Here is a 72,089-nt window from a genome sequence, read left to right on the forward strand (position 1 = left end):
TGTGTTGCTGTACGGGTTGTTCTGTAGCCTCACCTGATTACTCACAAAATCTACCTCTTCTTGGCCCTCATACACAACTCCTTGAAAACATGCACCAAGCTCGTGTGACACTCCGCACTGGTAACATCCAGAACCAGCTTGTGCAGCCATCTGGGACTTATCAAACTTCGCCGACAGAGCTGAGATTTGTATAGTAATGGCTGTGTAGTCGTCCACAGCGTGTACTCCTGGGCGAGATGATGATGATGATGATAATGTCCGGCCTCTCTCTCCATCTCGACGTGAGCTAGACTTCAACGCAGCCTTTTCGATGATAGCATAAGCTTCATTTGGCGTCTTTGTCCCTAGATCGTCTCCTGCATTCACGTCTAATCTTTCCTGCGTATTGTAATTAAGCCCTTGATAAAACGTCAAGACCAGCTGTCTTTTGGAGAAGCCATGATGTGTGTCACACCCTGGCTTTGCGGAAGCGTGGTTAATTGGTGTGACTTCTTAATACCATAGCTTAATCATAACAAAGCTATATGAATTTAAAACATGCAAGATCATCCATTGAAAATAAAATAGTAAAACATTGTCTTAACGGGTTAACACCCGACAACCACAGACTTGTCTAAACATTACAACCACAAGCTTAAAATAAACACGGTTCAGGGACTGTGACTTGTCCAGGAAAGAGTCACAAGTCTCGAACCCTGGATGACCTCAGGCCTAATGCAGCGGAGAAACAAGCCATACCGCGCCAGATCGTTAATTTCCTGAAATACATGTAAGTTGAAAAATCAACAATAATGTTGAGCGAGTTCACGTGTAGGTGAGTATATAAAACATTTGTGAGTATAAAAATAGTTATGGTATGTAGCAGTGTAAGAGGACTTGTGATCACCAATGGTTTGCAAGGCCACTGACATATGTGAAGTGCAAATAGGGAGACTCAAACCTAGCAGATTTCGCCACGGCAAAGTATGTGGACAAAGTCACCCCACGGTCCGTTTCTAGTTTGGCCGGGGGCTGGGCTCGCTACACCCAGATAGATCTACCGCTCCTGTCCCTCGGTCCCTCCATGAGGACTAATGGCCCCATGTTGTTCCTATCCACTCACATGATCGTATAACACCTCCTTACGTTAAACATACCGTTGTAAAGTACTCGTAAATCATAGTAACATGTATTTCACCCCCGCAGTTAAGTAAACTGAAAACAGTTAGAGAAAAGGGGGACATGAACTCACAGTGAGTGCGTCACAACACCAAGTAATCCAAATATCCAACTGCTGCGCAACGACCTACATGTGCTAATTCTATTAGACGGATGGCCGTGCTTTAGCTTTATAGTTTAATTTTTCGGGAAACGGTTAGACAACCGTTCCGTGTATATACTTGGTAGAAAATCTCCTTCCCAAGGATGGGGGAATTAATACATGCGTGTTTATAACATTAAGTCTCACTTAATATATTTTATTTCTCATTCCAAAATATAATTATTTTTCTCAAAAATAATATATTTTCTTTTTACATAATACTTTCCAAAATAATACGTTGACAACATATGCGTTTATGAATATTTCCGTATAAAGCGTAAGTTACGTTTTGGCGATTAAGTGGTAATGATAATTACCGTTGTAACTTATATGTTGTCGTATAAGCGTTTGTATCATTTTGGGTTCGACAAAGCTTGCAAATATTATTTTTACTCTAAAAATAATATTTATATATTTTCACAAAATAATCATAAACAGTGTGATGAAAAATATATTTTTCGAAAAAATATTTATCACGTTTAGTTTTGTGAAAATCCCACCTCCGATTATTTAATAAATAAAGTCATGGCGAAATATATTTTGAAAACATTTCAAAATAGTTTAACACTTGTAAATAATTCTAAGTGTTAAATTTTTAGAAAAATTTCGCCAGAGTTTCCCCTGTAACTGGAGGTGGCCACGCTTTCAAGCGTATCATTTTCTTTTACAAAATCATTTCAACAATTCTTCAAATCAACCAAATCATTTCCCGATACTTCAAACTAGTTTCAACACATTAAACTCGTAGACTAGTATGTAAAATCACAATATTACATGAACTTGTAGTTTTTCTAAAACTATTATGTAGATCTCGTTATATTTAGTGGATCTATGTTTAAAATAGTTTAGTCTTGCAAAAACCCCGTTTTTGGAACAAATCACTCTTTACAACTTCCGACAATTTTTATAAAAATTGTTATTTTGTCGGATCTTTCGTTTCACAAGTGTTTTTACACTTGTAGTTTATAGAAATCGTCTTTTATTAACATGTTATCCACTTTTGTAAAACATGATTTTCTCAACACCCGGTTCTACGAATATACCACTTGTACATACGTAGATCGGCTCGTTTTAAATACTATTTCACGTGTCAAAACACTTTTACACAAGTTCATGTTTCCCGTGTGGTGGAGTTTCACCTTTTAACCCTTGTACAAAAGAAACAAGTGTATGTCAAGATTCGGGATCTTAACAAAGTCGGGTTAAACGATGATAAGAGCCACCACAACGTAGATCGGGCCTTAACAATCAACATATTCAAATACTACGACATTTACACGCGTTATATGCTTTTAACCAACGTTTTTCATGTTTTAGTAGACTTTAAAGATTCAAGAAGTGGGTTACCGACTTTTAACCGTCAAAAATCCTTTTAACCACTTTAGTTACGATTAAAAACGAGTTTTAAACAATATACCTCTAGCTCAAGGCTAGGGAAGAATCTAGTCGAAAACGGCGTGGATAAAAGCAAATGCACGAGGTCCTTTAGCTTCCGTTTGCTCCAAGCTTCGTTGTACGTGATCCCCGACACTAGTGTGCACTTGGAATGGCAAGACTTGAACCGAAAAATGGATGGATGGTGGGGGTTCTCTTCGGCCGAGAATAGGGAGGGAAAGAGAGAAGAGAGTTGGTGAGTGTGTGTGTGTGTTGAGTGTGTGTGGGTATTTATAGGAGAAATCTAGTCCTTTCGTCCAACGGATCTAAGTCGTCTCGATATCCACGTAATCTAATTAAATAATAAAAAGTGTACTCTTTATGTCACATCATAGTGACCGATTCCATTGGAAAGAAATGGTATCCGGTTCGATCTCGATTGTTCAGTTACAGTTTAGTTTGGTTAAAGTCGGTTACTTTAGGGATTAACCCCGTTAGTTGTTTAATGTGTTAAAGAGCGGGTGTTAGGGAAATCAGGGACCCTAACTGGCTCAGAAAAATACTAACAATAATTCTGGCAATATTTTTATGTTCCGGGTATTGTCCGGTTGTTCGGTTGGATAGTAATCCGTTAAAGTGCTTAAGTAATCTTTTAAGCGTCATAAATAATATTTTTAGCGACACAATTTATTCTGCAAAGTGTCAGGAATAATTTCTCATGTTTTGGCACTTTATTAAGTAGCTAGAAGCTAGTGTGTTGATAAAAGTGCTGTGTTTTGTGCTTAGAGTACGTTTTAGGCACATCCAATCTCTGTATCTTATCCCTAGAGACGTAAACATACAACCCTTGTATCTCTACACACACTATGGGTGTAGTAAAATAATTCTGGCTCATTCAGGCCTTTAGAGGCATTGTTTGCCTGATGCTGGCTATATCAGCATGTTCAATAGGTTATCCGTTCAAATGCTACTGTGCTTTTGTGCATCATGTTTGTCACTAAGGTTCAGTAAATAAATAATGTAGTGACGGAAATCAAAGTATGATGCAGATATGTACATGTATCAAAAATCAAGTAGCAGTTTATCAGGAATCTCAGTCAAGCACAGTAATTAGGCAACAATTAATAGTTAATTAAGTCGTACGGATACCTGGTTTTGTGAGGGTTGTCACATTCTCCCCCCGTTAAATAAATTTCGTCCCGAAATTTTAAATTCTGCTTGTAGAAGCAGGGTTCTCAGGAAATAAGTGAGGGTATTTCTCCTTCATTTGGTCCTCACGCTCCCAGGTGAATTCAGGACCATGTCTAGCATTCCAGCGAACTTTGACGAGCTTGACACTGCTCCGGCGGGTCTTGTTTATTTTCCAATCTGTGACCTCAACAGGTTCCTCAACAAAGTGGAGCGTGTCATCAATATGAATTTCGTCGGTAGGGATGGCAACGTTAACTTGAGTTGGACTTCTCTTCAGATTGGATACATGAAATGTATCGTGAACATTATTCAGTTCGGCAGGTAGATCCAACTTGTATGCTACGGTCCCAATTCTTTCTAAAACTTTGAAAGGACCAATGTAGCGCGGATTCAACTTCCCACGCTTCCCAAAGCGTGCCACACCCTTCCAGGGTGATACCTTCAACAAAACCATATCCCCAACCTCAAACTCCTGAGGTTTCCTTTTCAGATCTGCGTAGGTCTTCTGACGGTCACGAGCCGCACTAATGCGATCTCGGATTTGCGCGATCTTATCGGTAGTTTCCTGAACTACATCGGGACCTACTAATTGTCTAGCACCTGCGTCAGACCAACAGAGCGGGGACCTGCACTTGCGCCCATATAACGCTTCGAATGGCGTGGCACCAATACTGGTGTGGTAGCTGTTGTTGTATGAAAATTCAACCAGGGGTAAAAGCTTATCCCAGCTACCGCCTAAATCCATCACACATGCTCTCAGCATGTCCTCCAACGTCTGAATCGTCCGCTCACTTTGGCCGTCGGTCTGCGGGTGAAAAGCTGTGCTCATATTCAGCTTTGAGCCAAAAGCTTCCTGGAAGGATTGCCATATCCTCGATACGAACCTCCCATCTCTATCAGAAATAATCGAGAGAGGTTCTCCATGGCGGGTAACAATCTCTCTCATGTAGATTTCGGTCAATTTGCTTGTATGATCCTTCTTGCGGATAGGCAAGAAGTGTGCTGACTTCGTTAAGCGGTCCACTATCACCCAGATAGTGTCATGGCCTTTTGGCGTTCTTGGCAACTTCGTAATAAAATCCATGGAGATTTCTTCCCACTTCCACCGGGGGATTTTCGGTTGCTGCAGAAGTCCCGAAGGCTTCTGGTATTCCACCTTAACTTTGGCGCAAGTTAAACATTTGCTCACGTAAATAGCAACATCGCCTTTCATCCTAGGCCACCAGTAATAATCTTTAAGATCCTGGTACATCTTATCCGCTCCAGGGTGGATAGAGTACCGCGACTTGTGAGCTTCATCAAAGATAACCTCTCTTAAACCACCAAACAGAGGAACCCAAATCCTTTTCTCAAAACATAACGTTCCTTCCTTGTTTGGCACCAATATCTTCTCCATCCCACGGAGATATTCTTCCTCAAGGTTTCCCTCCTTGAGAGCTTCCTTCTGTGCTGCACGAACGCGTGAGGAAAGGTCGGTCTGAATTATCATTTCCATAGCCCTAACCCTTATGGGCTTGATTCTCTCTTTACGACTTAGGGCATCGGCGACCACATTCGCCTTCCCTGGATGATACTTGATCTCGCAGTCGTAATCGTTCAACAACTCGACCCATCTCCTTTGCCTCATATTCAACTCCTTCTGGTTGAATATATGCTGGAGGCTCTTGTGATCTGTGAAAATTGTACACTTTGTACCGTACAGGTAGTGTCTCCAGATCTTCAAAGCAAAAACCACTGCGCCTAGCTCCAAATCATGTGTGGTATAGTTCTTTTCGTGCACTTTCAGTTGGCGTGATGCGTAGGCGATAACCTTTTGACGTTGCATCAACACACAACCTAAACCTCGACGCGATGCGTCGCAGTATACCACAAAATCATCAGTACCTTCTGGTAGAGCTAAGATTGGCGCGTTGCAAAACTTATCCTTCCATGTCTGAAAGGCTTCATCCTGTTTGATTCCCCAATCAAACTTCTTATCTTTCTGCGTGAGGAGTGTCAACGGTTGATCGATCTTTGAAAAGTTCTCGATGAACCTTCGATAATAGCCAGCCAAACCCAAGAATTGCCGAATCTCAGTTGGCGTCTTTGGCGTTTCCCAATCTTTGATCGCCTCGATCTTGGTGGGGTCCACGTGAATTCCATCTCCATTCACCACGTGCCCAAGGAATTGGACTTCTCTTAGCCAAAACTCACACTTAGAGAACTTGGCGTACAGCTGTTCCTTCTTTAGCAGCTCCAAAATGGCTCTAAGATGCTGCTCGTGCTCAGCCTTTGTCTTCGAATAAATCAAAATGTCGTCGATGAATACAATCATGAACTTATCCAGGTATGGCTTACAAACTCGGTTCACCAAGTCCATGAACACAGCAGGTGCGTTTGTCAACCCAAACGGCATAACGAGGAACTCGTAGTGTCCATATCGAGTTCTGAAGGCTGTCTTCGGAATACTCTCTTCCTGTATCCGTAGTTGATGGTATCCGGATCGAAGATCGATCTTTGAATAGAAGCTCGAACCTTGAAGCTGGTCGAACAGATCATCGATTCTTGGCAGGGGATACCTATTCTTAATCGTCAGCTTGTTCAACTCTCTGTAGTCAATACACATACGGAAACTACCGTCCTTCTTCTTCACAAACAAAACTGGAGCTTCCCAAGGCGAGAAGCTTGGTCGGATAAAACCCTTGTCTAACAACTCTTGAAGTTGTGTCGACAGTTCTTGCATCTCAGACGGAGCAAGTCTGTAAGGTGCCTTAGCCACAGGCACAGCGCCTGGAACTAAGTCGATGCGAAACTCCACTTGCCTTTGAGGCGGCAAGCCAGGTAAGTCTTCAGGAAAGACTTCTGGGTATTCCCTCACGACAGGGATGTCTTCGATCTTCGGCTCAGCAGCCTTTTTATCCACAATGTGTGCTAGAAAAGCAACACATCCCTTCTGCAAACACTTTCTCGCTTTCAGGCAGCTAATCATCCTTAACGGCGTCTCACGCTTCTCTCCGTGAACAACAATGGTCTCACCATCATTGGTCGGGATACGAATTATCTTCTCGTGACAAACTATCCCGGCCTTGTTATAACCAATCCATCCCTACTACCACGTCGAAGCTTCCCAACTGGACCGGTAGTAGATCGAGAGCAAACTCACGCTCTCCCAGCTCGATTACGCAACCTCGAATCACCTTGTTAGCTTCTACTAACTTCCCATTTGCTAATTTGATCGAGTATCTAATTTACTAGCAGTTAAACCAAGCATATTCTTAAATCCTAATGATACGAAGCTATAATCGGCACCAGTTTCACACAAGATAGATGCGAAAGTTTTGGTTGTTAAAGAACGTACCAGTAATCATGCCTGGATCCTGGCATGCTTCACAAACTCCGATGCTGGGTGTTCTCTCACGGCCTTGTTTCAATTCCGGGCATTCTCTCTTAAGATGTCCAATGTCCCCACAATGGAAGCATCCTAGCACTCGGCCATTTCCTTTCCTGCTTCCACCTTGAGCGTTGTTACGGTTTTCTCCTTGTTTGGGACTCTTCATCCCACAACCATCCTTGTTATGCCTTTTCCTCCCGCACCTAGGCTTCCGACATCCACATTCATGGTGATATTTGCACCCAGCACGTCTTGCTTTAGTTTCTAAGTAAATCTTATCATTGGCCTGTCTGTTGTTAGGGCAATCTTTCTTGAAATGCCCTTTGTCTCCGCAGTCAAAACAACCTCGAATAGATCTTTGTTCATCATTATCTGTTCGGGTATCTTCGGTAAGCTTCCTTTTGTTCTTTCCAGACGACTCTACCTGAGTCTCCCTATCAAGGTTTGCAAGTTTTTCTAGTCTTATGGCTTCCGTAACGAGTGCCAAGCCCATCTTACTTGCAGCAATAGTTGTTGGTGGCGTAGATGCTGTCATCAAGCTCAAGACTTGTGGTGCCAGTTCCCAAATGAACTGTCCTAATTTCCTCATTTCTGGTTCCGCTAAGTGTGGAACAACTCGTGCCAAGTCATGAAGCCTTTGCATGTATCCCAACATTTTTGGGCCTTCCATCATCAGGCTCTGGAATTCCCCTTCCAACTTCTGGGTTTCCGCTTGGGGGCAATACTTCTTATGCATCATTCCTTTCAACTCATCCCAAGTTAACGCGTATGCTGTAGTTAGGCCCATCATTCGAACCTGAAGATTCCACCATAATCGAGCTTCATCTTGAAACAACTCCGTAACGTATGGGACTTGTTGTTCTGGCGTACAACCACTCATTCGAAAGATGGATTCCATACTTTCAATCCATTTCACAAAAGCTATGGCACCCCAGTGCCGTCGAACTTCGGAGGCTTGTAATTGAGGAAGTGCCAGTAGGAACAACCGTTATTTTCTGAGGTGCCTCTGCTAGGTTCGGAGCGTAGGGCCTCGTGCTGTGCTATAGCTGCAGCAATTATCTCTTGAAGTTCCGCCTCTGAGGTGGGCATGCGCATTTCGCGTCTTGGTGGCATCTTCTAGAAGATGTTTCACGTGGGTTAGGTCGTAGCAAGTAAAATGTACGTATGTATTCAACAATATCAGCACATAACATCTTATGCTATCAATAAATCAGCCACTTAACATCTCATGTCGTAGAACATAAACCATAGATCAAACATCACAAATGATGAGAATACTGCGATTGCGTTACCACAAATCGAGACCACAATGTAAGGCTTACACGTACATAACTGTATCATACAACAACAATGACTTAGTAGGGGACGACCCTAGGCAAGTCGTGCGATTGCTGAACATGTTAAGGAATCTCTGGTTTGTCCATTTTCAAATTCCAGAACTCCACCTTAAGCTTCTGGATTCCAGTCCTAGAACAACATTTCTTCTCAATCATTTCCTTGAGCTCGTCCCAGCTCAGTGCATAAGTAGCATCCGTGCTAAGGGCCTGAACCTGATGGTCCCACCATGAGAGTGTGCCGTCTAGAAATGACCTTGAGGTAAAGGTATCACTCCATTTGGGGCGACCAGTTTGTCTTTCTTAGAATGGAGTCAATCTTTTCAGGCCAACGAACAAATGCAATGGCGCTTTCTGTTTCGTCGAAGTTCAAAGGCTTGCAGTTTAGGAACTGCTTATAGGTGCGGTTAGCTAGGGATTATTTCCAATAGTGCCATTGCTGTGCTAAAAGCGGAGAGCTTCATGTCGTGCAATTGCCTGTGAGCTCGGCTTCTATCCTTGGCAACATACTGGTGTTTGTGTCACGCCTGGGTGGCATTCTCTTCTGCCGAAATGGCATGAAGTGGGTTAGACAAATTTCCAATTGTCTATGAGATTCATAGCACCATAAGCCATCATGTACTCACCCAATTTTACACATAAATATACTCATTGTATGGGTGGGAAAATAAATTTTCTGAGCCTCCACATAGGCTTGCCAATTTGGCTTGTTGCTTGAAATAGAATGAACTCGAGGCTTCATCGCCTTGGTCATTCGTGTTCGAGTTATTTCCTGCTACATTGGTTTTCATTAGCTTGGCCCGCAGAATCCACCAGGATTTCTGTGCACTACAAGTCGTTATTACGTGGGCCCCCGTAATAATAAATTGTCTTGCACAGTTACCCCAAATTTTCTCTCGTCCAAGCAGACGATCAACCAAGGAGCGACAGCAGGTGCATTGGCATGAACAAGGTCATGCTCTAATGCGGGGTCAAGAGCAATGCCTGGCTCATGGCCACGGCTGGCTCTGGGTCAACAAACTCTATCTCAAAATCAGCTGGATCAACCATCACAGGGGGTTACAGGATCCTCCAAGGGCTGGCCTAAGCGTATGAACTCAAGGTCATGGTCTGGGTCAAAACCAGATGGGAGAACAGGATTACCCTCAATACTGTGATCAAACTCAAAGCTATGTGCGGGAACCGGTGCAGCTGATGATGCCGTATCAGGGTCGGCGTCGTGTAAATGGTGTTGCACTCCCTAAATATGCGAAAATGCGGATGTCAGAAATTCAAATGAGTCTGGGACAGGGGAATGGGCATAAGTTTCCCCTGCAGGAGCGTCCGCAAGCAGTAGGTTAATACCAGCAGCAATAGGGCCTCGCCCTCAAATGGGTCCTCTTTCTAGTGGATCGTTATCGTCGTCAGAGGCCACGTCAGGGGGCATATCAACAATAGGATAAGCGGCAAGGGGTACAGGGACAGGGATCACCACGAGTGGCAAATTCCCAACAAGATGGCCATCAGTAGGCTCTGCTACGACATCAGGCAGCGCAAAAGGGGCTGAAAGTCGTCATCGTCTATGCCGGTAGTATCGGAAATGTACACCTCGTGCTCCGCTGCAACTATGTCGTCTGATACTATGGCCATGGGATTCGTAGTGTCCGTCCTTCTAGTACATGGTGAAAGCATGACGTTTGTAACACAAACACATATACGTATAATAATCAATCATATATTCATATAAACATGTAAATCAACAATAATCAATCAAATAATTCTCCTAGTCCCACTAGCCTCCCAGTCTCCTAGACTGACATTCCTAGTCCCACTAGCCAAATTCCTCCCAGTCTCTAAGACTGCTCTATCATCCACCTCGACCTCTTAGATCGAGCCTCGGCCTCCAAGACCGAGCCTCAGCCTCCAAAACTGAGCCTAAAAACAACAAACATCTACCTCGATCTCTAAGATCGAGCCTCGGCCTCCAAGACCGAGCCTCAGCCTCCAAGACTGAGCCTAACATAAATAACATCTACCTCGATCTCTAAGATCGAGCCTCGGCCTCCAAGACCGAGCCTCAGTCTTCAGGACTGAGCCTAATAATGAATAAATGAAATGTGCTCAACATTTGTTTGTAAAAACGTTTTGGATCTGGACTTAAGTGGTATGCAGTAAAAATGTTTTCGTGAGAGCCCTAGTGATCATAGTCTAGACTCGAGAAGGAATCCTAGTTCGCTATGATCAGAGCTCTGATACCAAGCTGTCACACCCTGGCTTTGCGGAAGCGTGGTTAATTGGTGTGACTTCTTAATACCATAGCTTAATCATAACAAAGCTATATGAATTTAAAACATGCAAGATCATCCATTGAAAATAAAATAGTAAAACATTGTCTTAACGGGTTAACACCCGACAACCACAGACTTGTCTAAACATTACAACCACAAGCTTAAAATAAACATGGTTCAGGGACTGTGACTTGTCCAGGAAAGAGTCACAAGTCTCGAACCCTGGATGACCTCAGGCCTAATGCAGCGGAGAAACAAGCCATACCGCGCCAGATCGTTAATTTCCTGAAATACATGTAAGTTGAAAAATCAACAATAATGTTGAGCGAGTTCACGTGTAGGTGAGTATATAAAACATTTGTGAGTATAAAAATAGTTATGGTATGTAGCAGTGTAAGAGGACTTGTGATCACCAATGGTTTGCAAGGCCACTGACATATGTGAAGTGCAAATAGGGAGACTCAAACCTAGCAGATTTCGCCACGGCAAAGTATGTGGACAAAGTCACCCCACGGTCCGTTTCTAGTTTGGCCGGGGGCTGGGCTCGCTACACCCAGATAGATCTACCGCTCCTGTCCCTCGGTCCCTCCATGAGGACTAATGGCCCCATGTTGTTCCTATCCACTCACATGATCGTATAACACCTCCTTACGTTAAACATACCGTTGTAAAGTACTCATAAATCATAGTAACATGTATTTCACCCCCGCAGTTAAGTAAACTGAAAACAGTTAGAGAAAAGGGGGACATGAACTCACAGTGAGTGCGTCACAACACCAAGTAATCCAAATATCCAACTGCTGCGCAACGACCTACATGTGCTAATTCTATTAGACGGATGGCCGTGCTTTAGCTTTATAGTTTAATTTTTCGGGAAACGGTTAGACAACCGTTCCGTGTATATACTTGGTAGAAAATCTCCTTCCCAAGGATGGGGGAATTAATACGTGCGTGTTTATAACATTAAGTCTCACTTAATATATTTTATTTCTCATTCCAAAATATAATTATTTTTCTCAAAAATAATATATTTTCTTTTTACATAATACTTTCCAAAATAATACGTTGACAACATATGCGTTTATGAATATTTCCGTATAAAGCGTAAGTTACGTTTTGGCGATTAAGTGGTAATGATAATTACCGTTGTAACTTATATGTTGTCGTATAAGCGTTTGTATCATTTTGGGTTCGACAAAGCTTGCAAATATTATTTTTACTCTAAAAATAATATTTATATATTTTCACAAAATAATCATAAACAGTGTGATGAAAAATATATTTTTCGAATAAATATTTATCACGTTTAGTTTTGTGAAAACCCCACCTCCGATTATTTAATAAATAAAGTCATGGCGAAATATATTTTGAAAACATTTCAAAATAGTTTAACACTTGTAAATAATTCTAAGTGTTAAATTTTTAGAAAAATTTCGCCAGAGTTTCCCCTGTAACTGGAGGTGGCCACGCTTTCAAGCGTATCATTTTCTTTTACAAAATCATTTCAACAATTCTTCAAATCAACCAAATCATTTCCCGATACTTCAAACTAGTTTCAACACATTAAACTCGTAGACTAGTATGTAAAATCACAATATTACATGAACTTGTAGTTTTTCTAAAACTATTATGTAGATCTCGTTATATTTAGTGGATCTATGTTTAAAATAGTTTAGTCTTGCAAAAACCCCGTTTTTGGAACAAATCACTCTTTACAACTTCCGACAATTTTTATAAAAATTGTTATTTTGTCGGATCTTTCGTTTCACAAGTGTTTTTACACTTGTAGTTTATAGAAATCGTCTTTTATTAACATGTTATCCACTTTTGTAAAACATGATTTTCTCAACACCCGGTTCTACGAATATACCACTTGTACATACGTAGATCGGCTCGTTTTAAATACTATTTCACGTGTCAAAACACTTTTACACAAGTTCATGTTTCCCGTGTGGTGGAGTTTCACCTTTTAACCCTTGTACAAAAGAAACAAGTGTATGTCAAGATTCGGGATCTTAACAAAGTCGGGTTAAACGATGATAAGAGCCACCACAACGTAGATCGGGCCTTAACAATCAACATATTCAAATACTACGACATTTACACGCGTTATATGCTTTTAACCAACGTTTTTCATGTTTTAGTAGACTTTAAAGATTCAAGAAGTGGGTTACCGACTTTTAACCGTCAAAAATCCTTTTAACCACTTTAGTTACGATTAAAAACGAGTTTTAAACAATATACCTCTAGCTCAAGGCTAGGGAAGAATCTAGTCGAAAACGGCGTGGATAAAAGCAACTGCACGAGGTCCTTTAGCTTCCGTTTGCTCCAAGCTTCGTTGTACGTGATCCCCGACACTAGTGTGCACTTGGAATGGCAAGACTTGAACCGAAAAATGGATGGATGGTGGGGGTTCTCCTCGGCCGAGAATAGGGAGGGAAAGAGAGAAGAGAGTTGGTGAGTGTGTGTGTGTGTTGAGTGTGTGTGGGTATTTATAGGAGAAATCTAGTCCTTTCGTCCAACGGATCTAAGTCGTCTCGATATCCACGTAATCTAATTAAATAATAAAAAGTGTACTCTTTATGTCACATCATAGTGACTGATTCCATTGGAAAGAAATGGTATCCGGTTCGATCTCGATTGTTCAGTTACAGTTTAGTTTGGTTAAAGTCGGTTACTTTAGGGATTAACCCCGTTAGTTGTTTAATGTGTTAAAGAGCGGGTGTTAGGGAAATCAGGGACCCTAACTGGCTCAGAAAAATACTAACAATAATTCTGGCAATATTTTTATGTTCCGGGTATTGTCCGGTTGTTCGGTTGGATAGTAATCCGTTAAAGTGCTTAAGTAATCTATTAAGCGTCATAAATAATATTTTTAGCGACACAATTTATTCTGCAAAGTGTCAGGAATAATTTCTCATGTTTTGGCACTTTATTAAGTAGCTAGAAGCTAGTGTGTTGATAAAAGTGCTGTGTTTTGTGCTTAGAGTACGTTTTAGGCACATCCAATCTCTGTATCTTATCCCTAGAGACGTAAACATACAACCCTTGTATCTCTACACACACTATGGGTGTAGTAAAATAATTCTGGCTCATTCAGGCCTTTAGAGGCATTGTTTGCCTGATGCTGGCTATATCAGCATGTTCAATAGGTTATCCGTTCAAATGCTACTGTGCTTTTGTGCATCATGTTTGTCACTAAGGTTCAGTAAATAAATAATGTAGTGACGGAAATCAAAGTATGATGCAGATATGTACATGTATCAAAAATCAAGTAGCAGTTTATCAGGAATCACAGTCAAGCACAGTAATTAGGCAACAATTAATAGTTAATTAAGTCGTACGGATACCTGGTTTTGTGAGGGTTGTCACAATGTGGAACATCAAGTAACAAATCTTTAAACTGCTCCCAAGTTACATGCAACGACTCTCCCTCATCTTGGCGAAAGGTCACAATCCTGTTTCTCAACTTGGTTGTTTTCTCAGGCGGAAAGTATTTTTGCATGAATAATTCCGCCAGCTCATTCCAGGTCCTGATGGACCCAGCTAGAAGTGACATAAGCCAAGCTCTCGCTTTGTCACGAAGTGAGGATGGAAACAACCTCAATCGAACAGCATCCTCCGAAACATCTCTAATCTTGAACGTCGAACAAACTTCAAGAAAAGCCGCTATATATCGTCCGGGATCTTCATGCTCGCGCCCGTCAAACTGCACCGAATTCTGCACCATATTTATAATACTAGATTTAATTTCAAAAGTAGGTGCATCTACAGTAGGTCTAATAATACTGGGCTCCAAGCCTATTCCTCCGGGCTGATTCGATTCATTCAAAGGTCGCTCGTCGTCCGCCATGATTGCGTCTCCTTCATCCCCTGAGCCCTCGGCTTCAGTGGGTACCACCGGCTCCGGCTCACCAGCTGCGAGCAACAACCCAACCGCATGAGATCTATCGCGAAGACGTCTCCTCAGATCACGCTCAGGTTCGTCTAACGGCTCAACAACTTCTGGAGCGGGGGTTGAGGACATCAACCTGCAAATGAAAAATAGACACAGTGAATAAATTATTATTATATTAATGCTGTTTTTTTAGCTGAAATAAAACAGAATATTTGTAAATAGGGCTGAAAAATTTTATAAAAATTCAAAACGGGCCCGGAATTTTATAAAAGTTAAAACAAGTAAAGTAATCGAATCGGCTAGCATAAAAATGATTTTTTGGAGCCGAAAACTCAAAGAATAAACGAATAATTAGTCCGAATTCGAACAAATAAATGGAATAAAAATTCACGAGTATATGAAAATGAGCTTGAAAATGAATAAATTGAATTAAAAACAAGAAATATTAACAAATAAATAAACGAATAAATGAATAGGAAAATATTCACAAATATTAACAAGTATATACACCGATAAAATAATGACTCGGGTCGTTCCTAAAACTCGCCACATCCCCGGCAACGGCGCCAAAAACTTGACGTGTGCGCATATATACATGTTTTTACAAAGAATATAACACACGATTCGGTTTTAAATTTATAAAAATGATTTATACTTCAACATTAAAACACACACGAAAGGGCAAGTGTACTGTAACACCCCAAATTTCGTAAGTCATATTATAAAAATTATAATCGCAATATTTGATGGAAAAGAAATGGTAAATATAAATTTTACCATTTATAAAGTTTTATAAGTTTTAGTAAGTCTAGATTTTATATATACCTAAAAGTTAACTAAGTTAGTATGTAAATGTAAGGAAAATGGCATGTTCTAAAAGAAATGAGGGGGTGGAAATGAAAATTGTGGAATTAAAACACTTAATAAAAAAAAGGTCAGTGTTTGGGTTCTGGGGGCGTGTGATCGAGAGAGGGAAAGAGCCAGAAGAATCAAAACCCTAACAACCCAAAATCCATCAAATTGAAAGGGAAATTGAAGGTTTATCGTATGCATGAACTAGGAATGTTAATCACTTGAGGATCTCCAACATCAAGTGTTAGGTTTCGATAGTAAAGGCTAAGTTGCCTCCTCCATTCTCATTCATTCAATATATATAGTTATTTACAAAACCCTAGAATAATTACAATTGGCATAAATATGGAAATACAATCTTGACTCCTATTACACCCCGCAGTCGAAACGGGAGGTTGCTGAATGTTGAGACTGGAACGAAAATCATCAAATAGTATCCGCGGCAATCCCTTTGTGAAGATGTCAGCAATTTGGTGACGGGAAGGCACATGAAGAACCCGTACCTGACCTCGTTGAACTTGTTCTCGTACAAAGTGAATGTCAAGCTCGATGTGTTTTGTACGCTGATGCTGCACCGGATTACCGGATAAGTAAATAGTGCTGACGTTGTCACAGTACACTAACGTAGCACGAGTGAGAGGTCTTTTAAGTTCGAGCAGTAAATTGCGTAACCAGCAGATTTCAGCAACCACATTAGCAACGCCACGGTATTCAGCTTCCGCACTGGAGCGAGAGATGGTGGGTTGTCGTTTAGACGACCATGAGATCAAGTTATCACCATAATAGACACAATATCCACTCGTGGAACGGCGAGTGTCAGGGCAGCCGGCCCAATCCGCGTCGGTCACGGGACAAAAGTTATACTCTTTTTTTTATTTTTTTTATTTTTTATTTTTTTTTCAAAAACTTGATGTGCTAAATGTGGGTTAATTAAAAACAACTAAAATTACCCTAATTCTAGACTCTCTAAGTTTTAAATTTATAAAACTAAGACTCTCTAAACCCTAAACCACACGACCGGCAAGTGTACCGATCGATGCAGTATAGCCTAAGGAAGTCCGAGTATCGAACCCAAGAGACTCTAATGAATTACGCTAATGACTCTATCTAGACTAAAACTGACACGACATACTAAATTGTTTATTGATTGGGGGGTTTCTAAATATCTTAAAAAATATAATAAAATATTAAACTAGAAAAATCAAAGAAAAGACTAAACACGAATGTGGACGAAGGTTTTGACCAGTGGTGATGAAGACTACCTAGGTTAGACGCAGGCTAAACTCAGAAGGGATTTCTATTCGATAATTTTGTGGTGTGGAACCGGGATCGTTAAATGCTAAACCTATTAAGACACCACTAAGCCCCTCAAACACTCTCAAGGCGATTCTTGTGGCACTACCTAGGATGTTATGCTCACCGGCTTTCTAGATTTTCCTTTCAGTACTCTAGTTTCTTGAAAGTGCCTATGTAAGACACTCTACCTTGCCGCGCGAATGTCTAAGGCAACTACGGGTTTTAATCTTGGTTTAATAGACAATGGAACGTTAAGGACTTATAACCAAACCGAGACCTATTAATACCCTCGAGCCTCACAGCGACGAGTTTAGCAGCACACTTGATTTTATTAAATACCGAATATTGTTTCTAAGGTTACTTATGCACTTTTCACCCTAAAGGATTAATGACCTATTACGTGATATAGACACTCACCTAAATCAAGAATCCTAGCACAACCCTATTATGTGATAAAGACCGTCACCAAGGATTACACGAAGCAATAATCAATAATAAAATAGTCACAAGCACGCATACGCACCAAGTTAAATTCCCATAGCTTTTACAGTACAAGAAAAATCCACAACCACGCCAAGAACCGAATAAAAATCCAAACTTATTAAACTATTGTCATAACCTAGGTAGTTAATGAAGATCTAGCCGAGAAACATGGTCTTAAAAACAATCAAACGAAGTTTCAAACAAGAATTCATAGATATCAAACAAGAAAAGTAGAAAACTAAGGAAATTAAGTAGCGAAACCCGTTAATCCCTTGCTCTCCAAGCTTCTTGACCTTCAATCCAATGATTCTTTAGCCTTGATCATATGTAAATCGCCTTCAAAAAATATCTAAGAATGTATCTTCGTGCGTCTGATCGTTGCTGCCGTCCCCTCCGATGTTCCTCTTCAAAAGTCGCTACCCCAATGTTGATTTATATTGGTCGCAGAGCCCAATGTCACTATTACCTAATTCTGCTGGGCTGATGATGTTTCACGGCCCAAGTGGGCTTTTCATTCACGTCCAGAATGTTGATAATGCATGCCTCCAAACGTGTGTCCCTATTGCAGCCGTCTAATTTTGATGCTGTCTCCTCAAAAGATTAATAGGGCCGCCCCCCCCCCCCCCCCCCCCCCCCTCTGGCATACATATCCCCTCGTGAACCATAGTCCAATAGGGTTATCATATAAATCATAACATGTTAAATTGATTAATTAACATGGCCCAAAGTCAACGTAAACATGCTGCATTTACATGAGGCTCTCTTTTTTTATCATGTGAAAGATCATAAGCCAGACCCACAAAATACTCGAATAATAACAATATCAAATGGCAGCAGCTTTCATCTAACGGGTATTTTAGCAGCCCAAACTTCATGCGGCGAATTTCCTTCGATCATTGGCGTCCTACTCTACCCAACTGGCTGGTTATTTCCATATTACTCTTTTTTGCTCCATTTGCACCAGGTTCTGCCAAAACACAAACTAATATAATATAATACAAAAACTAAATAAAACAAATAAAAACTATACAAAAGTTATACATTTTACACGGGACAAATATGCGTATTTTACCCCACATCAAATATCCCCACACTTAACCTTTTTCGTCCCCGAAAAAGAATTATGCAAAACGGAATCATAGTCGAGATAATCATTCGGGCCAAAGCTTATGTTACTTATTAAAATCGAAACTTGTGTTAGCCGCGATTGCAAGTATATTGATCCTCTTAAACCCAACCCCGTTCCAAGCCCTTATCATGCAATTTAGGTTCAAGTACGGTTAATCTACCTAGGGTCTCACACTAGAAATTACAGGACCATCTACTCCCACCTCAAACTTATAGGACAAACGGAACGATCACTGGACCAATTCCCAACCGTCTTATATCAAAACCAGGAGAGTTTACAATCAGATTTTTTTTCCATTTTTTTTCTCTTTTTTTTCATTTTTTTTCCGTGAGTCTAGACGGTGCTTTCCCAAACCAAGAGGCAATCCGGCTGTAGAGTTGCTATCCCCAACCACAGACTACTTAGTTTCGGTACTTTTTATTATTTTTTTCTTTTTCTTGCTTTGCACGGTCGATTTCACACACCCTAGCGGTAATTCGGCTGTAGAGTCACTATCCCCAACCCAGACTACATAGAAGTGGCTACTTTCATTTAGTTTCTAGCTCACTTTTTATTCTATTTTTTTCTTATGATCACAAACTCTAACGGTTTTAACTTATAACGGTGCCCCTTATGTTATTTTTGGCGGTTTCAATTTTCCCACTTTCCCTAGATGAGAACCCACTAGTAGACCGACATTTAGGTATATTTAAGATCAAAGGAACTCAAAACCGAACCAGGCCTACCCGCATATCCCAAACTAGACACAAGCACGATTAAATTATCTCATATTATTATTATTTCAACCCGAACAAAAACTCGACTTTTCTATCATTTTCCGTTTTATTTTGCAAACTTCTTATTTCAAAGGACATTTTCTAATTTTTTCATTTTTTCATTTTTTCATTTTTTTATTTTTTTGTATTTTTTTTAAGACTCAAGACACTACTAACTAGACACTAAACGATAGTTTCCATCCCCACACTTAAACTTTACATTGCCCTCAATGTAAGATGGAAACCGACTCAAAAAAACTAAAAAAAAATAAGAAATAAAAGACCAAGGGCAAAATTGGAAAGGACTTAGCTGATTAAATAAGATGTATGCTCCCATGGTCTCGTCCAATCCAGCTCGATCGTATAGCATTTCATTTGCGATCGGCTTTGACACTGACTAGTACACTTGGTAAATGCATGGAATTTGATAAGCAGCTCCAAAATCGTCCGAATGGAGATTGAGTACGGGTGGTATATGCGGCATGATGGGCCTGAGTGGGCCGAGATCCAAGAATTTCTTGAGCAGAGGATGGACCGCTAGGAGTGGGGTTGAGTGTCGGGTATGGACAAGGAGGGGCGGCCCACTGTTGATTCTGTGGCGGACTGGCCCATGGCTGCTGGGTAGGTGCGGCCCACTGCTGGGAGGCCCAAGGAGGAGGGGCGGCCCACTGTGTAGTCCATGGGTTTGTCGAAGAGTTCCAGTTTGGCCATGAACTGTGGCTGTTGTTACCACGCCCGCGACCCGAGTTTCGGCCACGTCCTCTGCCACGCGAGTTTCGTCCACGGCCGCGACCACCATATTGGCCGTCGGAGCGGTAGTCACCCGGTCCGTGGGTATTGGTAGTTGATCGAGAAGCGTTGGTGTTGAGTGCGGTACCGGCGGTTTGAGATGCTTGAAGGGCTTGCTCAGCTTTACGAGATTCCACCAGGATAAGTTTAGAACGAGCATCATAGAAGCTGGGAAGAGGATCCTGATTTTGGAGATAGTGGCGATTCCCTCATATTGTTCGTTCAACCCACTGATGAGTTGAAGAACAAGACTCTGATTATCGACTAGAGCTCCGACACTTGCGAGTTGATCAGAAAGAACCTTCAACTGTTGACAATATGCAGAAACATTCGGAAAGCCGCTGAGACGTGTGTTGGAGAACTTGTGCCGAAGGTGAATAGCCCGGGAACTTTTGTTGTCGTGAAAGATATTTTCGAGAGCCACCCATGCTTCGTGCGCGGTAGCATTGGGTTTTAGAATAGTGTGTAGAAGATCACTTGATATGGTCGCATAAATCCACTGCAAGACAATAGCGTCCAGTCGATCCCACGAGTCGTCGACTGGTTGGGTGGATTTGTCTTTCTCTTTGTCAGGTTCCTTTGACGAAGACGATTCAGCGGTGGGCTTCCGGGACAGATGCTGAATAACTTGGAATGCACGGCAGTGGAGGCGAAAAAGTTCGCTCCAGGAAGCATAAAGGCCGCAATCCATCTCGAGGGTTACGGGGATAAGGCTTTTGATATTATTGACAGTGGAGGCAGGATGAAGCTTAGTATCCATGGTGTGGGATGAGAAGAGAGGAGATGAGAGGCGAAGCAGAAGCAATGGGAGGGGAAGGGACGAAGGAGACGACTGCGATTAACAAGCCTGGTCTCTTGATACCATGTTAGGTTTCGATAGTAAATGCTAAGTTGCCTCCTCCATTCTCATTCATTCAATATATATAGTTATTTACAAAACCCTAGAATAATTACAATTGGCATAAATATGGAAATACAATCTTGACTCCTATTATCAAGTAAGTCGAAATTTGTGATTTGGTGATGTTTGATTTGGTGGGTTTTGTGTAATCCGTGAATGTATGTAAGAATATTGATGATAGAAGGTTATAATTAGTCCATAAGACTTGAATGAAGTATGAAATTCGAATTATATTGATGTTTTCATGTAAACTCATTTATGTATGAAACCCACATGAAAATTTATGATGGTTTTGAAGTAATGATAGATGTAGTATGATACATGAACTTGAATTATGCTTATTGATGTTAAAGAAATCTGAATATTCGATGAATTTATGTGTTTATGATGTAGTGCCATGATTTTAGAAAGACTTGGTAGGAATGTGCTTAATATGCTTATACATTATGCTAGTTGAGTAGTACGCACATAAGGTGTTCGACGAAATGTTTGAGTTAAATTGGTTATGTATGAACATGAGAAATTGAAGTATTGATGATCTAATGATGGTATAAAAAATATAAAAATAAATGTGAATAATGAACGTTATGGTAAATGATGTAAATGTGCGTAAGTGATGTATAACGCGAAAGCTAAACGCGTATGTAATGCACCTTATAGGGTCGAAGAAAGGAGCGGAATCAAACCAAGCAAAGGCAATCGGAGCGCACGACTCCGGTAAGTTCATATGAACTTCGCTCATGTAGAAAGTAGATTTTTGTGTTAGTTCTCATGTAAATAATTGTTTGATGTTCTATGCGGAAATTTATAGTAAAATGTCTTAATCCGAATTGTTAGTAGAAAAAGGGAAACGTTTATTGACGACCCGTACAAATGGGTCTAAAGTATGAGAATAAGGTGTTCTTGGTGATGTATTGACCCGTAGTTAAACGGGTCAAGTAAGATGAAATTGTTATGAAATTAAGATAGCTAGTGATGACTTTTATAAGCCAAACTAGTGAAATATGGAAAATTGGAAAAGTAAGGATAAGTATGATCCGTGAGAACGGGTCGGATAAATTAGGATGAGCGATGATGACGGAGACTAAGATGGTGCTATAACCGTTAAACGGAATTGTCATATGAGAAGTTGAATGAAAAGATGTAAAGAAATAATGACCTGGTAACGGGTTAAATAATGATGAAAAGCAAAATGTATTAGTAATATGTTTTAACCGAACTAACTTGTAAGTTTGTGTTATGGATGTAGGTGAATCTCACTCTTGATAATGGCGAGCTTGGATCGAACACACCACATTGCCCTTTTATGCGCTTCCGGTTTAAGTCGTCTTTGTAAATGGGTCAAAACACTTTCATAATGTAAATGTTAAGTTTATGTCTAGGATGTTTCGTAAGTAAGTTAGGATTTTAAATCTTATTTTGGTAGTTTGGACAAAAACATTTTTGATGGAATCTTGTATGGTTACAACTTTCATGTCTTTTGAAATGTGTCGTAGATTTTAGTTTGAACGGTGATTGTTAAAAGCAGGGAAATGCTTATAGTACGAACGGGTCATGCCCAATTTTCGTTAAAAATAGTATGTCATTATTTGTATTTTTTCGAATGTGAAAAAGTGGGCGTCACAAGTTGGTATCAGAGCCCAGGTTTGAGGGATTCAAGTATTAGAGTTAAAATACTTGAACTCAAACCGAAAGCTCGAATGAAGGTGTGTTCGTTCCGAAGCGCTATGCAAGTAAGTAAATTATAAATTTGATTATGCTTATAGTTAGGAATAAAAAAAGAGAATTATAGGATTTAGTTTATAAACTGAGTTTTAAGGTAAATGATGATGTTAAACGGGTCCGTTTTTAAATTACGAACACGTAGGAAAAAGAATCGAGTAAAACGGACTAGTAGAACTATAGATATGGAGTTTTAAAGTTAGTATTTTTAGAAAAGGTTAGAGCTGGGCAGATGCAGCAACCCAGACCGAACACTATGTGAAAAAGGGGGCGTCGTGCTGCGCGACACCCAACTGAAATCACCATCGCGTCACGCGACAACGGTCGCGGCCCGCGATAGCTAAAAGGCTATCCTTCGCGGCCCGCGAGGACTTCAAATGCTGGCAATTTTTTTTTAATTTGTTTGTTTTGAATACGGGACTTGTTTTAAACGGTTTCTAAGGCCTCGTAACCAATGTTTAAGGTAATTTTGAAATTAAGAATGATGAGGGAAAATATACATGAAGGATGAAAAGGTAATGCATGAAGTATGAAATATAAATTGATGGTAGTATGATAAAATGAGTTAATTATGATGCAGGAAAGTATAAAAAGAAATTTAATGAATGAAACGAATGTTTTATGTAGATGGCGGACAATGTAAACATGAATGATAATGAAACCATGAATATAAGTTGACTAACACGAAGGCTATTAGTTAAAGAACAAGGAATAAGAAGTTAGTGTAAGAATGAATATATGTTTTGATTAACATGTCTAGAATGTTCGTAATGAAGGATAGTATGGTTTTATGACCTACGGAAATGAATTATTGAAAGCAAATAATGCATGAATGATAAAGAAAAGAATGATACGGTATCTAATAAAGTATGTAATTGTAGATGGTGGGTGCAGTGAGTGTAAATGATGATGATAATGATATTACCAATAATGATGGTAAAACGGTATGCGGTGTGGTCACAAAGTGACCGTTAGCACCGAGAATGATGAACGGTATGGTGTGGTCACGAAATGACCGTTAACACCAAGAATGATGAATGGTATACGGTGTGGTCACAAAGTGACCGTAAACACCGGGGATGATGAATGGTATGCGGTGTGGGCACGAAGTAGCCGTCAACGTCGAGGATGATGAAAGGGATGCGGTATGGTCACTAAGTGGCTATTAACACCCGGAATTATGAAATAAAAGCATGATAACCATAATTAAAATGACAAAGGTCAATAAGACGTAAGCATGATGGCATGAAGTAACATATAATGAAGTGAAAAGTATATATATAATTAACAAAAGTGTAATAAGTAAGAGAATGAAAGTCATTGAAATATGTTAGGCATACTAACATATTTTCTAAACTATGTTGTAGAATATTTCTTGAGGCAAAACCAATAGTTTCGTTAAGTTTCAAAAAAATGCAACCTATGATAAATAGGATCCTCTAAATGTCAACCGTGTCATGTCAAAATGTTCCGAAGTGAGAACGTATATGATTGGAAGGTTGTGGATGAAATTCTATAATGAGAGATATGTGGTGTGGCCATAAAAGGACCGTTAACACCTAGTATGAAAGAAAGGAAAGTATAAAAATTTAAAGTGTTAGAATGAAATGAAAGTGACCAAAGAATAACTTTTAATAAGGATCTCGAATGGTATAGTAGATGGCTCGTGAAAACTAAGAAAATTGTTATAAAATATGTTCCGAGTAGCGGACGGTGCGAGAAAGTAAGTAAGAAGGATGAGGGATTCTATTCCCCTATTAACGAAAGACATGCATGATCTGGACTATCGTGACCGATGTTGATGATGAAGCGCAAGTGGAATGAAAGTTATTGAAATATGATTAAAAATGCATCAATGTAACTTAAGATGACATGGAAAGTATATGAAGTAATGAAGGTAGAAAATGCTTAAGGTAGATGACGGACGAAGGAAATACAAACGATAATAAATGACACGGTACGAAGGAATAAAAGCAATGATTACAGAAGAGGATGGTATGGTCCTAGTGTCACACCCTGGCTTTGCGGAAGCGTGGGTTTATTTGGTGTGACTTCTTAATACCATAGCTTAATCACAACAAATCTATATGAAATTAAAACCATGCAGATCATCCATTGATTTAAGTTTTAAAACATCAGTGATATAACGTTGTCTTAAGGCGTTGACTCAAGCAACGGACACTACAACTTGATGACATAAAAACATTGTTCAGAAGACACAAACATCAACATGAAATAAACGCAGTTTAAGAACTGTGACTCGTCCAGGAAAAAGTCACATCCCTTAAACTTGGATGACCTCGTAACTTTAACGCAGCGTGAAAACGGAGCATGCCGTGCCAGATCCTTTAATTCCCTGAAATACATGTAAGTTGGAAAAATCAACATAATGTTGAGCGAGTTCATGTGTAAGTGAGTATGTAAAACCCTTGTAAGTATAAAAACCCTGGTATGTAGCAAATAAGGAAAAGAGATCACCAATGGTTTGCAAGGCCATTGATATGTGTGAAGTGCAAGTAGGAAGACTCAAACCTAGCGGATTTTGCGTTGGGCACAAAGTCACCCCAAGGTCCGTTCTGCTGGGCCTGGGGTTGGGCTCGCTACACCCAGATAGATCTACCGCTTACGTCCCTCGGTCCTACAATGAGGATTAATGGCCTCTAGTTCCCGCCTACCCACTCACATGATCTAAGTAGTAACCCTCCTTACGCTAACCATACCATGTAAAAAGTACTCGTAATCATAGTAACATGTATTTCACCCCCGCAGTTTAGAAAACTGAAAACAGTTAAGAGAAAAGGGGGACATGAACTCACAGTAGTGCGTCCTCGATAACAGCAACTCAAACTCGGTCTGCAACACGACAACCTACAACGTGCTAATATCTATTAGACGAACGACCGTGCCTTAGCTTAGAGTTTTGACGTTCTTGGGGAAATAGTTAGACAACTATTTCGTGTTTATACTTCTTAATTATCGTATAAATAGATTCCTTCCCAAGGATGGGGTATTCGTACATGTATTATGTATTGGTGACTTAAAGTATTGACAAAATACATTTTCAAGTCTCATTTCCAACACTTTAAAGTTTTATGTCAAAACTCATGGCGAGGTTTAATTCCGAGAAATAAAGTTAAACATACTTGTTAGAAAAATAATTTTTCTAAGTCTTGGTATTTTTAGAAAAATTCGCCAGAACTTCCCCTAAAAACGGGAGTGTCCGTGCTAGTACGCACATCTTTTTCTTTTTGAAATCAACCCATGGTCGTCAACAATCAACCCTTACGTTTTAACACGCAAAACACTACCTTTGTCGTTTCAGTTTTAATATCTGAAAAACTGGACTGTTTTCGGACGATTAAATAAAATACTTAACTTATTCCAAAAATTCCCAAATTTTTGTGGAACGTCCTAATCTACCCACAAATTATTGCGTAAAAATATCGGGGTCTAGTTCATTATCAATAATTTGTAGAAAATCGTTTACCGAACTGTGATCAGATTTGTCACATTCTGATCACAGTTTACGGAATAATTCGTCTAAAATTCCTCGTAAGTCCGTTTGTCAAAATTCCAGTTGGGGGTCACAAATACATCAGTGACCATCTTTGATAAAAATTTCAGGGGCTGGTTCGGTTTAGATTTCAAGTTGTGACTGAAAACGTATGACCCATTTTACTGCAGTTAAAATCAGCCTTAGCTGCTGTTACGAAAACAGACTTTTAAAATAGTAACCGACCTTAGAAAAATACAATTCCAGCGCCATTTTCTTCGTTTTTCGAAAAGACACGATTTAGGCTTCAGAAATTCCGTTTTTCGATTTATTAAAGTCCGTTTACAGCCTGTTGAAGGCGGCTGAAAAAGTACATCAGCGTGTTATTTTAAAGTTTAAATGTTATTAATCGTGTTACAAGTGTCCGATTAACGGGTTTAACAAGAAAACAACTTTTAAACATCAAGTATGATTTAATCAACCCTCAAACCAACAAGATTCCGCTTCATGATTCAGACATAAGTAAACTTTTATGTAACTTTTGTAATCTTTACTTTTGTTTAACATCTTTTAATCTTTTGATCTTTGGTGATCTAAACAACAACACATCATACAACATGCCATAAATTTAAACAAGATGAACCAAGTGTAAAGAAACTTACCACTAGCTTATAGCTAGGGATGATTCTTGTGTGAAAATGATGAGAAAAAAAAGATGATGAAAATACTAGAACAATGCTCCTTTGAAGGTTCTTCAAGATACCACCTCCATAGCTCACTTTGTAACTTGAATGGGGCTTAAATCTTGGATGGAGGTGAGGGTGGTTTCGGTTTAGGGGAACCGTAAGTGAGAGAGGGAGTAATGAAGTGGAGTGTGCAATCTTTGAGGAATGATGGATATCTAAAGGACCTTACTCTTATAGATATCTTACATGATTTAGCAAGTTCAACAAGCAACAAATCCATATAAAAAATTAGATTAAATCAAGAAGGCATGGTGGATATATTTGGTGGGTCCACATGGGAATTGAAATTTTTTGCGGGGGGGGGGGGGGGGGTCTAAATGAAAAATTGTGACTAAAATGTAAGTATAAGTTAGGTTTTAGAATTTGATATTTTATATTAGATATAGGATTTTTAGTGGGTGTTATGGCATACGGGGATCATGACTAGCCAAAAATAATAAGATAAGGTATTTGACAAAAATTTAGTGTCCCGGGTAATGTCCGGTTATACGATTAAATACCGCTCCGTTAAAATGTTTAATTATGCCGAAAAAGGTCCTTTATGTATATTTTTGCAACAATAGCTTCATAGTGTAACTTTATCTTCAAACATCTTGTGTTCTTTTGGTCTTTGGATAGCGTCAGCTACACAGTTTCTGACATCAACAAACTCCCCCTTAGCTGATGCTTCCAATCTGCAAAACTTTCATTTGTTGTAGAACAGTGAACTAGCAATCTTTGGTTTAGCAAGTAAACTTCAATTCTTCCAAATCTCTCTCTTTCTGCAATGTAGTAGAAGGATCCTACCATGCATCTTCCCACATTCTTCACTTCACTCTCAATCTGCACTTTACTTGTATTCTGCACTTCATTTTGATAACTGCATCAATCTGTTTAGAAACACAAGCAAGTATCTCGAAAAACCATTAGCCTTTTTCACATTTAAAGATAAACCAATATTTTATCTTATCATGCAAAGACAACAACTTGTCAATTCAAAATGGGAGATCCTTTTAAAAAGAAATCTTTTTGGTATTTTTAATATTTTTCAACACAAACTAAACTAATAAAACTAAACTGAAAAATATTTACAATACTTCTTTTTGTGAGTATCAAGTGCAAGAAGATCATATCAGCACAATCAAACTGTTTTCACACTATTAGATAATTCTTTATTTAATTTTTCGTGAAAAGCAGTTCAAGACGATTACCAGTATGTTTGTCCACTTAAACAAAATGCATGAACATTTCAAGTACCATTACCATATGATACGTTAAAGTAATTTTATTTACTGAAATATTAGCGTGTCCCACAACAGGATATACCCCCACGATCAAGGTATGCACAAAGATTCATCGTAGTAGGTGAGTATACTGATGTAATCCTTTAAGATATCATGACGGTGTCTAGATCTGCATATAATATGTGTTATCATGTTTTGATTGCTTAACTATGAACACCCAAATAAATACTAATCAAATCCTGGAAATATAAACAGCACACTCTATCATGCAAGTATCTTCCCTACTACATATTTCACATGTCCAATCCAGATTTCTGAAATCTTAACTGGGAATAGGTTGAGAAGAGAACAGAATAGATCTTTAGCAGAGATGGTATAATATACAGATCAAATGAGGTATTCTCATTTTGATATAGGTTTATTGGGTTTCTTTTGGGCACTTGAGGGCCTCTTTCGGGTGTATTAGATCTATAGCGCGACAACGTACAGCTAGGTCAGCATGTATCTGGATGCAGCAGAAGCTGTCGTTGCCTAGCACCTCCAGGTCAGCATATATCTGGATGCAGCAGAGGAGGTACACGACTTTTTTCAGAGAAGATTTCAGAATCAGATCAAAATTGTGTGTATCGGGACACATACAGACATTCAAATAGAAATGAGCTAATTCCAAGTGACTTTCTTTCCTGAGGTCATGTACAATTTTAGTTCTAACAGACAGACAGCCAAGATATCCCTAGATGAAATAACAGTATAAAGACCCAAAACTTCAGATTTTGGCAATCTATCAACGCAAGAATTAAGGTCATTAAACCATACACCACTGATGTGTTCCCCACTCATATTCAGTTCGTTTAGGTTTATATCACTTTGGTAAGTTGATTAGTTCATGCTTTTGCCTACTGGTACATCGTATAATGAAGCTGCTATCACACTTAAGCAATTTAATTTCAGTTTCAGTGTGACAGTCTAACTTGCCAATGTACTATCATTTCTTCTTTTTCACACAGTGATAACTCGTTTTTGATTTTCTATTTTTTTTATGTTTTTGAATTTTATAATGTTTTTGTATTTTTGTTTTTTTTTTAATTTTATAACTTACTCCCCCTAAACACACGCACTAACTAAACTCTTTTTGGCTTAGGGAAATTTCTCCCCCTAAATTTTTGTTTTTATGGAGCAAGTTTTAAAAACACAAATTTAAAACACAAACAGACTCCCACTCTAAATCTGACAATTAGTTTTTCACTTTTGAAGTTTAGAAAAATCATAACCATCACTGAAGTAAATAATTCGTTACCTATGTTAACCTACTATTCACCTCATATGCTTTACAGGAACAACCACTGTCGAACACATCAACAGTCCTTCTTGGTCATCCTTCACATTCTCAACAACTCAGTTAGACTTAACAACCCAAACCTGACCGGTTTTGGGTTGACCATGTAAATCCACATAAGATGCTTGTAACCAATATCCATCACACCTTACTGGTGTCTTGCATGTGTTACCCGTTGTTGAACAAGATTTATAATTTCCACTAGGTCTTTGATCGCGAGAGTTCCAATAAAATCTCGGATTTTCTGACCTTTGAATATTATTATCTTGATACCTTCTTCTCCCATTATTATACCACGAATTTTGGAAAAATTTTGGATGTTGTTGAACATTTGAGTTACTAAAACCCCTATGTTCGTTTCTTCTTTGAAAATTTCGATTACCAAAAGTCTGGTATCGATTTTGATATCCACAATTTTTGTATTGACTTTGAAACCGATTTGATTTACCATTAAAATGACTAAATTGTGTAGAATTGCTTCTTGGTCTATCAAATCGTCTTGATGTTGAAGTTTTAGATTGAAATCTTGGTTGATTATATTGACAATGTTGTTGAATATTATTATTCAAACCAACCCTATTCCCTTCCTTAACCTCATCAACTTTTCCTCTGTTTTTCTTCAAAGGACAACAGCTCGCCACATGTCCTTTGGTGTGACATTTAAAACAAGATTTTGTCTTATAAATTCTCTTTTTCTTAAATCTCTTTTTAAATGTTTTCTTCTTTTCGTCTTCAGTATCCTCATCCGATTTATGAGGTGTACTGTTAGACTCAACAGATTCTTTCAAAGTTTCTGGACTACTTGGCAAGTCCACAGCTATCGGATCCACTCCAACTGGTGTAGTAGGCACAAAATCAATTAACTCATTCTCATCAGATAAAAATGAGTAATCTTGATCTTTAGAAGATGAGGCTTTACTAAACCCCAAACCCTTTTTATCATTACTCTTTTTCAACCCCTTTTGAATTTGAGTCCTAACTAATGAAGAATTTCCAAATTTGTCTAACTTTCCTTTAAGTTCAACAATTTGGTCTTGTGCAACGGCCAATTCCCTACACTTATCAGAAAATTCATTAGTTTTATCTTTCACAGTTTCACGAGCCAAATCAATGATCTGTAAGAGTTCATTGATTTTGCTTGTTAAACTGTTGATTTCTTGTTCATTTGATTTGAGTTCATTTAAGCAATTTGACTCTCTTTTAATCAAAAGAACATTTGACTCTTTTTGTTTTTCCAATTCAGCTAATAGAATTTTGTTTTGCTCCGATAGTCTGTTAACTTGACCCTGTAGTTCAGTGCAATTATGACATGTATGACTTACAGGTTCTGATGTTACCTTCACCTCTGTTGTAAGTTCATTCACACCATTCAAGCCCTTTGAAACTTCTGCAGCCTTCTTCTCAACAGCTTTCTTCTTCTCTTCTACCACAACATCTGCATTTCCCTGATATCGCTTTTCTAATGCATCCCACATATCCTTTGAATTAGTGTACTTCGTAAAGGTATGCTTGATGCCATCAGGTAAGGACATTTTAATTGCAGCTAAAGCTTTCTTCTCAGCATCAACCACCTGCCTCTCAGATTCATCCATCTTGTCATAAGACATCACTGTAACCCTTCCTTCTACACGACGTGTAGGAGCAACATATCCATCAATCATACAATACCACATTCTGGTATCTTCACTCTTCACAACCGATTCAAACTCCTCCTTCCAGACAGCATATTCTTTAACGTTTCTCAGCTTTGGCCAATTCTTAACAGTCTCACTGACCTTATCCATTTTAACCATCTTAAAACAAGTTTTACTGTAACCGTACTGATAAAACCGTACAAAATTTTTCCGAAAACTGGTTTTACCAAATTATACCCTTAGAATCGTCTCGAAAAAACGAATCCAATGATATATAATGTCGAAAACCCAATTCGGAAATTTCCAAAGTTTTTTTTTTTACTCCACCTTTTAATTCCTCTAGCTAATTTTGCTGGCAAACCAAGTTAATTTCGCCGGGTTACGCTAATTATGCTGGCAAGCCAAGTTAAATATGCTGATAGAGAAATTATAAATTTGCTGGTAGAGTAGATATAATTATGCTGACTTTTTAAATTCGCTGGAACAAATTCGCTGATTAATTCCTCTGGTCACTTAAATTCGCTGGGTAATTCCTCTGATCACTTAAATTCGCTGGGTAATTCCTCTGATCAATTAAATTCGCTGGGTAATTATGCTAGCTGATCAAATTCGCTGGTAAATAATTTCGCTAGCACGACGTCTTGTAACTTCGCCGATCACCGTAATAATGTCGCTGAGGACAATTATAACGGTTACCAAAGTCGCCTTTGGATTTTAATTTCGCCGGTCACCGAGTTACTAGATCACAATTTCGCTGGTCTGTTAGAGTATTTATCCGATTTCAGCAAATTTGCTAGAAAATTTTGGAAACTCAATCTGTTCGAAATTTCTAAAGATTTTCCAGATTCTTCAAACAGTTTCCTGCAAAATTAAACACCAAATCAGCAGAATTTTTTGAAGAAAATACGAAGAACACGAAGAACAATCTTCGAATCTTCAAGACTTTCTTGCCAAAATCCTTTCAAAAGTCAACCAAACCTGCAACCAAAAACACTTAAACAGCAAAATTAATTACGCAAACAGATCAAATTAACCCTAAAAATTTCGAAAATCCCAAGAACAAACACAAAAATTTCGAATTTTTTTTAACCACAATCCAAAACCCTAGTTTTCTGCAGCAGCCAATTCTGAACCGACCCTTCAAGAGCCTAATGCTCTGATACCAATTGTAGGTCCCCTTGATGTGTATGGATCTTCACAGAATTGTCAATCCGATCAAGAGTGCGGAATCCTCTTGATCAGAATATAGCAGAAAGAGTAGAAATAGAAATCAGCAATTCACTTTCAAACCGGGTTTTTATTGATTATCTATCAAACTGAATCACAATCAATCAAAACCCTAACCACACACTCAAATTCGTCCAAGTCTAGCTCTCACGAATTCTAATGCCTCTCAAACTCTGTTTTGGCTGATTAACCTAAACCCTAATGTCTAACCTTGTTTATATAACACAAGGTTTACAACTGGGCTAGGTCAAAACCTCATGGGCTGCGAATTGGACAGGCCCAATTCGCCCCCCATCACCCAATGTGGGTTTAGTTTAGCCCAAACTCAATTATCTCACTAATACAAAGCTAAACCCGCTAACTGTTTATCGTTGAACTAATTACAAGATATCCAAAGACCAAATCTAAGCTGTTGTCACAAATATGCACCAACAATAAATTATTCCCGACACTTAGGAAAATATACGGGACCGTTCTGCAATGTTTTTGCACTTTATTAGTAATTTAAAATGCTAAGTTTTGTATTAAAGTGCAGAATTTTGTACTTAAAGTACGTTTTAGGCACATCCGGTCACTATAAACTTCACCTAGTGACGTAGTTCTACAATCCTCACCTCCCTACACTCACTACTAGTGTAGTAAACTATTCCCGGCTCATACTGGCCTTAGAGGCAATGTCTGCCTGATGCTGGTTATGTCAGCATGTTTGATGGGTATCCCGTATAGTGTGCTCACTGTGCTTTTTGTGCATCAGGGTTGTCACTGGTGTTTGTGCATAAATAATAGAGCGACAGTATAAAATGTGATGCTTGAGCATGTATGTATCAGAAATCAGTAAGCAGTTTAATCACAGTTGTAAGCAAGCACAGTAATTAAGCGGTAATTAAATATTAATTAATTTGTACGGATACCTGGTTTGGTGAGGGTTGTCACATTTTCCCCCCGTTAAATAAATTTCGTCCCGAAATTTAAGTTCTGCTACAAGATGCAGGGTTCTTAGGAAACAAATGGGGGTATTTCTCTTTCATTCGATCCTCACGTTCCCACGTGAATTCAGGTCCATGCCTAGCATTCCAACGAACTTTGACGAGTTTGACACTGCTCCTGCGAGTTTTATTAACTTTCCAATCCGTGACCTCAACAGGTTCTTCAGTAAAGTGGAGCGTGTTGTCGATATGAACTTCGTCAGCATGAATGATCACTGTATCTTGTGTTGGACTTTTTCTCAAATTGGATACATGGAATGTATCGTGAACACCATGGAGTTCAGCAGGTAGGTCCAACTTGTAGGCTACAAGCCCAATCCTTTGCAGAATTCTGAAAGGGCCAATGTAACGCGGATTCAACTTCCCACGCTTTCCGAAGCGTGCCACACCCTTCCAGGGTGAAACTTTCAATAAAAGCATATCTCTAACTTGGAATTCCAAATGTTTCCGGCTTTGATCTGCATAGGCTTTCTGTCTTTCGCGAGCCGCTTCGATGCGTTTTCAAATCTGCGCAATCTTGTCTGTTGTTTCTTGGACGATTTCGGGACCAACAAGCTGCCTATCACCTGCGTCAGCCCAACATAGGGGTGATCGACACTTGCGTCCGTAAAGAGCTTCAAATGGCGCGGCTCCAATACTAGTGTGGTAGCTGTTGTTGTATGAGAATTCGGCCAATGGTAAATGCTTATCCCAGCTACCACCAAGATCCATTACACATGCTCTCAGCATATCCTCCAATGTCTGAATAGTTCTTTCACTTTGGCCATCAGTTCGCGGATGGAATGCAGTGCTCAAATTCAATTGTGAGCCAAAAGCTTCTTGAAAGGATTGCCAAATCCTTGATATGAAACGTCCATCTCTATCAGAGATGATCGAGAGAGACACTCCATGACGTGCAACAATTTCTCTCATGTATATTTCCGCAAGTTTACTAGTATTGTCCTTCTCTTTGATTGGCAAGAAGTGCGCGGACTTGGTTAGGCGGTCAACTATCACCCAAATAGTATCATGACCCCTGGGCGTCTTGGGCAGTTTCGTTATAAAGTCCATTGAAATCTGTTCCCATTTCCACTTGGGAATTTCAGGTTGTTGCAGAAGTCCCGAAGGTTTCTGGTATTCAGCTTTCACCTTGCCACACGTCAAGCACTTGCTAACATAAACAGCAACGTCGCTCTTCATCCTGGGCCACCAATAATAATCCTTAAGATCCTGGTACATCTTATCCGCACCGGGATGAATAGAGTACCGTGATTTGTGTGCCTCATCAAAAATAACTTTTCTCAACCCACCAAACAGAGGAACCCAAATCCTTTTCATAAAACATAATGTTCCTTCCTTGTTTGGTACTAATTGCTTCTCCATCCCACGGAGATATTCTTCTTCAAAGTTTCTTTCCTTAAGAGCTTCCTTCTGCGCGGCACGAATGCGCAGGGAAAGATCTGTCTGGATGATCATCTCCAAAGCCCTAACCCTTATGGGCTTGATCCTTTCTTTACGACTTAGGGCATCGGCGACCACATTTGCCTTCCCTGGATGGTACTTTATCTCGCAGTCGTAATCGTTCAACAATTCGACCCAACGTCTTTGTCTCATGTTCAGCTCATTCTGGTTGAATATGTGTTGTAAACTCTTATGATCTGTGAAGATTGTACACTTCGTACCATATAGGTAGTGTCTCCAGATCTTTAATGCAAATATCACTGCGCCTAGTTCCAAATCGTGTGTGGTATAGTTCTTTTCATGTACTTTCAACTGACGTGACGCGTAAGCTATAACTTTCTGGCGTTGCATCAAAACGCAACCCAATCCTTGACGTGAGGCGTCACAGTATACCACGAAATCATCTGTACCTTCCGGTAGTGCTAAGATCGGCGCATTGCAGAGCTTATCCCTCAACAACTGAAATGCTTCCTCCTGTTTGATTCCCCAGTCAAACTTCTTATCCTTTTGCGTGAAGAGTGTCAGTGATTGAGCGATTTTTGAAAAATCCTCAATGAACCTTCGATAGTAACCAGCCAAGCCTAAGAATTGTCGAATCTCGGTTGGCGTCTTTGGAGTTTCCCAATTTTTGATTGCTTCAATCTTGGTGGGGTCCACATGAATCCCATCCCCATTCACCACATGTCCAAGGAATTGGACTTCACGTAGCCAAAACTCGCACTTCGAGAATTTGGCATACAACTGTTCCTTTTTCAGCAACTCCAGTCTTTAATGCAAATATCACTGCGCCTAGTTCCAAATCGTGTGTGGTATAGTTCTTTTCATGTACTTTCAACTGACGTGACGCGTAAGCTATAACTTTCTGGCGTTGCATCAAAACGCAACCCAATCCTTGACGTGAGGCGTCACAGTATACCACGAAATCATCTGTACCTTCCGGTAGTGCTAAGATCGGCGCATTGCAGAGCTTATCCCTCAACAACTGAAATGCTTCCTCCTGTTTGATTCCCCAGTCAAACTTCTTATCCTTTTGCGTGAAGAGTGTCAGTGATTGAGCGATTTTTGAAAAATCCTCAATGAACCTTCGATAGTAACCAGCCAAGCCTAAGAATTGTCGAATCTCGGTTGGCGTCTTTGGAGTTTCCCAATTTTTGATTGCTTCAATCTTGGTGGGGTCCACATGAATCCCATCCCCATTCACCACATGTCCAAGGAATTGGACTTCACGTAGCCAAAACTCGCACTTCGAGAATTTGGCATACAACTGTTCCTTTTTCAGCAACTCCAGGATAGCTCTTAAGTGATGTTCGTGTTCAGCCTTTGTCTTTGAATAAATCAAAATATCGTCGATGAATACAATCACGACCTTATCTAGATACGGCTTGCAGACTCGGTTCATTAGGTCCATAAAAACAGCAGGCACGTTGCTTAGCCCAAACGGCATAACTAGGAACTCGTAATGTCCATAACGAGTTCTGAAGGCTGTTTTCCGGATACTCTCCTCTTGTATCCTTAACTGATGGTATCCAGATCGAAGATCGATCTTTGAGTAAAAGCTTGAACCTTGCAGTTGGTCAAATAGATCATCGATCCTTGGCAGAGGGTATCTATTCTTGATCGTCAGCTTATTCAACTCCCGGTAGTCAATACACATACGAAAACTATCGTCCTTCTTCTTGACAAACAGGACCGGAGCTCCCCAAGGTGAGAAGCTTGGTCGGATAAAACCTTTGTCAAGTAACTCCTAGAGTTGTGTCGACAATTCTTGCATCTCTGAAGGTGCAAGTCTATAAGGTGCCTTAGCCACAGGCGCAGCGCCTGGAACTAAGTCAATACGGAAATCCACTTGCCTCTGGGGCGGCAATCCTGGCAAGTCTTCTGGAAAGACTTCAGGATATTCCCTCACAACGGGGATGTCTTCAATTTTCGGCTCAGCAGCTTTCGTATCTACAATGTGTGCCAGGAAGGCAGCACATCCCTTTTGTAAACACCTTCGCGCTTTCAAGCAGCTGATAATCCTCAAAGGCGTATCACGCTTTTCTCCATGAACCACAATTGTTTCACCATCTTCAGTTAGGATGCGAACGACCTTTTCGTGACAAACAATTTCTGCCTTGTTACTTGATAACCAATCCATTCCTACTACTACGTCAAAGCTTCCCAGCTGGACTGGTAGTAGATCCAAAGCAAACTCACGCTCTCCTAACTCGATTACACAACCTCTGATAACTCATTTGCTTCTCCTAACTTTCCATTCGCCAATTCAATTGAGTAGGGGATATCTAGTTTACTAGCGGCTAGACCAAGCATATTCTTAAATTCTAACGATACGAAGCTATAATCGACACCAGTATCAAATAAAACGGATGCAAAGCATTGGTTTATAGGGAACGTACCAGTAACAACATTGGGATCCTGGCGCGCTTCCCTCGCTTCGATATTGAAAACCCTTCCCCGTGCTTGGTTCAATTCCGGGCAGTTCCTCTTAAAATGCCCAATGTCACCACAGTTAAAACAAGCCATTCTTTGACCATTTCCTGCTCCATTCCCAGCTTGATTGTTGTTTTGGTTACGATTCATATTACTAGCTTGATTCGCATTGCTGCCTCGATTCCCATTTCCTCCATTGTTCCCCGGTGGGCGATTCCCAATACCACCACGATTATTGTTTCTATTTCCAAATCCTCCTTGGCCTCCCCGGCCAGTACTAGCCCAGCAAGAATCCTTCAAGTGGCCTAGTCTTCCACAAGCTTCACATACTTTTGGCCCGCATCGGCCAGAATGATGACGCTGGCAGGAGTTACACTTGGGATGAGTACCCATATATCCCTTTCCTCTCCTTCCAGTACCAGTCATAGCTTGAACCGGTGCGCTTGGTTCTCCTTTCCTGCCATCACTGCTTGTGCCTTGTTTGAAATTCGAGAATTTTCTTTTGTTATCCCCGGACGACTATACATGAGTCTCCTTCTTCTTTTGCTCAACATCAGAAAACTTGTTTAGGCGGATAGCCTCCTTAGTGAGAGCTACGCTTAGATCGATCGCCTCGGTGATTGTTGCCGGTTTTGAGGTGGTCACCATACTAATGATTTGAGGAGCTAAACCCCAAATGAAGCGCTCAATCCGCTTGAATTCTGGCATGACCATATAAGGTACCACCTGTGATAGGTCGTGAAACCTCTGAACATATTCCGCAATTTTCGGACCTTCCATCTTCAAATGCCAAAACTCAGTTTCCAACCTCTGGATCTCAGCGCGAGAGCAATACTTTTTGCGCATGAGATCTTTCAGCTCGTTCCATGTCAATGCGTAGGTTGTGGCTTCACCAAGTGTTTGGACTTGTAAATTCCACCATGACAGGGCTCCGTCCAAGAATAGCCCAGAGATGTAGGTAACCTTCTGATCTGGAGCGCATTTGCTCATGCGGAGAACTGATTCTGTCTTTTCTGCCCAACGAACAAAAGCAACAGCACCTCCGGTGCCATCAAAGTTTACAGGTTTGCAGTCTAAGAACTGCTTGTAGGTGCACCCTGCACATACGTTACAATATATGAATGGCATTAGCAAACTTGCTATAGATATCCAATGTATCATGGTATGCCTTAATAACTTAGTATTACCATGAGGCGGATTGTTGTTGCCGTTATTGTTTGAGCTGCCTCCGCTGGGTGGAGTAAAAGGTGGTACAGTGAACGGTGGAACAGGGGGAACAGCAGTATGGTGAGGGATCTGCGGTGCAAACTGATCCCCTCCGGTCAGAAAAGGTGCATGGCCAAAAGGCTGATGAGAGGGGCCCTCTCCAGGACGCGGCGGAGGGATCTCCTGGAGAAATGTGATGGGCAGATCCGTGCGTTGCGCATCAGTAATGTGTGTGGGGAACAAGGGTGCATCAAAAGGAGCTAAAGCTGGTGCAACCGGTACTACAAAAGGTGGAACATCATCATCGGCCTCTATCCACCCATTCCGGGTGTCAGCATACTGAGGTCGACATGAGCCGCAAAGAGTGCATGGTCGGGCTCTAGAGGCACCGGGTCAGGAAAAGGAGCAACAACATCAGGCTCAGCGGGTATATCAGCATGAATAGGTGGTGGAACAGAGGAAGCTACCGACTCAGGAGAATCAGGAATCGACGAATCAGAATGGGCCTCCTCATCAGGAATCTCAACTAACGGAAAAGCGACATCGTCTGCAATCTGGGCCCCGCCCTCATGGTGGTCCTCAGGGGGACCCTCGAATAGATCGAGGTCGTCATCGGACTCAACATCGTGTGGCAAATCCTCTGCAGGAAATGCAGCGAGTGGAACAGGAGCAGGGATCTCCACAAGAGGTAGATCCCCGGCAGGAACACCATCAGCATGAGGTATGTCATCCCCAAAATCGGGTATAGCAAAAGGCTGGAATGCATCCTCGTCAGTGCTGTCTATATCTGATGTATGAACCTCTGAATCAGTGTACATCGGGTCGTCAGAGTCTACTGCCACTGGGTCTGAAACCCTGCTCGATGAAGACATAGTGCCTGTAATACAACCACAGATATGCACATATATGAATCATATAATCAAGTAAACACATTGGTCACCAATAAGCAATCAAATAGTTCTCCTAGTCCCACTAGCCTCTCAGCCTCCCAGACTGCTCTCCCTAGTCCCACTAGCCAATTTTCCCAGCCTCCCAGACTGACTCCCTAGTCCCACTAGACAATTTTCCCAGCCTCCCAGACTGACTCCCTAGTCCCACTAGACAACTACCTCGGTCTCCCAGACCGAGCCTCGGCCTCCCAGACCGAGCCTCAGCCTCCCAGACTGAGCCTAACAATAATAAATAAAATGTGCTCAACGTTTGTAAAAATATTTTGGATCTGGACTTAAGTGGTATGCAGTGTAAAAATGTTTTCGTGAGAGCCCTAGTGATCATAGTCTAGACTCGAGAAAGAATCCTACTTCGCTATGATCAGAGCTCTGATACCAAGCTGTCACACCCTGGCTTTGCAGAAGCGTGGGTTTATTTGGTGTGACTTCTTAATACCATAGCTTAATCACAACAAAGCTATATGAAATTAAAACCATGCAGATCATCCATTGATTTAAGTTTTAAAACATCAATGACATAACGTTGTCTTAAGGCGTTGACTCAAGCAACTGACACTACAACTTGATGACATAAAAACATTGTTCAGAAGACACAAACATCAACATGAAATAAACGCAGTTTAAGAACTGTGACTCGTCCAGGAAAAAGTCACATCCCTTAAACTTGGATGACCTCGTAACTTTAACGCAGCGTGAAAACGGAGCATACCGTGCCAGATCCTTTAATTCCCTGAAATACATGTAAGTTGGAAAAATCAACATAATGTTGAGCGAGTTCATGTGTAAGTGAGTATGTAAAACCCTTGTAAGTATAAAAACCCTGGTATGTAGCAAATAAGGAAAAGAGATCACCAATGGTTTGCAAGGCCATTGATATGTGTGAAGTGCAAGTAGGAAGACTCAAACCTAGCGGATTTTGCGTTGGGCACAAAGTCACCCCAAGGTCCGTTCTGCTGGGCCTGGGGTTGGGCTCGCTACACCCAGATAGATCTACCGCTTACGTCCCTCGGTCCTACAATGAGGATTAATGGCCTCCAGTTCCCGCCTACCCACTCACATGATCTAAGTAGTAACCCTCCTTACGCTAACCATACCATGTAAAAAGTACTCGTAATCATAGTAACATGTATTTCACCCCCGCAGTTTAGAAAACTGAAAACAGTTAAGAGAAAAGGGGGACATGAACTCACAGTAGTGCATCCTCGATAACAGCAACTCAAACTCGGTCTGCAACACGACAACCTACAACGTGCTAATATCTATTAGACGAACGGCCGTGCCTTAGCTTAGAGTTTTAACGTTCTTGGGGAAATAGTTAGACAACTATTTCGTGTTTATACTTCTTAATTATCGTATAAATAGATTCCTTCCCAAGGATGGGGTATTCGTACATGTATTATGTATTTGGTGACTTAAAGTATTGACAAAATACATTTTCAAGTCTCATTTCCAACACTTTAAAGTTTTATGTCAAAACTCATGGCGAGGTTTAATTCCGAGAAATAAAGTTAAACATACTTGTTAGAAAAATAATTTTTCTAAGTCTTGGTATTTTTAGAAAAATTCGCCAGAACTTCCCCTAAAAACGGGAGTGTCCGTGCTAGTACGCACATCTTTTTCTTTTTGAAATCAACCCATGGTCGTCAACAATCAACCCTTACGTTTTAACACGCAAAACACTACCTTTGTCGTTTCAGTTTTAATATCTGAAAAACTGGAATGTTTTCGGATGATTAAATAAAATACTTAACTTATTCCAAAAATTCCCAAATTTTTGCGGAACGTCCTATTCGACCCACAAATTATTGCGTAAAAATATCGGGGTCTAGTTCATTATCAATAATTTATAGAAAATCGTTTACCGAACTGTGATCAGATTTGTCACATTCTGATCACAGTTTACGGAATAATTCGTCTAGAATTCCTCGTAAGTCCGTTTGTCGAAATTCCAGTTGGGGGTCACAAATACATCAGTGACCATCTTTGATAAAAATTTCAGGGGCTGGTTCGGTTTAGATTTCAAGTTGTGACTGAAAACGTATGACCCATTTTACTGCAGTTAAAATCAGCCTTAGCTGCTGTTACGAAAACAGACTTTTAAAATAGTAACCGACCTTAGAAAAATACAATTCCAGCGCCATTTTCTTCTTTTTTCGAAAAGACACGATTTAGGCTTCAGAAATTCCGTTTTTCGATTTATTAAAGTCCGTTTACAGCCAGTTGAAGGCGGCTGAAAAAGTACATCAGCATGTTATTTTAAAGTTTAAATGTTATTAATCGTGTTACAAGTGTCCGATTAACGGGTTTAACAAGAAAACAACTTTTAAACATCAAGTATGATTTAACCAACCCTCAAACCAACAAGATTCCGCTTCATGATTCAGACATAAGTAAACTTTTATGTAACTTTTGTAATCTTTACTTTTGTTTAACATCTTTTAATCTTCTGATCTTTAGTGATCTAAACAACAACACATCATACAACATGCCATAAATTTAAACAAGATGAACCAAGTGTAAAGAAACTTACCACTAGCTTATAGCTAGGGATGATTCGTGTGTGAAAATGATGAGAAAAAAAAAAGATGATGAAAATACTAGAACAATGCTCCTTTGAAGGTTCTTCAGGAAACCACCTCCATAGCTCACTTTGTAACTTGAATGGGGCTTAAATCTTGGATGGAGGTGAGGGTGGTTTCGGTTTAGGGGAACCGTAAGTGAGAGAGGGAGTAATGAAGTGGAGTGTGCAATCTTTGAGGAATGATGGATATCTAAAGGACCTTACTCTTATAGATATCTTACATGATTTAGCAAGTTCAACAAGCAACAAATCCATATAAAAAATTAGATTAAATCAAGAAGGCATGGTGGATATATTTGGTGGGTCCACATGGGAATTGAAATCGTTTGGGGGGGGGGGGTTCTAAATGAAAAATTGTGACTAAAATGTAAGTATAAGTTAGGTTGTAGAATTTGATATTTTATATTAGATATAGGATTTTTAGTGGGTGTTATGGCATACGGGGATCATGACTAGCCAAAAATAATAAGACAAGGTATTTGACAAAAATTTAGTGTCCTGGGTAATGTCCGGTTATACGATTAAATACCGTTCCGTTAAAATGTTTAATTATGCCGAAAAAGGTCCTTTATGTATATTTTTGCAACATAAATTATTCCCGGCACTTAGGAAAATATACGGGACCGTTCTGCAATGTTTTTGCACTTTATTAGTAATTTAAAATGCTAAGTTTTGTATTAAAGTGCAGAATTTTGTACTTAAAGTACGTTTTAGGCACATCCGGTCACTATAAACTTCACCTAGTGACGTAGTTCTACAATCCTCACCTCCCTACACTCACTACTAGTGTAGTAAACTATTCTCGGCTCATACTGGCCTTAGAGGCAATGTCTGCCTGATGCTGGTTATGTCAGCATGTTTGATGGGTATCCCGTATAGTGTGCTCACTGTGCTTTTTGTGCATCAGGGTTGTCACTGGTGTTTGTGCATAAATAATAGAGCGACAGTATAAAATGTGATGCTTGAGCATGTATGTATCAGAAATCAGTAAGCAGTTTAATCACAGTTGTAAGCAAGCACAGTAATTAAGCGGTAATTAAATATTAATTATTTTGTACGGATACCTGGTTTGGTGAGGGTTGTCACACCTAGAATGTAATGAGAGGTAAGAATGATAATTACGACTAAGCTTAGAAAATATTGAACATGAAAGGATGATGGAATTCCGAGTATAGTATGATCCTAAGGATGAAAAATTTTGTCAAACAAAAGTAAAGGTTAGTAGAATTGAAATTTTTAAAGGAAGATATTATGAGGAGATGCTTTTTCTCCTCCTAACTAAAGATAAGTATAAACAAAACAAGTAAGTGGCACAGATAGCCTGGTTGGTCAAGCATAATGTAGGACAAAAGAACACACATACATACTTTAGTAGCCAAAGTTTTTACGTCACAAGAGGGGGTGACTAGGAAGAATGATGATATTAATAATAGAGAAATCAAGTAATAGGCTCTTCGTGAGCATTATTGTTTCTAACGGCATAGTGAAGGAACAAGTATGGCTAGTAACTTGGAAGGCAGAAGTAAATGACTCATAATGCTAATAAAAAAAATTATAATCTTCATATCAATACAAGAAATAATGGCGGCTCTAAATTCTTGTTTATTGTAGAGTGCGGTTATTAGATGTCTTGAAATGCCATGATGGAAAGATAGTAAGAGTTGATCCGTATATCGGAAAATAGGTAGTAGAAAGGAAAGAAAAGTGAGGAACTGTTAAGAAAGCGGGGTACACACTTTGTATGCCAAATTAGAATAATTAGAAAGAACTGTAGGAAAGATGTGAACAGTTAACGTCGAAGGAAACTAGAATGAAAATATAAGAATGCATAACTGTTAGAGGTGGAATGTTACATAAAGAGGGGTTGAGTGGAATGTAAAATATAATGAATATTTGAAAGGATATTTGAATAAATCTTGCCCTCTGTCGAGTTCCCTGTCATATGTGAGGAATTATTAGAAGATAAACCTCTAAAGAAATATTCGAGAGTTAAAGTATTTATACGCATGATTCTTGATTCGTATTATAAAACAACACTACGTGGTAGAGTGTAATCTCAATTATCGAATGAATGGTTGTGCCAAGTTATATGTAACTCATACGTAAAATGGAGGGGCATATGTAATAAGCTTATAATCTCTTTTGTAGCGGAACCTAGGTTGATGAGAATTAACCCTTTGAGGTACAGTGTTAGGTAATTCCCTTAGTATTACAATTGCTAGGAGGAATGACGTATGTATGACATCTATGAAATGTGATGACAAGTATAGCTGAGTACGACACCTCGAGTGTAATATGAGTTGCTCAAATGTAAGTATTGATTACACGATCATATTGATAGCGTGATTAAAGGCTTATGTTGGCCCTTGTAACCTAGGGATAGACGGTAAAAAGATTAGAGCAAGATAGTATGTACACAATTTGTATAACCGTATACATTAAGTTGTGGTTAACCATGCAGTTATAATAGATCATCAGTGAAAGAAATATTGGTCCCGGGTAAAGATTATACTTAGGTATTGCAAGAAAAATATGAAAAGAACTATCAAGCAAGTGACATGAAAGAAATTTTGCTTGATATTGGCCCCGAAAGGATGGGGAGTAGGTAGAAGTTAAATAAGTTAGAAACTATTGAATGATGTTTGAATTGTGATTTTATATGAATAAATAGAAATGGACAAGTATGAATATTATGATTATTATTTTCCCTTAAGTAGATGTTAGAGGTATGCGGGAATGATAATCTGACAGACACGTTTTAAGAAATCAGCTTGAACAATTGAACGATAATCAAGAAATAATGTAATAGGATTGCTTTGATTCATACAAGATTGAATTACCAAATGTATTGGACAAGTTTAGAATAGTAACAACCAATTCACCACGAGGGATGATCGAATGAAAGCATGCTATCGAAGTTCGAGGTATGAAATTACGAAGGGATACAGATAAACTCGTCGGAATGTATGTATTCAGGTTTCGGGGACGAAACCTTCTTTAAGGGAGGTAGACTTGTAACACCCCAAATTTCGTAAGTCATATTATAAAAATTATAATCGCAATATTTGATGGAAAAGAAATGGTAAATATAAATTTTACCATTTATAAAGTTTTATAAGTTTTAGTAAGTCTAGATTTTATATATACCTAAAAGTTAACTAAGTTAGTATGTAAATGTAAGGAAAATGGCATGTTCTAAAAGAATGAGGGGGTGGAAATGAAAATTGTGGAATTAAAACACTTAATAAAAAAAAGGTCAGTGTTTGGGTTCTGGGGGCGTGCGATCGAGAGAGGGAAAGAGCCAGAAGAATCAAAACCCTAACAACCCAAAATCCATCAAATTGAAAGGGAAATTGAAGGTTTATCGTATGCATGAACTAGGAATGTTAATCACTTGAGGATCTCCAACATCAAGTAAGTCGAAATTTGTGATTTGGTGATGTTTGCTTGGTGGGTTTTGTGTAATCCGTGAATGTATGTAAGAATATTGATGATAGAAGGTTATAATTAGTCCATAAGACTTGAATGAAGTATGAAATTCGAATTATATTGATGTTTTCATGTAAACCCATTTATGTATGAAACCCACATGAAAATTTATGATGGTTTTGAAGTAATGATAGATGTAGTATGATACATGAACTTGAATTATGCTTATTGATGTTAAAGAAATCTGAATATTCGATGAATTTATGTGTTTATGATGTAGTGCCGTGATTTTAGAAAGACTTGGTAGGAATGTGCTTAATATGCTTATACATTATGCTAGTTGAGTAGTACGCACATAAGGTGTTCGACGAAATGTTTGAGTTAAATTGGTTATGTATGAACATGAGAAATTGAAGTATTGATGATCTAATGATGGTATAAAAAATATAAAAATAAATGTGAATAATGAACGTTATGGTAAATGATGTAAATGTGCGTAAGTGATGTATAACGCGAAAGCTAAACGCGTATGTAATGCACCTTATAGGGTCGAAGAAAGGAGCGGAATCAAACCAAGCAAAGGCAATAGGAGCGCACGACTCCGGTAAGTTCATATGAACTTCGCTCATGTAGAAAGTAGATTTTTGTGTTAGTTCTCATGTAAATAATTGTTTGATGTTCTATGCGGAAATTTATAGTAAAATGTCTTAATCCGAATTGTTAGTAGAAAAAGGGAAACGTTTATTGACGACCCGTACAAATGGGTCTAAAGTATGAGAATAAGGTGTTCTTGGTGATGTATTGACCCGTAGTTAAACGGGTCAAGTAAGATGAAATTATTATGAAATTAAGATAGCTAGTGATGACTTTTATAAGCCAAACTAGTGAAGTATGGAAAATTGGAAAAGTAAGAATAAGGGGCTGTTTGTTAGCCACTTAATGGGTCCATTCAGAGGAAACCTCTGACCCGGTCAGAGGCATAGTTGTTTGGTTCGGTAAAAGGCCCACCTCTGAATGGTTCCATTCAGATCTGATCCATTCAGATAATAAAAGTCGCTGAATGATTTTTTTCACAAAATACCCTTTGCCCTACTTGTTCTCCCCCTCGCTCTTCACATACGCCTCCGCCTCCATCTACACCTCCTTCCTCCACCGGCCTCCTCCACCTCACCGGCCTCCTCCACCTCACCGGCCTCCTCCACCACGTCGCACGCGCTCAACTGTCGGCTCTCCTCTGCCGCTGCGTCTATCAGGTACCGCACTCATGTCTGTTTCATAAAAATGGGTTCGATTTAAGATGTGGGTTTGAATATTGTTGTGTGGATCTGTTAGTGATTATGTGTCATCACCGATATGCAGTAAGATCTTTTTCACATTTGTTTTCAATTTGTTTTTTTTTTCACAAGTGTCCTGCTATTGCTTGCAAAATCATACATCGTATTTTACTATTTCTTGTGTTATCTCTGGTGGATGGCCTCCTACATGAGGTAGACCAGTTAAATGTAATGCAAGTTCTACATGATTTCCAACTGTATTAAGGTCTTTTAATAAAAAGGGTAGTAGCTTTATATAGACAGATTATTCTTTTGGGATAATTTTTGAGTTCAATAAAATTTGATTTTGCAAAATTTGATTCTTTTTGTCAAAATTTGAGCTCCTGATTGTTGTGTGGATCTGTGTTGCCCAGTTGTGTTACCATGATTGTTGTTGACCTGATTGTTGTGTTGATCTCTTTAGAAACAGTTTATAGATGGTAGTTTGGTTATACTAGTATGTTCTTTTTGAATGATTTTAGAAGCTCACTCGTATTAAGTACCTTTCTTTTTATGTGTGTATGTTTTAAATCGTTCATAGAAATGGAACAAAAAAAGGGTAGGATTAACTAGAACCTAGAGGGTGTTGAGAAAACGTTTCTTGAAACATGTCTTCAAGAAATCACACTTCGTGGACGTGAAGGAAGCAGTCTTAAACAATACTCATGGAAGAATGTAGCTGAAAAGTTAAAAGTAGAACACAATTTCATAGCGGATCAAAAACAAATGAAGAACCGATATGACTATACAAAATCAAAGTTTGCAGCCTGGTTAAAACTTAAAAGCAAAACCGGCAATGTTTATGATCCTATAACAAACACATTTAACTTATCAGAAGAAGAATGGCAAACTGAGATCAAGGTATTTTTTTTTCAAAATAATAGTTATTATTATATTTCAATAATCTTATAGTATTCTATAATATTTTTCACACAGTCCAACAAATTCGTAGAAGCTTTGCGAAGAGCACCACTATCTTACCCCGAGCTTTGTATTCAATTGTTTGAGGGGTCTACATCGAATGGTTTTGACAGTTGGGGGCCATCTTCTACACTTCCTCACCCTAATGAGGAAGTGTGCGAGCGGAATTTAAATGGTATTGAAGATGTCGAGTGCACTCAGGTGGAGCCCGCGACTCAAGGTGTTAGTGAGGAGTCAACTGTTCGGTCTAAAAAAAGAGGAGAGAAACGAAGGCAGCAGAAGATTCGGCGCTACTAGAAGTTAGAGACTGTATTACGAAAGTGGCAAAGATTTTGATCGACAAACATGAAAGTGCTGATATGGATGCATGTATGGAGAAGTTGGAAACAATGGGATGGGAAGAAGAAGAAGATGCAAAACGTCAAACGGCGCTTTTTCTTTTTGGTGAAAGTGCTGATATTAGGAAAGTTTGGTTACGACTCAAGCCACAGAGTTGTGAGCTATGGGTTAAAAATGCGGGAGCGAAGTACGGGTTGTTCTAATAGGATTTTGTTGAACTTGTTATGCATCCTTTTTGGATAAGCTTTTGCTGAACTTGTTATGCATCCTTTTTGGATAAGCTTTTGTTGAAACTATTGTTAGGGATTTCGTGGTTTTGTTGAACTTGTTACGGTTGTTTTACTTCTCATGTTATGGATGTTTTGCTTCTTATGTTACGGATGTTTTACTTCTTATGTTTGGATGTTTTGCTTCATATGTTTCAATTTTTATCACAGGTTTCATATGGATTCGGATGATGAGATTTTATTTTTCATGCTTCTTTGTTGCCATTTGGTAACGTTATGCTCAAAAAGGAATGGAAGGATAAGAGATCTGAATTCGGCATTGACCGGTCATGCATACACACAAGAATTATTGCATGGATCTTCCACACAATGTCTTGAGATGATGCGTCTTTCGCGTGATGCATTTGTACTATTGTGCAACCATTTTAAACAAAAAATTGGTTGCAAAGTAGTAGATCAATAAGCTTGGAAGAAAAGTTGGCTATGTTTTTGATGGTCATAGACATAATGAACGATTTCGAATGGTTAAACGGAGGTTTCAACACTCAACTGAAACGATTCATAGATGTTTTCACGAGGTCTTAAAGGCAATGATGAATTTCGCAAGAGAAGTTATAGTTCCAACATCTTCTAATGCAAACTCCAATACACCAGAACGACATAGAAAGCTAAAAGAAATATTTTCTGGAGCAATAGGCGCGTTAGATGGCACTCTTGTACATGCAATCGTGCATGCTGAGCAACAGACTCGTTATAGGGGAAGAGGAAAAGGTGAATGCTTTCAAAATGTACTAGCAATTTGTGATTTCGATATGATATTCACGTTCGTATGGGCCAGATGGGAGGGCATTGCACATGATTCACGTGTTTTAAAAGAAGTAGCATTTAACCAGACTTCCGGCTTTACTTTCCCCCCACCAGGTTTTTAACCATTCTTTAACACTGATTATTTAATACATTATGTGTTTTTTATGTAATAGTTCTGATACTAATGTTTACAGATAATTATTACCTTTGTGACGCCGCATACACCAACACTCGTGGATTTATGACTCCGTACCGTAATACGAGGTATTGGTTAGCCGATTTTCGACGACAACGTGCGTTAACTAAGGAAGAAAAATTCAATCATGCACACGCACAACTGAGAAATGTTATTGAGCGCTCATATGGTGTTTTGAAGGCAAGATTCCCAATCCTAAAGCAAATGGCTCCATTTTCTTTTCCAATACAAAGAGACATAGTGATTGCTTGTTTCGCCGTCCATAAATTTATAAGGAAATGCAATATTCATGATCAATTATTTATGGCCTATGGCGAGAACACTTTGTTTTCCGAAATACAAAGTGGAGAAAGTGATGGGCAGTTCGTTCAAGACATAGAATGGGGTTCACAAGGCATTGAGTATATGAATACCTTACGTAACCAGATTGCTAGTCAACTATGGTCAAATGGTTCAAATTAAAATTGTACGCATAATATTAATTTCTATTTGGATTGTATTATGTTTCCATGAACTTTGAAGAATTTATGTGTAACTTGAATTTTCTAGTATGTTTTGTATTTTTTTAAGTTATTCATTGTTCAGTACAGCGAACTAAACAAACAACTATATTTCATTCAGCACAAAGTAGTTCAGAGGGGTAAAAATGTCATTTTACACAGTCATTCAGAGGTGCAACCAAACAGCACTTTAGTGGTTCAGCACTTATTAGTTCAGAGCCTCTTACCCATTCAGACCTCTTATTCATTCAGCACTTATTGGTTCAGATGTTGCCAAACAGCCCCTAAGTATGATCCGTGAGAACGGGTCGGATAAATTAGGATGAGTGATGATGACGGAGACTAAGATGGTGCTATAACCGTTAAACGGAATTGTCATATGAGAAGTTGAATGAAAAGATGTAAAGAAATAATGACCCGGTAACGGGTTAAATAATGATGAAAAGCAAAATGTATTAGTAATATGTTTTAACCGAACTAACTTGTAAGTTTGTGTTATGGATGTAGGTGAATCTCACTCTTGATAATGGCGAGCTTGGATCGAACACACCACATTGCCCTTTTATGCGCTTCCGGTTTAAGTCGTCTTTGTAAATAGGTCAAAACACTTTCATAATGTAAATGTTAAGTTTATGTCTAGGATGTTTCGTAAGTAAGTTAGCATTTTAAATCTTATTTTGGTAGTTCAGACAAAAACATTTTTGATGGAATCTTGTATGGTTACAACTTTCATGTCTTTTGAAATGTGTCGTAGATTTTAGTTTGAACGGTGATTGTTAAAAGCAGGGAAATGCTTATAGTACGAACGGGTCATGCCCAATTTTCGTTAAAAATAGTATGTCATTATTTGTATTTTTTCGAATGTGAAAAAGTGGGTGTCACATGTACCCTGTCATATATGTAGTAAAGTATCGGTAATAACCAAGTGTCGATCCAAGGATGTGGGTGGAGAAATAATACTAGACCTTTGTCATTAAACTACCGGTAGGAAGATAAGTGATTGATTTTCTAAAAACTAAAATAAGCATAAACAAATATTTATAAAAACATAATAGACTCCAAATAAGAAAATAAATATATAGCCTTGCTTTATACACAATCCAAAGTATATGAACTAAGTCGGTTTTGTCACTTGAAACATTTGGTCAATTTTCCATTTTCAAGACAATTAGTATCCCTTTCGTGAATCCTAAAATGACAATCATTCGGAAAGCTAAAACGATAAACACACTTTAACCACCTAAGATTGTTCTTTAACGTGCAATTGATAAATGTCTATGAAAATCCCCTAAAGATAAGTTAGTCATCCGTTAGGAGTTTTCTAACCTCACTTAATCAAGGAAAGTGACACCGATAAACACAATGCAACCACCTAGACAAGCATAAACTAGATTAAATCACAACCGAGTTTATTTTACAAATCTTGAACATAAATTCACCAAGATAGCAATTTTGGCCTAAACTACTAACTAAGCAAACAATTCATGCCAAGAATTCATAACAACACCATTTAACCCGTTAAGGTCCTTACGTGAGGGAAAGCTTTCTTGATTAACAATAATTACCCCTTATTAAACCACTAACCATTTCTAGCATCATGGTGCACACATTTGACACAAGTTAAACAAGTTAGACAAGTTAAACAAGTTCAAAGTCTACTAATACATGATTAATTAAGCTTCATCTTTCAATTATCTCAACTAACCATATATTAATCATCCAAGATAATTACTTATAATCAAGAAACCAACATCAATAAACAAGGTTGCAAACTAATCATCAAGGATTAACATAGAAAATACTTCAAATGTCGTTACAAACATAATTAACATACTAATGGTTGTAATTAAGCAAGGGATTCTAGTGTTTTTGCCCATAGGCCTACATTAATACATAATAATCAATCTAAATGCTTGAAACATAACAAAATCATGGAAAGATTTAAGAAATCAAACCATAAACAAGCACAAGATTAAGAATCCGGATAGTAATGGAGCTAATCGGCACAATGGGGCTCGAATCCGGGTGAAAGCAGATGCCTCCGGAGCCTATAAAATCGCCTGAAGAGCTCCCAAAAGTCCACAATTGCGAATAGAATGCTGCTGTCTGTTTTTTATAACATTTTCAGATCGCACGGTCGTGCCAATAAAGTGCACGACCGTTCACTTTTAAAATACTATTCACCAAACTTATGTGACATCATCAGATCTTGACCGGTCTTCGTAGTCGCACGACCGTTCCACAGGTCGCACGAGCCTTCATACCCGATGATTGGTTGGCACGAGCTTCTGAACTGGCGTGCATCTCCGATCTGGGGCTTTCTGTCGGAAGTGCACGGGAGTGCCTCGAGATGCACGGTCGTTCCACTCCGAGATAGGCTTGCACTCCTGATCGCACTGTCGTGCATTGCTGGGCAGGGCTCGGTTGTTGGATCCGCACGGTCGTTCCATTCATTGCACGGTCGTGCCAATTGCCCAGATCAGAATGTTCACAGAATCTTCGCAGCTTTGTCGTTTTGCCCGGAAAGTCCTCGTTTTCATCATCTTCTTGTTTGGCATGCTGTTTTAGGCCTGTAAACAAAAGTATACCTGATTAAGTATCCGATTCACGGTTTTACGGCCGAAAAAGCATGAAATGGGGGTAAAATGGGGGAATAAAATATGCATATTTTGGTGAATATCAGTTGTCATTAACCGCTGATCATCTCATTGTCTTTGAGATGATAGATCTTCAGACTTTTCATATCACGGTTTTCAATTGTGCTACCTGTGATTTAGTGCTTCCACTGGAGGTTTATGCTGTTGTTAAAGAAAAGGTGATAGAAGAGATTGTCTTGAGTTCAGATACTGAAGCTGTACAGGACATCTTAATGTCAATGAAGGTGGTATGGTCGATGTGAATGAAGATAATCAGATCGTACCTATTTCTTTCCGTGTGGACGGTCATTTGTGATGATGAGTTTATTAATATATAATACTTTAGTCAGATTTTAAAGATGTGTTAATTGTTTGTTTATTGAATTGTTCGTTGTTTGTTACAGTGCCTTTTTAAAAAACAGGGTGAAGATCTTGGACTGAATCGTAAGATGGGTTTGAAGATTGTGGACGTGACAGGTGATGTTTGGAATGTTCAAGCTGCTATAGGTTCATCTCGAGGTCAACCAAGATATTATCTACAAGGAATGAGAAAGTTTGTGAGAGATAAAGGCATGGCTCCAGGTCAAGCATTTAAACTTAACTTTGTGAAAGGTAAAAAGCTTTTTATGTTCGGATGAATGTTCATGGGTTGAAGAAGGCAAATGCAGAAGGATACATTGAACCAAGTTTTTGGGTTGTAGTTCTTTGCTTTTCGAAACTGATACTAGACTTGTTTGTTTAGTTTTGAAGTTGTGATTCTAAAACAATATATGTACATGTAAATTATTAGGTCCATGTCTAACGGAAACAATGCGGAGATGTAAGCTAAAGACAGTATACTCGGTTTGACTTTTGGTCAACATCTGATTGACTTTTGGTCAACATCTCATTTAGTATTCAACAGACGGTTGAATAACTCAAACAGTGGTTTTAACATCTGTTTGACTTTAGGTCAACAGTTCATGGAAACCCATGTTAGGTTGAACAGTGTTTTGAAGAGGAAAATAGTTCTAAAATATAAGAAGACAGTGGATCTGGTTGAACATCTGTTTCACTTTTGGTGAACAACTGTTTGACTTTTTGTCAACATCTGTTTGCTCGATCAGATTAGGTGTTAAAGTATAGTTCTTTAAGTCATTGTTTTGTTTTCTTGAATTCTATGTAATTTTGTTAAGAAGTACAAGAACAAACATTTTTACAAAATCCCAAATCACCCGATCATGCAAGTGCATTGAAGTAAAATTGGAAATGATGTTATTCATGTGGTCCTGTTGTGCTTTTGTCTGACCTCTAATATGGGTTTATGATCTAATCCGGTGATGTGAAGACATTGTTGTTGAATCCAATGAGATGCTTGATGTAATGAGGTCGTATTAATAACAAGTAATAATTGATATAACTAAGTTTCCCAAGCCCGGGAAGCAATCCCGGGTAAAAACCTAGTTTTTTCATAAAACAAAGAGTTAAATGCTTTGTTGGTCCCTGTGGTTTGCAAAAATTTCATACTTGGTCCTAGTGGTTTACTAATTACATGCGTGGTCCCAAAAGTTGTCAAAAATGAACTCGGTTGGTCCCCTGACCTAACCTCTATTACATTTCTCAGTTAACTATATGCGAAAATGACTAGATTGCCCCTGAACAATAAAAAAAAAAAAAAACTCGTCTTCTTACTCCTAAAACTTCCTGCTGTCGCCTCCATTCTCAAAGCCTAACCTTTTTGCTTTCTTCTTTGTTTGAAAACAATCCTAAAATATGATAAATCAGATTGTTGGCCACTGATGACGGGGGTAGCCCGAGACCAAATAAAATGACCAAGTATGAAAACACCTAGAATGTTAAAAGGTTCAACGCTTGAAAAAGCTGAGGAGATGGAGTAAATTAACACGGGAATAGTGAACAAGTCACATCCCCAAACAGTCTCACCAACCACGGTCGTAAAAGCAATGCAGGTCCACAGAATGCACGCTATTACCCGGGGGTCAAAAGGCTTCAACCCCCGAAAGGGTAAGCCCCTCACTGCAAGCTGGTTCACTAGTCAAATGAATACTCCTTTGGGACATGTCTTTGCCTATCAAATGACACTTCATTCATTAACAAAGACATTTGAGATCAGATTTGTTCTCTCAAACTCTGGTCCTTCACATCGTACATTCACTTCACTCAAAGTGTCCCTCTTTCACGTTGACATAACTCTTATTCTTTCTGTTCCTCAATCCTTTTCTGAATAATATTTCAGAATTGGATCTTCAAACAAGAAATATAAACTAGTGAACCTCCTTCCACGTCTTGCAAACGTGGGGGGACCCCACGACCTGCGTTAGGTGAGGTTAAACCCTTTAACCTTTCTGCCTAACCACCCTTGCTACTATCCTCGGTCTATATTTTGTTGTCTCAACAAGTTGGCGCCCACCGTGGGGCTACGCCGCTATTTCTCCTCAAAAAGGCCTAGTAGTGTAGCTCTTCTCTCTCAAAGTTGTCATGTCTGAAAGTGGATCCCCAGGTGAAGTGAACCAGGTACCAAACACTTCAACTCCGGGTAGTAGTCAAGCCCATGTGACTATCCCAACTCCTTTTTCAACTCCGGGGAGCACACCCGAGTTTCTCGCCTTTAACACTCCAACTCCTTCTAGATCTGGAGTTCCTTCCCCTAACGTATAACACCTCGAATTTTTGTGTCCAATAATGTATTAACACGTGTCATTTGTTTACACGTGGCATTGATATTAAATAAAGGATTAATATTGACAAACCTTGAAAGTATATAAATTCGAGGGTTATAAATGTCAAACAAGGGTAAATATACTGTATAGTAACCCTAAATGGTGCTTGTACCTTCAAACGAATAAATCATGGATCGTACGGAAGCGAAACGCGGAAGAAAGTGAGAGATTACAAGCTACAGGGGTTAACTGTGTCAACATGTTTAATTATACCTCTGAGTGACCCTTTAACGCTCCCGAGGCTTTGTAACAATATTATACGCTCACAAGAAAATATCTTATAAATTCCGCGAAGTTCCGTTTTAAAACGAGAAAGTTATAATCAAATTCGTATGAGAAGGGTTAAAAGCGTCAACAATGAAAGTTAAGGCTTTCTGAATAATTAATAAACTAGATAGGGACTTAACAACGCGGGTAAATAACACGAGGTCCTTAGTTGTAATTAACCGAGGGCCAAACCGCAAAGTTACCCCTTCAAACCCGAAAGGTCAGGTAAATCATTACGAAAGATTTCGTTATTAATTACCAGATTCTGATAATCATTTCAAAAGATTTAAAATTTCTGGAAATCTAACCTCTCGCGACCCGCGTGAAGTTTCGGGTTAAGTTGAGGCGGGCCGCGAGCCACCTAAGATACGCGCCTGAAGTTTGAATCTCAGGCGACCCGCGTACAAATGCATGGGAACTCCCATGCGGGCCGCATTAGACGCCCAGATGCAGAATGTTTGTAGTTTCTTGCCTTTTGAGCTTGTGAACGATCAAAACGCCAATAAATGAGGCATGGGCACCCTATACTCGACCCATAGCTCTATGGGACACCTGCCCATCATCCATGATCAGTGTAGATTGTTGTGTAATGATCTTGAAGGCTTTGTTGCACTATAAATAGCCACATTGAGCTCATAACATTCACACAACTCAAACACTCAACTACTGATCATTCTAAAGCTCCCAAGCATTCCTCTCTGCTCTCTAAGCAAGATACAACTTCTGTAAGTCGTTCAAATCCATTTTGGTCTTATATTTCCATAGATTTAGCTTATAAACTCAACCGTCGTAACTAACGGTTGTCATAACGATAATTCACAAATGGTCCAGTGAATTGTCGGATCAAAAGTAGTTTTGAGTTGGCATTTATGTGGGTAATAAACCCCTAAAAGGGTTCCCTCTGATCACCACTCTAACTATGTCAAATGTCGAGTCAAACGTGCACTTAAAAAGTCAACAGGAAGCTACTTTGCCGTTTTATACATAATCTGTAATGAATACGTTATGAAACCTGTTTTGGCACTCATAAAACATGATATTAAGTATATAAACTTGTTTACGCTCGTTTGAATCGACCATTTGCTATATTGACCCGGTTCGGAGCCGAATGTCGCAAAAGTTGACTTTTGCTTTGACTTCAGTTCTGACCCGTTTTAGTGAGGTATAGATATGCCTTAGGACTCTCTTAGGACCAGGTTACATGTTGGTATAACCCTCTGTGACCGGTTCATGAATTGTCCGAGTCTTTTACGCATTTCCGTTAATCGCCTAAAAGTTGACCGTAACGGCCTTTTGAAAATAAAATGAGTATTTCGGACACGTGAATGGACCAGAACCTTGCTTACTAAATTATAAGCATGTCCTTAAAGTTTCACGTCAATCCGAGGTCTAGAATGAGAGTTATGCTAAATAGCGCGATTAAAGTAAACTTTTGTAATAAACGGCGCAATTAGCATAACGCCCATCTAAACCAAGATTTCGTCACCAAAACTTTTACCCACTGTTATAAAATAATATTTTTGGAATTTTAAAGATTTTTAATAATTTTTACCTTGCTCATAACCTACGGTTATGGCTACGGTTCGGTAAATACCGAATATGCCCTTTTCGGCCAAAACGTGAGTTCTACAAGGTCTTTTGACCCGATTCCAGTTGCTACTGATTTTAAATAATAAATAAAGTATTTTAGACTTTATAAACTGTTCGGGAAACTCAGATTTCCTGTAGAACTCGAAAAGCCCTTTTAAAGTCTTTAAAATGACCGAAAAGCCCCTACGGGGCGTAATATTAACTTAAACTCGTTACGGGCATCACGGAAGGTATCCTACTGATACCACAACCTCTTTAAGGCATATTGACTTAGGAAATAAGCGTAAGACTCACATGGTTAACCGTTTCGCCTATTACGCGCACGGTTCGGCTTATGAAACTAGTTTTCATAAATTAGCCGATACGAGTCAAATTATATTATTTGGACCCCAAAATCCAGAGTGTGAACCTTAAACCCATATAAAACAAGTCTCTGAACTTGTTGGGTCAGATTCACACTCCATTCTCGGTTTTCGCCTTTTCGCGCGATTAAACCATATTTATATTCCGGAACCAACCGGTCTAGGCTACGGCCAATATAAAGACCCGTTAGGATTCTAAGAGGTTAATTAAAACCTTCGTTCCAGATTAGGAGCCCAGTAAAAGCTATCAGTGATTTAATCAAATTAAGGAATAATACTTGCAAAGGTAAATACTTTAACTTATTTTCCCAAGTTATAAAAGAGTTTGTGCCTTGTGCATTCAAATCAATTTTAATAAACATTTTCAAATGTGTCAGTTGAATGTATTTACCAGTGTAAACTGATGTATTTTTCCCCAAAAAGATTAAGTGCAGGTACTATACGAAATTGGCTGGTATTAGCTTCCTAAGCATCACGAATAGTCTCGCAAACTCGATGCCGTATCTGAATGAACAATATTTTTATTTTGATCCGCTGTGGATACATTCGACTTCTGTAATATATTTGATATTACAACCAGAGGTTGAAGAATATATTTATCTTTAAGCTTCCGCTGTGCATTTATATAATTGTGTGGTTTGACTATATTGTTGCCAACTACGTCACGGTAATCCCCCACCGGGCCCACCGGTGATACACGTGGAAATCGGGGTGTGACAGGTTGGTATCAGAGCCAACATTGAGTGAATTAAACACTATCCTATTGTGTTTAATCTCAATGACACAATTGCACATACTTGAGTCTAGACAAGAACTTAGGACAAATTCGAATTGTTATTCCAATTTTGTCTTTTCTTTTATTATTGGTTTTTAAAGTTTTATAAGCAGGAAACATGCCGCCAGTAATATTCCGAGGAAGAGGAAGGGGAAGAAGAGGCAGAGGAGATATCGTGACACATCACGATCACGAAGCTGGACCGTCAGGTACAAGACCTCCTTCGATGACAAGGAGCGAAGAACCACAACGACGAAGAGACCTCTACGAACCCGCGAGGCATTCCACCTCGCACAGCTCGACGCCATCATACCGGCACTCCTTTGGGCCAAATTCAGAGAATGATCCCAACAACCCACAACCTTCCTTCATACCTCTACAACGTTCGGTATCACACCGAAATTACGACGACCCTACTCCATACTTCATAGGTCAGTTTAATCCAGCTAACTACATACAGGAACCTTCAGGCTTTGTTCCATTAGGGCCACAAGATCACTTCTCCGAGGACCATATGGATGAAGATACTGATCCAACAGAACCTGCTCGTGGTACGCCCACGCATCCGATAGAAGTCTCTGATGGGTCATCCTTCCATGGCACACCCTATCAGGGACCAGATAGTTTCCAAGCGTTGTTTGACCGACATGAGTGGTACTACACACCACCCCAACAGACGTCACAACAACCGCGACATCCACAGGATCCCTCTGAGGATTCACGCTTTGAGGCAGTTACACCACCACCTCCGCCACCGGCGCAACCAGTAATGCCTGATCCGCCAAGGCGTAGGAGGACGAATGCTCGTATGTCCACACGAGGAGGAGGGGGTATCCACTTCAGCACCCCTCGACACTCTAGTAGTAGCCACTATCCGCCACTACAAGAAGAAGGACCTTCAAGTCCTATACAGGAGGCGAACTCCGCACCAGCTGCAGCAAATTCGCCACCATTTGGGTACGACCAACCCATACCTGCTTACACGGGTCCAACGGCTTACAACCCGTTCGAACCGTCACAAGCACAATACAACTACAATTATGAGCGCGACCCATATGTGGTGTCGGCTAGATATAATGCACGCTACCCTGACGGAGCACATGGAAACATGGGAGCTCCGGACTACTCAGCTCATGGGTATCCAATACCTCCCAGACCTCTAGTTCCACAACAAACGCCACAACCACGTTTCTCTCCTCCTGAACAGGAAGAGATACTCCATCGACTAGATCGTGTGGAGAGAGAGTTCGAGGAAGAGAAAAAGAGCCACCGAGGATTTCTCAAAGGCTTGGCGAACCTACTAAAGGGCAAAAAGAAGAAACGTGACCACTAGCCCTTAATAGTTGTACTAATGTAATTTCTACTTTAAAAGAAGTCCCTACGTGGACATTTATCGTATTTCAGTCCCTACGTGGACTTATCTTTTAGTCCTTGCATGGACACTTATCTTATGTTAGTCCCTGCGTGGACTTGTCACTTATTTTATACCTCTATGGAGGTATGTACTATTTGAAAGACCCGTTTAGGGCAATATGTGATTGTATTTGAGATTATGGAATGTATGTTATGAATTTTGTTTTAATATGTATGAAATAAATCAAAACCATTCCTTTTAAATTGATCTGCCTAAATAAAGAATCTTACGAGTGAAACCTAGCCTGGTGTCTTTTAAGATCCGACCAAGATGGTAGGACTTAATTAAAAGATTCAGATTCCCTGTTAACCGCTGCAAGCATGTTAACAATCATGGCAGAAGTGATTCGTTAAAATCACGCACGTCATTCTTATACAATAATCCTTTAAGGATTCCAAAACCCAACTAAATGATTTATAAATCATGGGTTAAATCATCAGTAGGGATGATCACTTATTAAAACATCCATTAGTGATGTAGTGCCTACGGGCCAACCTTATTTAAACATCCATTAGTGATGTAGTGCCTATGGGCCGTAATAATTGTCTTATAAAGACAAAAGACAGTGGTGGTCTATGACTCCCTGCCAGAAAGGGGTAAGAGAACTACGGTTCAAACCTCTATGCCTTTGATTCTCTGAAATCTCGGCTAAAATTATAAAACATCCTCGTGATTAGGCTTTACGCCGCCAATATTATTGTTATAGCTAAAATAGGATGTATTCAAATCCTAAGATTTAATGAGTAATAAGTTAACCAAATATGGTCTCTGTTACCATGGTTGACAAATTGACATAAAAGACAATTATATAATAATCTCCTGAATAAAATTTTGTTATCTTCTGTAGCAGATTCAAGTTACAATGGCGGATCCCAATGGAGAGAATAGCCATACTAATGAAGATGACTACGACAATGCGTCAGTGCATCTGACAGGCGCACAGCTAAAGGCTCTAATTGACAACGCTGTCCAGGCAGCTCTTGATCGTCAATACACTGAGTCTCATAGCAGATCTGTAACAAAACCACCCTCCAAACCAAAGACACACTCCAAACCACCCTCTCAACCCAAGAAAGATGACGACAACCACTCGTCAGCTGAAAATAGTATTCGCCGTGAACGAGAGTACACTGATGCATCTGGTGCCAAGGGTTGCACCTACAAGTATTTTGTATCTTGTAAGCCCCGGGAATTTACGGGGGAGAAAGGTGCTGTTGATTGTATCACCTGGCTAGATGAGATGGACACTATTGTGGACATCAGTGGGTGCGTAGAGAAGGACGTGGTGAAGTTTGTGTCCCAGTCATTTAAGGGCGAGGCCCTGGCATGGTGGAGGGCGTTGGTGCAGGCATCGGGTAAGTCTGCTTTATACAAGATGACATGGGAGGAATTTATTGCTCTCATTAAGGAAAACTACTGCCCTCAGCATGAGGTTGAGAAGATCGAGGCTGACTTTGTGTCACTGGTGATGACGAACCTGGACTGCCAGGCTTATTTGACGAGCTTCAATACGATGTCTCGCCTGGTTCCGTACCTTGTGACACCAGAGTCTAGAAGAATCGCCCGTTTCATTGGGGGCTTGGAGCCTGCGATAAAGGCTAGCGTAAAAGCCTCCCGGCCGACGACCTTCAGGTCAGTTACCGACCTTTCCTTGTCTCTAACATTAGATGCTGTCCGTCTGAGGACACTAAGGAGCAAGGAGGCTGAGAAAAGGAAGCGTGAGGATGATACCTCACGAAGGTCAGGAAAGAAGCACTGTGGAAACGGTGATGGCAAAAGAGGGTCGGAGATGAAGAAGGATGGGCAAGCTGGTGAAAGGCCCAACTGCAAAATCTGCAAGAAACCCCACTCTGGGAAGTGCAGGTTTGCATCGAATTCACAGTCACAACCAAAGACTCCTTCCTGTGGACTGTGCAAGTCCAAGGATCATAAGACTGTGGAATGCAAGAAGATCAAGGATGCAACCTGCTATGGTTGCAACGAAAAGGGGCATATCAAGAGTAACTGCCCTAAGAACGCCAGGAAGGCGGAGGAGACAAAGAAGACTAATGCTAGAGTCTTCCGCATGGATGCGAAGGAGGCTGTGCTGAACGACAATGTGCTTACAGGTACTTTTCTCGTAAATAATATATTTGCAAGAGTACTTTTCGATTCAGGCGCCGATAAATCCTTTGTAGACCAAAAGTTTTGTAAACTATTAAACATGCCGATCAAAACCCTAGATGTAAAATACGAGGTAGAGTTAGCAGACGGCACGATAGAAACCGTCTCCACTGTTCTAGAAGGATGTGAAATGTCCATTAAGAACCATTCTTTTGCTCTATCTCTACTTCCTTTCAAACTAGCGGGTTTCGACATAGTTCTAGGCATAGACTGGTTATCCCGTAATCAGGCCCAAATCATTTGCGGCAAGAGGCATATAGTGCTAAAGACCCCGAGTGGTGAATCGCTTACCATTCGAGGAGACACGCAGCATGGACTGCCCGAAGATGTATCTATGCTCAAAGCTTCTAGGTGTTTGAACAGAGGCTGTGTAATTTATATGGCTCAGGTGATAATTGAGGAACCCAAGCCGAAGATCGAGGATCTTCCCGTCATTTCTGAATATCCCGAGGTTTTCCCCGAAGAACTACCTGGTTTACCACCAGATAGACAAGTGGAATTCAGAATAGATATCATACCAGGAGCAGCTCCGATAGCAAGAGCACCTTACAGGCTAGCTCCTACTGAAATGAAGGAACTAAGAACCCAGTTGGATGAACTGTTGGCAAAAGGTTTTATCAGACCTAGTTCGTCTCCCTGGGGAGCACTTGTCCTATTTGTAAAGAAGAAGGACGGATCGATGCGGTTGTGCATCGATTACCGTGAGCTGAACAAAGTTACCATAAAGAATAGATATCCTTTGCCAAGGATCGATGATCTATTCGATCAGCTGCAAGGAGCAAGCTATTTCTCAAAGATCGACTTTAGGTCAGGCTATCATCAGCTAAGGGTCAGAGATGAAGATATACATAAGACAGCATTTAGGACTCGCTATGGTCATTACGAGTTCCTAGTGATGCCTTTTGGGCTCACAAATGCACCGGCTGCGTTCATGGATCTCATGAATCGCGTTTGCAAGCCATACTTGGACAAATTTGTCATCGTCTTCATCGACGATATCCTGATATATTCAAAAAGCCAAGCTAACCACGAGAAGCACCTCCGTTGCATTCTCGAATTACTACAGCGTGAGAAACTCTACGCCAAATTCTCGAAATGTGAATTCTGGCTACGAGAGGTTCAGTTCTTAGGTCACGTTGTAAGTGAGCGTGGTATCCAAGTGGATCCCGCTAAAGTAGAGGCGGTTATGAACTGGCAAGAGCCAAAGACGCCTACCGAAATTCGTAGTTTCCTGGGATTGGCAGGATACTACAGGAGGTTTATTGAAAATTTTTCGAGGATTGCTGCACCCTTAACCTCCCTGACCAAGAAGAAAGAAAAGTTTATTTGGGGCCCAAAGCAGCAAGAGTCCTTCGAAATACTGAAGCAAAAGCTAAGCAACGCACCTGTGCTGACATTACCGGAAGGTACAGATGAATTCGTAGTTTACTGCGATGCATCACACACGGGCATGGGGTGTGTGCTTATGCAGAAGGGCAAGGTGATTGCCTATGCTTCAAGGCAATTAAAGGTGCACGAAAAGAATTACACCACCCATGATTTGGAGTTGGGTGCCGTTGTATTTGCACTAAAATTGTGGAGGCATTACCTTTATGGTATTAAATTTGTGATTTATTCTGATCACAAAAGCCTCCAGCACCTGTTCAACCAGAAGGAGTTGAACATGAGGCAGCGCCGTTGGATGGAAACCTTGAATGACTATGATTGCGAGATCAGGTACCATCCCGGCAAAGCGAATGTGGTCGCTGATGCCTTAAGCAGGAAAGAAAGGGTAAAACCTATACGAATCAATGCCAAGAGCATTGAGGTCAAGAACAATTTAATTGAAAGGATTTTAGCTGCACAGCGAGAGGCTGTGTTAGAAGCTAATTATCCTAAGGAAAAGTTAGGAGTAACTGAGGAGCAGTTGACTCTTAGCAAGGATGGAATCCTTAGACTGAACGGACGTATATGGGTTCCGATTTATGGAGGACTACGAGATGTTATCCTCCAGGAAGCCCATAGTTCCAAATATTCTGTCCATCCTGGTGCAGATAAAATGTACCAAGACTTAAAGGCAAACTATTGGTGGATAGGCTTGAAAAAGTCTGTGGCCGCCCACGTAGCAAAGTGCTTGACTTGTGCTCAAGTCAAAGCCGAGCACCAAAAGCCGTCTGGCTTGCTACAACAGCCTGAACTTCCCGAGTGGAAGTGGGAATGCGTAACTATGGACTTCATAACCAAATTACCCAAAACCAGGAAAGGAAACGATACAATATGGGTCATAGTCGATAGGCTGACTAAATCAGCTCATTTTCTACCCATCAAGGAGACGTATAGCTCCGATATGTTAGCCCAACTTTATGTTGATAATATTGTAGCCTTACATGGCATACCTGTGTCTATTATCTCCGACCGGGATACTAGATACACGTCTCACTTCTGGAAGAGTTTCCAGCAATCTTTGGGCACGCGTTTGAACTTCAGTACGGCTTACCATCCACAGACAGACGGTCAAAGTGAGCGTACTATACAGACGTTAGAAGACATGCTTCGTGCATGTGCGATCGATTTAGGTGGTAACTGGGATAAGAATCTGCCCCTAATCGAATTCTCCTACAATAATAGCTACCATACCAGCATAAAGGCTGCGCCTTTCGAGGCATTATACGGTAGGAAATGTAGATCGCCTGTTTGTTGGGCGGAAGTAGGAGAGGTCCAATTATCGGGACCAGAGATAGTTTTCCAAACAACGGACAAGATTGTCCAGATTCGGGAACGTCTCAAGGCTGCCCGGGACAGGCAGAAAAGCTACGCCGATCCAAAACGTAAGGATCTTCACTTCGAAGTAGGTGAAAAAGTGTTGCTTAAAGTATCACCTTGGAAGGGGTGATGCGTTTCGGCAAGAAAGGCAAACTGAGTCCGAGATACATAGGACCTTTTGAGGTCATTGAACGTGTCGGGTCAGTCGCCTATAAGCTGAACTTGCCTGAAGAGCTCAATGGAATTCACAATGTGTTCCACATTTGCAATCTCAAGAAGTGCTTCGCCGATGAATCATTGGTGATTCCACACACAGATGTGCATATAGATGAGAGCTTAAAATTCATAGAGAAACCGTTGACGATTGAAGATCGACAGGTGAAGAAGCTTCGCAGAAAGCACGTACCGATTGTAAAAGTCAAATGGGATGCTCGTAGAGGTCCCGAATATACGTGGGAAGTCGAAGACACAATGAAAGAAAAGTACCCCTATTTATTTGAGTAAATCTCGGGTCGAGATTTATTTTAAGGGGGTGAGGATGTAACACCTCGAATTTTTGTGTCCAATAATGTATTAACACGTGTCATTTGTTTACACGTGGCATTGATATTAAATAAAGGATTAATATTGACAAACCTTGAAAGTATATAAATTCGAGGGTTATAAATGTCAAACAAGGGTAAATATACTGTATAGTAACCCTAAATGGTGCTTGTACCTTCAAACGAATAAATCATGGATCGTACGGAAGCGAAACGCGGAAGAAAGTGAGAGATTACAAGCTACAGGGGTTAACTGTGTCAACATGTTTAATTATACCTCTGAGTGACCCTTTAACGCTCCCGAGGCTTTGTAACAATATTATACGCTCACAAGAAAATATCGTATAAATTCCGCGAAGTTCCGTTTTAAAACGAGAAAGTTATAATCAAATTCGTATGAGAAGGGTTAAAAGCGTCAACAATGAAAGTTAAGGCTTTCTGAATAATTAATAAACTAGATAGGGACTTAACAACGCGGGTAAATAACACGAGGTCCTTAGTTGTAATTAACCGAGGGCCAAACCGCAAAGTTACCCCTTCAAACCCGAAAGGTCAGGTAAATCATTACGAAAGATTTCGTTATTAATTACCAGATTCTGATAATCATTTCAAAAGATTTAAAATTTCTGGAAATCTAACCTCTCGCGACCCGCGTGAAGTTTCGGGTTAAGTTGAGGCGGGCCGCGAGCCACCTAAGATACGCGCCTGAAGTTTGAATCTCAGGCGACCCGCGTACAAATGCATGGGAACTCCCATGCGGGCCGCATTAGACGCCCAGATGCAGAATGTTTGTAGTTTCTTGCCTTTTGAGCTTGTGAACGATCAAAACGCCAATAAATGAGGCATGGGCACCCTATACTCGACCCATAGCTCTATGGGACACCTGCCCATCATCCATGATCAGTGTAGATTGTTGTGTAATGATCTTGAAGGCTTTGTTGCACTATAAATAGCCACATTGAGCTCATAACATTCACACAACTCAAACACTCAACTACTGATCATTCTAAAGCTCCCAAGCATTCCTCTCTGCTCTCTAAGCAAGATACAACTTCTGTAAGTCGTTCAAATCCATTTTGGTCTTATATTTCCATAGATTTAGCTTATAAACTCAACCGTCGTAACTAACGGTTGTCATAACGATAATTCACAAATGGTCCAGTGAATTGTCGGATCAAAAGTAGTTTTGAGTTGGCATTTATGTGGGTAATAAACCCCTAAAAGGGTTCCCTCTGATCACCACTCTAACTATGTCAAATGTCGAGTCAAACGTGCACTTAAAAAGTCAACAGGAAGCTACTTTGCCGTTTTATACATAATCTGTAATGAATACGTTATGAAACCTGTTTTGGCACTCATAAAACATGATATTAAGTATATAAACTTGTTTACGCTCGTTTGAATCGACCATTTGCTATATTGACCCGGTTCGGAGCCGAATGTCGCAAAAGTTGACTTTTGCTTTGACTTCAGTTCTGACCCGTTTTAGTGAGGTATAGATATGCCTTAGGACTCTCTTAGGACCAGGTTACATTTTGGTATAACCCTCTGTGACCGGTTCATGAATTGTCCGAGTCTTTTACGCATTTCCGTTAATCGCCTAAAAGTTGACCGTAACGGCCTTTTGAAAATAAAATGAGTATTTCGGACACGTGAACGGACCAGAAACTTGCTTACTAAATTATAAGCATGTCCTTAAAGTTTCACGTCAATCCGAGGTCTAGAATGAGAGTTATGCTAAATAGCGCGATTAAAGTAAACTTTTGTAATAAACGGCGCAATTAGCATAACGCCCATCTAAACCAAGATTTCGTCACCAAAACTTTTACCCACTGTTATAAAATAATATTTTTGGAATTTTAAAGATTTTTAATAATTTTTACCTTGCTCATAACCTGCGGTTATGGCTACGGTTCGGTAAATACCGAATATGCCCTTTTCGGCCAAAACGTGAGTTCTACAAGGTCTTTTGACCCGATTCCAGTTGCTACTGATTTTAAATAATAAATAAAGTATTTTAGACTTTATAAAATGTTCGGGAAACTCAGATTTCCTGTAGAACTCGAAAAGCCCTTTTAAAGTCTTTAAAATGACCGAAAAGCCCCTACGGGGCGTAATATTAACTTAAACTCGTTACGGGCATCAAGGAAGGTATCCTACTGATACCACAACCTCTTTAAGGCATATTGACTTAGGAAATAAGCGTAAGACTCACATGGTTAACCGTTTCGCCTATTACGCACACGGTTCGGCTTATGAAACTAGTTTTCATAAATTAGCCGATACGAGTCAAATTATATTATTTGGACCCCAAAATCCAGAGTGTGAACCTTAAACCCATATAAAACAAGTATCTGAACTTGTTGGGTCAGAATCACACTCCATTCTCGGTTTTCGCCTTTTCGCGCGATTAAACCATATTTATATTCCGGAACCAACCGGTCTAGGCTACGGCCAATATAAAGACCCGTTAGGATTCTAAGAGGTTAATTAAAACCTTCGTTCCAGATTAGGAGCCCAGTAAAAGCTATCAGTGATTTAATCAAATTAAGGAATAATACTTGCAAAGGTAAATACTTTAACTTATTTTCCCAAGTTATAAAAGAGTTTGTGCCTTGTGCATTCAAATCAATTTTAATAAACATTTTCAAATGTGTCAGTTGAATGTATTTACCAGTGTAAACTGACGTATTTTTCCCCAAAAAGATTAAGTGCAGGTACTATACGAAATTGGCTGGTATTAGCTTCCTAAGCATCACGAATAGTCTCGCAAACTCGATGCCGTATCTGAATGAACAATATTTTTATTTTGATCCGCTGTGGATACATTCGACTTCTGTAATATATTTGATATTACAACCAGAGGTTGAAGAATATATTTATCTTTAAGCTTCCGCTGTGCATTTATATAATTGTGTGGTTTGACTATATTGTTGCCAACTACGTCACGGTAATCCCCCACCGGGCCCACCGGTGATACACGTGGAAATCGGGGTGTGACATAACGTCGGTGTCACGGACACCCCCACACGTATTGAACTCACCCCCGAGGGAGTTGCTAACAATTTTCTTGAGTTGAGGACCCTCCTCAACCAGTATGTGAACAAAGAAAAAGACAAGGGAGTAAGGATTCGTCTAGACTACGACGAACCTGAACCAACATTGTCTCCTGGACCTCCTATTCCACCTTTTGCAACCAGGAATGAGGCTAGCCCCAGTAACCCTTCAAACCCCGTTCCATATTTATCCACCATGACAAATCCTACAGCATATCCCCTCTTTTCATCCCAACCAGTTACAAGTGGTGCTCCTCTGGGCCATGAGCTGACTTTGGATCAGCTCCTACATTCCCCAGTAGCAAGCTTTCCAGCTTCAACCTCCACTTCGTGGGAACAAGCCCTGTCAGTGCTTCCATTAGCACGGAGTGCGGTAATGAGCACCCCCTTGGAGTTAGCTGCCCGATCACATCCGGAAGCCTCCAAGGTTTCAACCCTATGTCCCAGATGATGACCCAGATGATGGCCAGTTTCCCATGGCAACACTTCGTCAATCAAGTGCTGGCCGCTCAAGGGAACAACAATAGTAATAACAATATGGGTACAAGGGTCGAAGAAGACTTGGCTAAACCCTACAAGCCGAGTAACCTTTCATGCTTCTCACAGCAAATAGCCGATTATGATTTTCAAACAAAGATCAAGATGTCGTCCCACATCAGAACGTACGACGGGTCTGAAGACCCAGAGGACCATCTTCAGATCTTTACCGGTGCAGCAAGGATAGAAAAATGGTCAAACGCTGAATGTTGTTTAATGTTCATGCAAAACCCTTATCGGATCTGCCAAAATCTGGTTCAACGATTTACCTGCTCGAAGCATTCGAAGCTTTGACGACCTTAGCAAGGGTTTTTTGGCCAACTTCTCCCAGCAAAGACGATATGTCAAAGATGCAACCGTTATTTTTCAAATAAAACAGCGAGACAATGAAAGTCTTCGTGAGTTTATTGAACGATACAAGAAGGAAGGTCTAACCTATGTAGGGGCAGATGAAAAAATGAGGGTAGCAGGTTTCATGAACGCTATCACCTCAAAATACCTCACAAGAGATTTCAACAAGTCCCTGCCTAAGACCTTGGAGGAGGCCCTTGAAAGAGCAGAAGCCCACATTCGGGGAGAGGAAGCGGTTGACATCAAGGAACAGAGGAAGAGAGGGTCTAGCTGGAGAAGTAATAGCCCAGTCAGAAAAAGAGGGAATTACAACTCCTATGACAGACGGCAAAAGGGTTCAGACCATCGAAGGTCTGAAGGCCGGAACCCTCCAACCAGGGAAAAAGGCATGAGTTTCACACCCCTCACAAAGACTCCTCAAGAAATCCTGGCAACCGAAGAAGTCAAACAGAACTTTAGACCTCCCAGGCCTCTCCCCAAAAGTAGAAAAAATGAGAACTCCACGCAGTTCTGCGAATTTCATGAAGAAAAGGGTCATCACACCAACGATTGCTTCCAACTAAAGAAAAGAATTGAAGAGGCTGTTAAGTCAGGTGAACTCGCCCATTTGGTAAAAGGGGTTCGAGACAAGATGGCTGAAGGCAAGGGAAAGGAAGTCAATATGGTAAACTCTGATGAAAAGGTTCCTTATAAGAGGCAGCGGTTGGAAGCTTGGGAGCTTCAACGTGTTTGCTTTCCCCCAGCTGAAAAAAGGCCCCCTTTCAAGCCCTCTCGTCGTAGAAGCTACCATTGGAACATTGGAAACACATAGGGCATACATAGACACTGGGGCAGCCACTGAGATCATGTTCGAGAAATTTTTTAACCGCTTAGGCGATGAAGAACGCTCAAGGCTTCAACCCTCTGGAACCTCCATAAAAGGTATCGCCGATATACCCCTCAAGCCTTTAGGGCAACTGACACTAGATGTTTGCTTCAGTGAAGGTCAGAAGAAAAGAATCCAGCCACTTACCTTCGTAGTCCTCAACATACCTTCGAACTATGATGTAATCATAGGAAGGCCAGGGCAATGTGCCTTCTTTATGGCAGTGTCCGTCGGGCATGGCACGGCAAAATTCCCAACCGAAAGGGGGGTAGCAACCCTTCAACCCTCCCAAGAGGCCTACATGATCGAAGGTGAAAGTCCCAGAAGTGAAGAGGACAAGCAAAGGCTTATCATAAACCCTGAGTACCCTGAACAAAGAATAAGGGTCAACCCAAACCTTTCACAAGAAACTCTCTCCTATTTGGAAAAGTTGTTGACACATTACAGCGATGTCTTTGCTTGGTATCCGGAAGATATGACAGGAATCCCTCGAAGCATTGCTGAACATGAGTTGAGGATACCTCCTGATGTCAAACCTGTTGTACAAAAGAAAAGGAGCTTAGCACCAGAAAGAAGCCTGGCTGCTTGTCAGGAGGTTGAGAAGCTCGTCTCAACTGGCATTCTCCGAGAAGTCAAGTACCAATCATGGGTTGCAAACCCGGTCATGGTCAAAAAACCTGATAACTCCTGGAGAATGTGCATAGACTTCAAAGATCTCAACAAAGCTTGTCCTAAGGACTGCTACCCACTACCAGAAATTGACCTTAAGGTTGACTCGCTCACCGGTTACCCTTTCAAATGCTTTCTTGATGCTTACAAAGGGTATCACCAAATACTCATGAAAGAAGAAGATGAAGAAAAGACGGCATTCCACACTGATAAAGGAATCTTCTGTTACAAGAAGATGCCTTTTGGACTAAAAAACGCCGGTGCAACCTACCAACGTCTGGTGGACAAAGCTTTTGCAAGCCAAATTGGCAAAAACATGGAAGCCTATGTTGATGACTTGGTAATCAAAAGCAAGACGGAGAACCAAATGCTTGACGACATCCAAGAAACTTTCAAAAATCTCAGAAAGGTTAACATGAAACTTAACCCTGAAAAGTGCTCGTTTGGGTTCGAAGAAGGAAAATTCCTGGGTCACATTGTCGGAAAACAAAGCATCAAAGCCAACCCAAATAAAGTAAAGGCTGTCTTTGAAGCCAAGCCACCAAAAACCAAAAAAGAGGTTGAAAGCTTAAACGGGAAACTCGCTGCCCTGAAGCGTTTCACTTCAAAGCTGGCTGAAAGGTCCCTACCCTTCTACAAAACACTTAAAAATTGTTCTGATAAGAAGGATTTCAAATGGACCAATGAGGCCGAGGAAGCATTCAACCAAATGAAACAACACCTGGCCTCATTGCCAGACATTGCAGCCCCAGAAACGGGAGAATTAATATCAGTTTATCTATCAGTTGCTGAAGAAGCCATAAGTGCAGTCCTCACAATCGAACGAAACACGGCTCAGGTACCCGTTTACTTTTTCAGCAAAACTTTAAAATTAGCTGAAACTAAATATCCTCCCCTCGAAAAACTTGCCCTAGCCCTAGTTCAAACAGCTAGAAGGCTTAGGAGGTATTTCCAAGCACATCCTATACAAGTGGTCACTGACCAACCTGTCAAGAATGTGCTCGAAAAACCTGAAAACTCAGGAAGGCTAGCAAAATGGGCAGTGGAACTGGGTGAACACAACATCATCTATGTCCCACGAAAAGCCATTAAAGCTCAAGTTCTGGCCGACTTCCTTGTGGAAGTCCCAAACCAAACAATTGACGAAGTAAACACCACAACCACTGAACCCTCCAACCCTGAGGCCTGGAAGTTATTTACCGACGGGGCTTCAAGCGTTGAAGGGTCAGGGGCTGGGTTAGTTCTAATCAACCCTGAAGGGTTAGAATTCACATATGCTCTCCGTTTTGATTTTCAGACTACCAATAATGAGGCTGAATACGAGGCACTAATCGCCGGCTTAAGACTGGCCAAGGAAATGAAAGTTCAAATGCTTGAAGTGTTCACAGATTCATTGCTAGTATCAAGCCAAGTCAACGATAGCTACGTTGCTAAAGAACCCAATATGAGAAGATATAAAGAAAAATCCAAGGAATTGATGAACACCTTCCAAGCACGCAGCATCAAGCAAATTCCAAGGTCCCAAAACAAAAAGGCGGATGCCTTAAGTAAACTAGCATCCCTCACCTTTGCCGACCTCACCAAAAAGGTGTTGGTTGAAGTGTTGAAGGCTCCATCGATTGATGAATTGGAGGTCCAAGATGTAGTCACCGAGGAAGATCCAAACTGGATGACTCCCATCAAAAAATTCCTTCAAAATGGTGAACTACCCAATGATCAAATAGAAGCAGAAAGGGTTAAAATCAAAGCAAGACA

The 72,089-nt window shown here is 40.1% G+C and overlaps 1 long non-coding RNA gene across 2 annotated transcripts; it reads left to right on the plus strand.

Annotated features, from left to right (window-relative positions):
* The first annotated feature begins 15,728 nt into the window (after nt 1-15,728).
* LOC110925710 lies at nt 15,729-50,293 on the plus strand. 2 transcript variants are annotated; one of them, XR_004886341.1, is made up of 4 exons: nt 15,729-15,827; nt 21,600-21,656; nt 45,890-45,946; nt 50,153-50,293. It is a non-coding gene; the product is annotated as an uncharacterized LOC110925710 (long non-coding RNA). The 2 variants fall into 2 exon arrangements; XR_002584684.2 differs by lacking the exons at nt 15,729-15,827; nt 21,600-21,656 and adding an exon at nt 45,199-45,327.
* The last annotated feature ends 21,796 nt before the right edge of the window (nt 50,294-72,089 follow it).

Source organism: Helianthus annuus, chromosome 17 (genome assembly GCF_002127325.2).
Source record: "Helianthus annuus cultivar XRQ/B chromosome 17, HanXRQr2.0-SUNRISE, whole genome shotgun sequence".
Classification (NCBI taxonomy): domain Eukaryota; kingdom Viridiplantae; phylum Streptophyta; class Magnoliopsida; order Asterales; family Asteraceae; genus Helianthus; species Helianthus annuus.